The following is a 72,089-nucleotide window of genomic DNA, read 5'->3' on the forward strand; positions in this document are numbered from 1 at the left end:
TTAAGTTATAACATAACGGAAACAAATCTTTTACTGGTAACATATAAGCCAGTTCAACCTGTTTAATGTTCTGCTGTCTTGTAAGATTGGCTTTTTAAATAAAAGGCTAGGAAAAGCCAACTATGACTTATAATATCAATATTGAAAAACTTTTTTTTTGATATTTAAAATAAAGTTTTCCTTATATATATATAGACCAAAAACATATATCCTTACTTTATAATACTCCAATGTGAAATGAAACTCCAATGTTACTTTATAATAGTCTTCTGTAAAAGCTCTAGCTCTTTCTGAAAAATTATTTTTAGTAAGCCAGGAGAACACATTAGAACATGTTATTTCAATTGACTTTTCAACTTCAAATTTTATTGAGCAATCAACAATTTTATTGACTATTCAACTTTAAATTTTAACAGTGCCTAATAATACATACCTTTTGGAGTACATTAAGGTAAAAAAAGATCTATTCGTTAACAAATACGTCACTTTTAATTATTTATAACATTTGTTCAACGTTTGCGTGTTTTCAGAAAATTAAAACCATTAATTTAATTACAAATAGTACGGAAACAAGAATCTTTTACTGGTAACATGTAAACCAGTACAACCTGTTTAATGTTCTGCTGTCTTAAAGGATAAGCTTTTTGAATCAAAAGCTAGGGAAAGCCAACTATGACTTATAATATCGATATTAAAAAACATTTTTTTTGATATTTAAGATAAATGTTTTTCTTATATATATTTATCAAAAACGTATATCCTTACTTTATAATACTCTTCTGCAAAAGCTCTAGCTGCATCTTTAAAATTATTTTCAGTAAGCCACGAGAACACTGTAGAACTTGTAATTTCAATTGACTTTTCAACTTCAAATTTTAATGACTATTCAACAATTTTATTGACTATTCAACTTTAAATTTTAACAGTGCACTATAATATATACCTTTTGGAGTACATTAAGGTAAAAAATGATCTATTCGTTAACAAATACGTCACTTTTAATTACTTTTGACATTTGTTCAACGTTTCCGTGTTGTCAGAAATTTAAAACCATTAATTTTAGTATAAATTATACTACGGAAACAAGAATCATTTACTGGTAACATGAAACCCAGTACAACCTGTTTAATGTTCTGCTGCCTTGAAGGATAAGCTTTTTAAATCAAAGGCTAGAAAAAGCTAACTATGACTTATAATATCAATATTAAAAATTTTTTTTTTTGATATTTAAGATAAAAATTTTTTTATATATATAAACCAAAAACATATATCCTTCCTTTAAAATACTCTTCCGTTAACGTTTGAGAAGTTTCTTTAAAATTTGTTTCAACAAGCCACGAGTAAACAAAATAACTTGTAACTTCAATTGACATTTTCGATCAACTTTAAGTTTTAACAGTGCGCTGTAATATATACCTTTTAGATTACATTAAGGTAAAAAATGATCTATTCGTTAACAAATACGTCACATTTAATTACTTTAGACGTTTGTTCACCGTTTTCGCGTTGTCAGAAATTTAAAACCATTAATTTAATTACAAATTATTATACGGAAACAAGAGTCTTTTACTGGTAACATGTAAGCCAGTACATCCTGTTTGATGTTCTGCTGGCTAGTAGGATAAGCTTTTTAAATCAAAGGCTAGCTTTTAAATCAAAGCCAACTATGACTTATAATATCAATATTAAAAAACATTTTTTCGATATTTAAGTTAATGCTTTTCATATATATATAGACCAAAAACATATATCCTAACTCTATAATACTCTTCTGTAAAAGCTCGAGCTGTTTCTGAAAATTGATTTTTTTGTTTATTTTTATTTTCTGTAAATTTGTTTTTAAAATTTACTCTTCTGTAATTGCTCTAGCTGTTTCTGAAAAAGTATTTTTAGTAAGCCAGGAGAACACAATAGAACAAGTTATTTCAATTGACCTTTCAACTTCAAATTTTATTGACTATTCAACAATTTTATTGACAATTTAACTTTAAATTTTAACAGTGTCTAATAATACATACCTTTTGAAGTACATCAAGGTAAAAAAAGATCTATTCGTTAACAATACGTCACTTTTAATTACTTATAACATTTGTTCAACGTTTCCGTGTTTTCAGAAAATTAAAACCATTAATTTAATTACAAACCATACGGAAACAAGAATCTTTTACTGGTAACATGAAAACCAGTACAACCTGTTTAATGTTCTGCTGCCTTGAAGGATAAGCTTTTAAAATCAAAGGCTAGGAATAGCCAACTATGACTTATAATATTGATATTGAAAAACATTTTTTTTGATATTAAAGCAAAGTTTTTCTTATATATATAGACCAAAAACATATATCCTTACTTTATAATACTCTTCAGTAAAAGCTCTAGCTGTTTCTGAAAAACTATTTTTAGTAAGCCAGGAGGACACAATAGAGCACGTTTTTTAATTGACTTTTCAACTTTAGGTTTTTTTAACTATTCAACAGTTTTATTGATTATTCAACTTTAAAATTTAACAGTGCACTATGATATTTACCTTTTTGAGTATATTAATGTAAAAAATGATCTATTCGTTAACAAATACGTCACATTTAAATACTTTTGACGTTAGTTCATCGTTTTCGTGTTGTCTGAAATTTAAAACCATTATTTTTATTACAAATTATTTTACATAAACAAGAATCTTTTACTGGTAACATGTAACCCAGTACAACCTGTTTAATGTTCTGCTGCCTTGAAGAATAACCTTTTTAAATCAAAGGCTTGGAAAAGCCAACTATGACTTATAATATCGATTTTGAAAAACATTTTTTTTGATATTATAGTAAAGTTTTTCTTATATATATAGACCAAAAACATATATCCTAACTTTATAATACTCTTATGTAAAAGCTCTAGCTGTTTCTGAAAAATTATTTTTAGTAAGCTAGGAGAACACAATAGAACATGTTTTTTCAATTGACTTTTCAACTTCAAATTTTATGTAGAATAGTAAATTTTAACCCTTTTATTGTGGGATTATTTTATGGAAAATCTAAACCATCTAATATTGATGATTTAATTTTTGATTTTTTAAACGAATACAGACAACTTCAGTTAGATAGGATATTTACTCTTTTGTAAATGCTCGAGCTGATTCTTTGAAATTAGCTTCAACAAGCCACGAGTACACTAGATAACTTGTTATTTCAATTGAAATTTTTGATCAGTTTTAATTTTTAACAGTGCACTATAATATATACCATTTTGAGTACATTAAGGTAAAAAATAATTATTTCGTAAACAAATACGTCACATTTAATTACTTTTGACGTTTGTTCAACGTTTTCGTGTTGTCACAAATTTAAAACCATTAATTTTAGTACAAATTATACTACGGACAAAAGAATCTTTTACTGGTAACATGTAACCGAGTACAACCTGTTTAATGTTCTGCTGCCTTGATGGATGAGCTTTTTAAATCAAAGGCTAGGAAAAGCCAACTATGATTTATAATATCAATATTAAAAAAGATTATTTTGAATATTTAAGATAAAAGTTTTTTTTATATATATAAACCAAAAACATATAGCCTTCCTTTAAAATACTCTTCCGTTAACGCTCGAGCTGTTTCTTTAAAATTTGCTTCAACAAGCCACGAGTAAACAAAATAACTCGTAACTTCAATTGACATTTTTGATCAACTTTAAATTATAACAGTGCACTATTATATATACCTTTTGGAGTACATTAAGGTAAAAAATGATCTATTCGTTAACAAATACGTCAGATTTAATTACTTTTGACATTTGTTCAACGTTTCTGTGTTGTTCGAAATTTAAACCATTAATTTAATTACAAATTATTCTACGGAAACAAGAATCTTTTACTGTTAACATGTAAACCAGTACAACCTGTTTGATGTTCTGCTGCCTTGTAGGATAAGCTAATTTAATCAAAGGCTAGGAATAGCCAACTATGACTTATAATATCGATAATGAAAAACATTTTTTTTGATATTTATGTAAAAGTTTTTATTATATATAAAGACCAAAAACATATATCATTCTTTTAAAATATTCTTCCGTAAACGCTCGAGCTGTTTCTTTAAAATTAGCTTCAACAAGCCACGAGTAAACAAAATAACTTGTTACTTCAATTGACGTTTTTGATCAACTTTAATTTTTAACAGTGCACTATGATGTATATCTTTTTGAGTACATTAAGGTAAAAAATGATCTATTCGTTAACACATACGTCACATTTAAATACTTTTGACCTTTGTTCATCGTTTTTGTGTTGTCAGAAATTTAAAACCATTAATTTAATTACAAATTATTCTACGGAAACAAGAATCTTTTATTGGTAACATGTAAACTAGTACAACCTATTTGATGTTCTGCTGCCTTGTAGGATTGGCTTTTTAAATTAAAGGCTAGAAAAAGCCAACTATGCCTTATAATATCAATATTGAAAAACATTTTTTTTTGATGTTTAAGTTAAAGTTTTCCTTATATATACAGACCAAAAACATATATACATACTTTATAATACTCCAATGTGAAGGCTCAAGCTGTTTCTAAAAATTTGTTCTTAGTAAGCCAGGAGAATACAATAGAACATGTTATTTCAATTGACTTTTCAACTTCAAATTTATTGACTATTCAACAATTTTATTGACTATTCAACTTTAAATTTTAAAAGTGCACTATAATATATACCTTTTGGAGAACATTAAGGTAAAAAATGATCTATTCGTTAACAAATACGTCACTTTTAATTACTTTTGACATTTGTTCAACGTTACTGTTTTGTTAGAAATTTAAAACCATTAATTTAATTACAAATTATTCTACATAAACAAGAATCTTTTACTGGTAACATGTAAGCCAGTACAACCTTTTTGATGTTCTACTGCCTTGTATAATAAGCTTTTTAAAGCAAGGGCTAGGAAAAGCCAATTATGAATTATAATATCAATATTAAAAAACGTTTTTTTTGATTTTTAAGGGAAAAGTTTTTTTTATATATATAGACTAAAAACATATAACCTTTCTTTATAATACTCTTTTCCAAAAGCTCTAGCTGTATCTTTAAAATTATTTTCAATAAGCCATGAGAACAAATTTGAACATGTTATTTTAATTGTCTTTTTAAATTCAAATTTTATTGACTACTCAACAATTTTATTGATTATTCAACTTTAAATTTTAAGACTGCACTATAAGATATACCTTTTTGAGTACATTAAGGTAAAAAATGATCTAGGCGTTAACAAATACGTCACATTTAATTACTTTTGACGTTTTTCAACGTTTTCGTGTTGTCAGAAATTAAAAACCATTAATTTAATTACAAATTATTCTTCGGAAACAAGAATCTTTTACTGGTAACATGTTAGTCAGTACATCCTGTTTGATGTTCTGCTGCCTTGTAGGCTAATCTTTTTAAATCAAAGGCTAGGAAAAGCCAACTATGACTTATAATATCAATATTAAAAAACATTTTTTTTGATATTTAAGTTAAAGTTTTTCTTATATATATAGACCAAAAACATATATCCTTACTTTATAATACTCCTATGTGAAAGCTCTAGCTGTTTCTGAAAAATTATTTTTACTAAGCCAGGAGAACACAATAGAACATGTTATTTCAATTGACTTTTCAACTTCAAGTTTTATTGACTATATAACAATTTTATTGACTATTCAACTTTAAATTTTAACAGTGCACTATAATATATACTTTTCGGAGAACAGTAAGGTAAAAAATGATCTATTCGTTAACAAATACGCCACTTTTAATTACTTTTGACATTTGTTCAACGTTTCCGTGTTGTCAGAAATTTATAACCATTACTTTAATTACAAATTATTCTACGGAAACAAGAATCTTATACTGGTAACATATAACCCAGTACAACCTGTGTGATGTTCTGCTGCCTTGTAGGATAAGTTTTTTAAATTAATGGCTAGGAAAAGCCTACCATGACTTCTATAATCAATGTTAAAAAAATTTTTTTTTGATATTGAAGATAAAATTTTTTCTTATATATATATACCGAAAACATATATCCTCACTTTAAAGTACTCTTCTGTAAACGCTCAAGCTGTTTCCTTAAAGTTAGCTTTAACAAGCCACTAGTACACAAGAGAACTTGTAATTTTAATTGACTTTCCAACTTTAAATTTTAATGACTATTCAACAATTTTATTGACTATTGAACTTTAAATTTCAACAGTGCACTATAATATATTTATTTTGGAGTACATTAAGGTAGAAAATGATTTATTCGTTTACAGATATGTCACTTTTAATTACTTTTGATATTTGTTTAACGTTTCCGTGTTGTCAGAAATTTATAACCATTAATTTAATTACAAATTATTCTACGGAAACAAGAATCTTTTACTGGTAACATGTATTTTTATGGTAACAATTATTTGAGATGTGTAGCTATCAGTGAAGAGGTAAAGGTTATAAGCCCACGGTCGATTACTTAAAAAAATAAGAAAAGAATTCTTTGTCATCTTTAGGATAGTATGAAGTAGGTTTAGTAGGTTCTGAGGAAAAAGAAAAAGATAAAAATTTTAAAGATTCCTACTTTAAGGTGGCAATTGCAAATATTGTAATATAAAGTGACATTGTTTGTTTTTTTCACTCATTAACGTTTTATATTTACTCCTTTGAGCATAAGTATGTGAAAGCCATAAGACTTTAATTAAAACCAATGTAAAGAGAAGAAAAGCTATCACGCCTGCCTATATCCCGGTGATTACGCAGTCTGAAGAAGAAAATAGTTTTAAAAAAAGATAAAAGTTTTAGGAAGTTTTTAACCAGGAGAAACTGTGCACAGACTAGTTTTTGATTAGTTTTTCTTTGCAAATCAAAGAGTAATAGCCATTAACACTGAAAATCAAACAGTCGAGGTTTAAGTAAGTCTCATAAAGAGTAGGGGAAAACGTGAATTTTGCAAGAGGTAAGACCATGAATATTCGTAAAAGATAGATTGAAACATGGTGGTGGCGATAATTTTTATTATGCTTAATATTTTCGGGTATTTTCATATTTTAAGTCAGTAGAAAATAAGTTTAGCAGTTGCTTCCTGCTAATTAAATTAAAGTTGTAAGAAACGGCTCCTTATGTAGCATCAACAATGCACATTAAAAGCACTAGTAGAGGCACCATCCCTTCGCAACATTGCCATTGCATTGCACTGTTGCGATGCAATTGAATCAGGCTCTTTCATGCAATGAAGAGCTACCGCAAAGTTTGGAACACTTTACTAACAACTGCTCTTAAACCATCAGAGTTTTGAAGCTCCCTCATTAGAAGATACATCATTAGGACCTTCATAAAAAGATATTAACTCATAAACATTTGTACACATTTATATAGTTATAATATTGTAAATTTTTAGTGTTTTATTTTAGTAATGATAATTTGCTTTGTTCTTATTTCTTAATAGTTTATATTGCTAATTACTAATTAGAGTTTAATAATTTTTCTTTACTTTAAGAAGATAGTTATATCAATAAATTATTAATTTGCAAAATAATTAATTGTAATATTAAGGGCGTTTTGGAAACCAGTGGTAACAGCATAGCAAAAATCATACATTATGTTTGTAACTTTTCTAAAAAAAAATTTGTATACTCGATTTATTTAACAATTTATTTAATCTATTTTCACTTTACCTTAACTCAACGTTTTAAGTTTTCTGTAAAATATGCTCCTGAGGGCTAATTTAATTAGGCCATGCGGTGACTGTTTTATTTCCATTTGAAAATCCATCACGCATCATACGTTAGCATACCGTACACATGTTAAATTGGGTCATTGAAATAATCAAATAAAAATCGCTGATTTATTTATAACGAATTATTTATAAAGATCTTAAAAATATAAGTTAAAGTAAAAGTAAATAAAAATTAATAAAATTTTTAATTATTTATTGTTAAAATAACTTGAAAAATTTTTTTTAATTTTTTTTTTCCAGAGAGATTTATAGAAAAACCTAAACCAAAAGCACCTAATTCAACGAGGAGTAAGCGAGGCGGTAAAAAGTCAAGCCTGGGTAAGAACAGAAAAATCTCTCCAATGGGTGCGGATATCGATGACGAAATTTCTCAAGATGGTTCAGAAAAACAAGCCGAGTTAACCACCTAACAGAAAATCATTAATAGTTCATATAAAAAAACAACATATTTATAATTAATTTAAGTTTTAAGTTTAAACTTAAATTTCAATATGAAAAAAAGCAATTTTTTACTGATAAAAGAAATACTCTCAAAACTTCTATTGAAAGAAGTTACTTCCTCCATTGAGTGAAAATAACTTGGACTTGAAATATATTTTTCTTTTCTAGAAAATACATGTTTATAAAGAGATATAAAGTATTTATGCATTTATTATAATTTACAAATATATATTTTATACAGTAATATATAAGCGTATATATATCATACAATAAACTTGGAAATTAAAAGGAGATCATGCTGATCTTGTCGCCAAAACCATATAAAAATTGCAAAAAAAGTATAATATAATACAATTAGTTAAAATCAAATTAACTAATAAACGAAAATCTAAAATAGTTTTAATTGCATCTCAAAAGTATTTTAATCTATTATCCATTTAAAAAATAATAGTCTTTAACTTATCCCTGAAAACTAAATATGAGATTAAAAAATCAAAATTGGGCTAAAGAATTTATTCCAGCGTTAAGATAATCTTATTCTAAAGATAATAAAGCGATAATTTTATTCTGAAGATTATTACAAAGATAGACAAAGGTTTGATTAATTAAATTTGATTGTTTAAATTTTGTCAAACCTTGCTTGACAAAAAAGTTGTTAAAATAAATATCTTTATTTTTTGCTTTAAGGGTGCACATATCTTTAAAAATATTTAATAATGTTTATTGATTACGCTAAATTTCGTGTTATATAACGGGTAACTACATTGCATTTGTTTAAAAAAAATTAGGCATGGTATAAATAACTCAACCTATTCCTGGACTAAAAGCTATCTTACTGATTGAAAGCAATATGTTTATAATGTACAGTCCAGAATATTAGGCTTTGTATGCGGAGTACCACAAAGATCAATTCTTGGTCAACTCCTATACTTAATTTGTATTAACGACTTGTGATGCGTCATTAAAGTTAAACTCAATAATGTTTGCAGACGATACCAATCACTTTCTCACCAATAATGTTATAAAACATTCATAAACTGATATTAATACGGAGTTAACCAAAGTTAATATATGGTTTAGGGTAAATAAACTTTCACTTAATGTTGAGAAAAGAAATTATAGTCTATTTCATAAAAAAACACAAGAACTAAACATTCCACATATGCTGCCCGAACTCTTTTTGAAGGATAAAACAATTAAAAAACAAGTAGACATAAAATTCCTAGGAATTTTTGTCGATGAAAATTGGCATCCTTATTTAAATTAAAACCAGTCTTAAATTTATATATTACGGACTAATTTATTGTTTCTTAAATTATGCAAACATATCATGGGTTAGTACACAACCGACATAACTTCAAACAAGTTATAGGCTACAAAAACACGCTTGCCGAATCATATACTCTAAACGCAAAGAAGAATACGAGAAACCACTTATGAAAGATATGAAAATGACGGATATATTTGAAATAAATACTTATCAGCATATAATTTAGTTATTACAACAACCTCTTACCAGAAAACTTTAACAACAGATCATCGACCAATTTGGAATCGGACTCTTTTTTGATTTTAGTATCAATGTCTTTTCTCCTTTGTGACATTCCAAAGACAATAATTTTACTTACTCATTTTCCAATATCCTTATTTAAAGTAACAAATGCCCTTAAGGTAAACTTAAGTAAAACTTAGGCAACTTTAGGTAAAAAGTGGCTTGAAACTTTGATTTAAACTAAAACTCTTTGCAATTGAGGCCCATTTTTTCAAGTTTCTTTCAGTTTTATTTTCTTTATCTAAAACTGCAAGACGACTAACCAGATTCTTGTTGTTATATATATATATATATATATATATATATATATATATATATATATATATATATATATATATATATATATATATATATATATATATATATATATATATATATATATATATATATATTTATATTCGCTCTTATATATTCAAGTAAAAGTAAAAAATAATCGTAATACTTAGATCAAATATAAGAACACGGATACTCAAGAGGGCCTAGTGGTCCTGTTATCGAGAACCATTTACAACATTTAAAAATCGTCAAGAACCGTTTACAGTATTTGAAAATCGTTTACAAAATATATTAATTAACAAAAATCAAAAAACAAGAAACAAAAAACCAAAAAAAAAAAAAAACGAGCTTAAAAATATATAAGTATGTTTTCTAGTGAGATTATAATTTTTTTTAGTTTACTTTTAAAAGTTGTGTAACTCAAACCCTGAGACAAATCAAAATTTTTAAAAACTATTTTGTTTCACAGAAAAGCGCCACGATATGAAATAAAGGATCTTCCAAAACTTGTATATTAATAAGATTGGTAAATAAAATTATCATTTCTAAAGTTATATATAGTTTTCTTTTCGATCAAATATAAATTATAGAATGAAATCGGAGTCATACTTGCTTTACATTTAAACATAAAACAAAGAACATTAAATACATTTGCATGAGTATAATGATCTTTAAAATTAATTACACGTGCAAGATGCTTCTGTTGCTGATAGAGGGGTTCTAACTTACCTTTTTTATCGCTACCCTAAGCATTATTTGCATAGTTAATAATAGCAACGGATAAATGAGTAAAAAAGTTGAATTAAATTATGTTTTTTAACAAAGTTTCTTGCTTTGTATATTATTCCAATATTTTTTCAAATTTTGTCACATGGAGTTGTAATGTGATTTCCCCACGTAAGGTTTTCGTCAATTAGAATTCCGAGGAAAGGAATAACACTTGCTCTCTCTATCTGTATTTTATAAATAAACATTGAAGGCAAATCCCTTGGTAGAATATTCTTTTTTGATTTTGGATAAAAGAGAGTCCTTTTTGTTTTTTCAATGTTAATTGAAAGTTTGTTAGATTTAAACCAGTTCGAGATTTTTACTAATTCAGTGTTCATATCATGAAAAAGAGCACTGATGCTGTTATTCGACAAAAAAAGATTAGTGTCATCAGCATACATTACTGTCGTTAATTTAGTGACTTTAAAGAAATCGTTAATATAAATAAGAAAAAGTAGAGGTTCCAGTATAGATCCCTGTGGAACTCCACAGGTTATATTTAAAAAATTTGTAGTAAAGGAACCATTGATTTGGATAAATTGCTTACGATTATTTAAGTAAATCTTTATTAAATTTTGAAAATTTCCTGTGATTCCATAATGCTCTAGTTTTTTAATAAGAATTGAATAATCTATGGCATCAAAGGCTTTGGACTAGTCTATAAAAATTCAAACAGAAATTGGACGATAATTTGTTATGTTAGAAATTTCTCCTCCTTTAAATATTTAAAATTTATATAAAATTTATATAAAATTTTTGAGAATGCAGATAGAACAGAAATTGGACAATAATTTGTTATGTTTGAAATTTCTCCTTTAAATATAGGTGTTACTTTAGCTATTTTAAGTTGATCGGGAAAAATTCCTTGCTTTATTGCGCACCGAAAAATATGAAGGAGTATAGTTTTTACTATCTCATATGAATCAATTATAATGTTATCATTTATATCGTCATAGCCTATGGCTTTATAAACTTTTAACATTTTATAAGCAATATCAAATTCTTTAAATGAAATATCAACATTTAGTGTTGAGTTACATGGAAAAATAGGTTCAAATATTGTATTAGTTTTCTTTGGAATATTTTTAGCTAAATTCGACCCAACAGTTACAAAGAAGATATTTATTTCATTTCTTATCTCTTTCGGATTATATAAAAAGTTATTGTTAACTTTGATAACTTTAGGCGAGTTGCATGTTTTTATTTTATGATTTCCTGTAATTTCATTTAAAATTTGCCACGTGCGCTTTTAATTATGTTTGAATTTATCTAGCAAGTTTGCGTAGTATTCTTTTTTTAAGTTTTTTCTTTGACTCTCGAATTGCATTTTATAATTTTTATAAATTATCTTACTTTTTTTCTGATTTTAATTTCAAATATTTAATATAAAGTTTTCGTTTAATTTTGGAAGATTTCCTGAGAGCTTCTGTAATGCAAGGTGATTTGATACATTCATTTGTTAAAGTTATTTTTTTCCTCGGAACGTTTGCATCATATATTTCAAAGAATTTTTATAAAACGAGTTAAAATATAAATTTGCGTTAAAGGAAGTATTAATATGGTTCCAGTGAAGCAACGATAATTGTTTTTTGAATGACGTAACATTTGCTGCATTAAAACAGCGTTTATAGAAAACTTGTTTTAGTTTGGGCGCTAATTCAGTATCAGCATTTATTGAGAAAAAAATTGGAAAATGATCTGAGATGTCATTTTTAATTATGCCTTTTTTAGGAGATGCATTAAATATTATTAGTTACTGTTTGTTTTTTCACAAAAGTTGCAATTGAATATGAATTTTAAAATAAATTTGCTTCTACTCTTTAATAAATTTGCTTCTACTCTTAAATTCTTTGAGATTTTAATATCAATAATGGCTTTCTAAATTTTTTTAATAAAGTTGTAAAATTTATAGATAATTGTGGCAATGTTTAGCATTGATAAGCATTGATATGCAAAAACATGCAAAATGCGCTTTTTTTGCATATTTGTGGCAAAATTGTTATTTGTGCAATAACGCGTATGTAACAAATTTTTTTTTTTGTCAACTGCTTAGTGTTTTAGTGACTCTGACTCATTTTTTTACATAAATTAGTAATTCTAACCAAAAATATTTGAAATTTAGTGCCTAACAATGGGAAAAACTAAAGGTATATTGAACGAAAAAAATTCATAAATAACTGCTCTGTTGAAACATTCAAATCACTCCCAAAGAAAAATTGCAAATTTAGTTAAAGTTTCTGTGATAACAGTAAGCAGAATTAAAAGTAAACTTGATAAAAAAATACCTGTACAAATTGCCAAAAGTGGAAAATGTTTCAAAGCGGATAATTGGGCACGAAACCCTAACCAACAAAAAAAATCTCATAGAGGCACTTAATAATGCCTGGCAAAATGATCAGGAATTAAAAGCAAATGTAACGAAATATACCCAAAGTATGCTAAGAAAGATACAAGCAGTAACTGATGCAAAAGGTGACCCAACCAGATACTAGAAAACATTTTGTATTTTGAGTTTTCTTAAATAAATGCTTAAAAATACTAATAGTGTTTAAATAAGTGTTTTATTTTAAAGAAAATATTCATATAAGCTAGTAGCACTAATAGTTGTCTAAAAATTTAGCATAAGAACACGTAAAAGAGCTAATAATGAATAATATTATGGTTTTGCAAGTGTAACTAATAATTTGGCTGCCCACTGTATATTAAAAAAAAGATAAAAATGGAGGACAGATGGCGAAAAAACAATCTAAGAGTTAAGAGAATTGAAGAACTAGAGAATGAAACCTAGAACGAGAGTGAGGATAAAATTCAGAAATTGTTAAAAGACCACCTTGATTTGAAAAATATAAAAATTAAGCGAGCACAACGCACTGGTCTGAGGAACACTAAGAAACCAAGAACTATTGAAATTATTGAAATATAGTTCTCAACTTTTTGGAAAAAATGTTTACATTAACGAAGATTTTTTTGCTAATAATCATAATTCAAAGAAAAACTGCTACAAAAAATGAAAGTGAAAAAGTCTGAAAAATTCGCGTTCATATTCGACGATAAATTTTTCATAAGGGATGAATATGCAAAGAAAAATAATTGCGTTTGAAATGAAAAAATAAAACTCAAAACTTTGAGTTCAAATAAATTTAATAATCTTCTTTCAATAAAAAAAGATTTTGTGTAGGTAAAACCATTAGCATAGTTAATTATGCGGATCGATTGTCTTTGACAGCGATAAAGTAGTTTTAACTAAGGGTCTGCATCGCGGAATCGTTTTCTCGAAATGAACCGGGAAACGCGTAATGAGACAAGAAATTTCCCGGGAAAAATAACGAGACAAAGGAAACAATTATCTCGGAAAAAAGTTATAAATCGGGACATAAATTTTTTCTTGGAATTTAAAAACTGTGTCCTGGATAATTACGAAACGTTACGAGACAGATCAATTATGTTAACTAGATATCTAACTCGCGCTTTTGCAGTGAAGAAAATTTTTTACAAACCAAGTTTGTTTTGCCAGCCAGAAATGACGCAACCATAAAAACAAAGCTAAACAAAGACTTATTAATTGTCCTGTTTAAATAAAGCGGGTTTAAAAACTTTAAAAACTTGCTTTATTTTTTCTTACGGAATTTTTTTGAAGTTAGACATCTAGTTAATATATATCATTGAGACAAAGTTAATTATATCTATCTGTCTTAATGATATATATTAATGCCATAACGATTCGAGACGTGGCCTAACGATACGAAACATTCTGTAAAGATACGTGACAAAACAAGACATGCCACAACGATTCGACACAAACGAGACATTCCCAAGGCGTGGATTAAGGATTAACAAGTTAAATCCTTGATTATTATTTGGCAGTTGAGCAGATTTGGTTACATTTGGCTGCCTAGACAACTTGGCCGTAACATTAAGGGCCAGACTTGGCGATGTATGACTGGCAGAATAAATTTGCTGTTAAAAAATGCTAATCATTCACAACAAAAACAATAGCAATTACAAACGTTTTTCAATAACCAAAAAGTTCAAACATTTATATATTATAACTCTTTTCTTATATTAGTGAAATTTAATGCTAAAAGCATTTAAGTGTCTTTCTTGGACCATCTGTGCACTAAAGCAGGTAAAAATTTTTCATATTTTTTGATAAGACAAGAAAAACAGAGACATCAAGTAATATAAAACATACCAATTTTGAATGTTATGCATATTTTAATAAAAAAAAAAATAATTTTGTTAAATTAATAAATTACTAAATTAGTATAGTAAAGTTGAACTGTTGTTAGTTGAATTGTCCTAACTTTTTAAGACCCGCGTAAGGGGTCGTCCATAAAGTACGTACGCCAAAAATTTTGAAATTTGACCCCCCCCTCCCCCCTGTTGCCATGCGTACTTTTATGTCCCCACCCCCCCCTTAAAAGTACGTACGTTTCTCAAAAACCCCTTCCCCCCCTCAAATATCCCCCCCATCCCTCCTTTTTTTTTTTTTATTAATTAAAAAATTTAATTAAAAAAAAAAAAGACGGAGGGTACCTTAGATACTTTATACTACCCCAAAGCTTTTTGCTTACGCATTTTAAAAACGTCTTTAAGTATAAATGCAAATAATAATTTAAATAAATTTAAATATACTAATGTAAGTGTGTATGTGGGCGAATGGTTTATGCGGCGGCACTAGTCCTCGGAGATCCAGGTTCGATTCTCGATGAAGTCTAAGAAAAACTATTTTTGTTTTTTTAACGAATCAAATGTAAATAAACTATACTCAAGGTGGACGTTTTTTTCAGGCACCCCTCTTTAGTAAGTAAAAAACGAGTCTAAGGTGAGATCAGTAATATTGAAAACAAAGGGTAAAACCCAGTGGGACGGAGCAACAGCAAATTTTGTGCCTTTTTGCTATTTTAAGAAGCTTTTTATTTTAGCAAAACCTAGCGGTCTTTGAGACGCCATTGACACGTTTTTTTTGGGGTGACTCCGTCCCATCAACCACGGCCCTCAGGTCTTACTCAGGGCCAGTATATAAGGGCGGGCATGTGTGCATGGGCCCCCTCAGGATTTTTTGATGTTTTGATTTTTGATGATAGAACACTTTCACACAACGTGCAAACTTAAGTTTGTTATTATGCCAAATTAGGTGGCCTTGCAAAAAATTTGGATGGCGGAGGCCATCCAAATTTTTTTCCAAATCTAAAAGTTATAACCATGCAAAATTTACACCCCTCTTATTTTGGGGGTCGGGAGGGTAAGCGTTTTACGGCTTTTTGTTCACAGGCCTCCGCCATCCCGATATTTTGCAAGGCCTCCTCATTTGGCATAGGTATAAACAAACTTAAGTTATGAGTTTGCACGATGTGTGAAAGTGTCCTATCTGGAACATCAAAAAATTCTGCGGGCGCCCATACATGTGTGTGCATAGAGGAAAACTATACTCTCTACTTCATATACCATACATCTTTTTATGTTGGCAAACTAGAATCTTTAGTCAGAATGTAACTTTTCTATTGATTAGCTGGTTAATTGTGATAAATTAGAAAATCGAAGTACGTACTTTTAAATTGAACCCCCCCCCCCTCCCATACGCTTTCGTACGCTTTTTGAAGACCCCCCCTCCCCCCTATGAGCGTACGTACTTTATGGACGACCCCTAACATAGTTTCATTTTTCGGGAAATGGCAAGGTTTTACCAGTACTTTCTGGAGAGAGTGGGCACGTCAAAATATACCCAATGAGCAGGACCTTATTGAGCCAGGGCTGGCGAGCCAGCTCCGGATAAATACGTGTGATCCAGTTAAGTGCCGTAGCTGGCGCAACAGAACTGGCTAGCCATTATCGGGTCATGAGCGTATCTTAAGTGGCACGCCAGCTAAGTACGCCAATTCATTATTGTGTTAACACCATAATGAATTTGACAAAATTACTTTTTATTGATGCGAATAAAATAGAGAGCGAAATATATAAATATTTCTTATAAAGCTTTTGTAAGTTAAATAATCTTATAAAGCTGTTGTAAGTTCATAATTTTTATTTAAGCACACGACGTAAGTTTATAAAACCAACTATATGTATATATATATATATATATATATATATATATATATATATATATATATATATATATATATATATATATATATATATATATATATATATATATATATATATATATATATATATATATATATATATATATATATATATATATATATATATATATATATATATATATATATATATATATATATATATATATATATATAACCAACTATAGTTGGTTATAGCAATGAGCTACTGGACTAAAAGAAGAAAGATTCGGAGAGAAGTAAAAAATATTTTGACTGAAATAAAACAAGGTGAAATCGTTATCGATGGAGCCTGTAATTATGATTACATACGCGAAACTGGGTTTTATTTTCCTCAAGCTACTGACACTTTGCCCAAGATAGTCATTCAAACAAATTGCAAAGAATATGCTATAAACAACTCAGATAATGAAGCTTCCAACTCTACTGCTCTGGATGATAACCCCAATATTTCTTATCTAATTGATAATGAAAATAGCGAGTTTGAAGTTTTATCCGATAGTGATTCAGATATGTGACAAGCATAATGCAATAGATGAACTGGAGGGTGATTTAGCTTTTTGGTCTTCTCAACATAACATTACACAACGAGCATTTAGTGATTTAATTTGCATTGTGTGCAAGTTTGTTCCTGGTTTGTCAAAAAGTCCAAAAACAATAATGAGAACAGAAATTGCTAAGCGTGAAGTGAATGAAGGTTTCTGTTATTTTGGTATAAAGCAGGAGATACTCAATAAATTTCCAACTTTGTGTAGTGATAATGAAATGGAAGTTTCAACAATATCTTTTCAAGTCAATATAGATGGCCTTCCATTATTTAAGAGTTCTAACACACAACTTTGGCCCATTCTTGGACTAATAGAACAGTTTGAAAATAAACTTCAACGAAATAGGGAACCATTTGTTATTGGACTATACTGTGGAAATAGTAAGCCAACGGATGTTAAAAATTTTTTAGAAGATTTTGTTAAAGAAGTAAAAGAGCTTCAGCTTAATGGTCTTATCATTAACAATGTGCATTACAAAGTAGAACTTTCTGCTCTTGTGTGTGACACCCCAGCTAGAGCTTTTGTTAAATGTATAAAGGGGCATAGTGCTTATCATGGGTGTATTAAATGTGAACAGCATGGTGTCTATGTTGGTCGTGTCACCTTTCCAGAAACAGGTGCAGTTCTTAGAACAGATAACTCTTTTGCCAGAATGACAGATCGTCATCATCATATTAGTGAAAGTCCACTTATAAATATTCCAATGAAAATGATATCACAAGTGCCTGCTGATTATATGCATTTAGTTTGTCTTGGGGTTATGCGAAAATTAGTATATTTATTTTTGAAAGGTCCTTTAAAGACTAGACTTGGTCCTCGTGTTGTCTGTGAGTTATCAGAAAAACACCTAAATTTAGGAAATTATATCCCATTTGAATTTGCACGTAAGCCTAGATTGTTCAAAGACTTTGAGCGTTGGAAGGCAACTGAATTTAGACAATTACTGTTGTACACTGGCATGGTCTGTTTTGAAGGTATACTACCAACTGCATTATATGATAATTTTATGTTACTGTCAGTTGGTATGAGTATCTTGTTAAGTGAATATTTGTACAATGAATATGTTGACTATGCTCACAATTTGCTATTGTTGTTTGTTAAACATGTTGGTGATATTTATGGCAGGGAAGTGATCACATACAATATGCATGGGTTGCTGCATTATCTAGTGTTTCTAAAAGTTTTGGACCTCTAGATAATGTATCATCATTTCCTTTTGAAAATTATTTGAAAAAATTAAAAAAGCTTGTACGAAAGCCTCATTTGCCATTGCAGCAAGTAGTCAGAAGGTTATCAGAAAGACAAATAATTGATAGGAGAAAACAGTTGAGTTATAAGATGAAAGATTTTCCCTACTTTAAGAAAGAGCACAGTGATGGACCTGTACCAAGAGAACTAAAAATAAGTACTCAGTTTAAAGAATTGTTTGCTAAACATTTTTGTATCAAAATAACTGATGGTGATAATTGCTTTAGCTTAAATGATGACAAAATAATTGTAGTGATGAATATTGTGAAAGCGATTGATGATGTGTGTATCATATATAGAGTGTTTGAAAACATTGAAAATTTATTTGTATACCCTTGCAATTCATCAGCCATAAACATTTTTAAAGTATCGTGTTTGAATGCAACATTGTTTTACTGTTCACTGTCAGAAATAAAAAGGAAATATGTTCTTTTACCTTTTAAAACTAACTATGCTGCTATACCCATGTTACATTTTTAACATTTTTTTCATATAATTTTTTTACATTTTTTTTTGTATATATTGCTTACTACAATAAAGTTATTTATAAAAATGTGTACTTTGTTTTTGTTTAAGTTATTATTTTATATATATATATTCAGCCTATAAATATTTATTTTAAATTAAAAATCATATTATGTGTGTGTGTATAAATATATATATATATATATATATATATATATATATATATATATATATATATATATATATATATATATATATATATATATATATATATATACATATATATATATATATGAGATCAAAAACAAGCTATTTTAATAAAAAATCTATTCACAATTTATTAATAAATAAAATATGAGGATCAAATAATACAAGCACACAAATATATATGTTACAAAATTTTTATAGCTTTCAAAGTAAGTTATTTATTTTACTTTTCCTTATAAATAATATAACCATTGTTATTACTTTTTCACTATTGATAATAATATTATCAATAACAATATTAATTTTCACTATAAATAATATTGTTCTTTAATAACATTATTTGTTAAGTAATAATAATTGTACTATAATAGTATTTATAAGAAAAAAGTAAATAATTTAATTTGAAACCTATAAAGGAAGAAGTTTTTTTATATATGTTATTTATGTATCTTAAACGATATTATAATTGATTTGTAATGTGGTTATTATTTTTAAGATTAATAAGAATTGAAATTTAAACTTTAAATAAATTTAACACATTTAAAATAAGATAAGTTTAAACTATTTAACTGAGTTGATTACAAAAGGCTTGAAGTTTATTTTGTGTTGGGTTTATTGTTCTGAATTGTAGATGGATAAAAATTGTTTTGCAATTGTTGCATTTGTTGACGAAAATGATGATGTTGCAATTGTACCAGGTGCATGGCTGATCGGTAAGGATATGTGTTATTGGCCTCCTTATACAATCCAGCAAAGAAACAATAAAGCTGCCAAGGAGGAAGAAATGCCAACTGATAATTGGAGAAAGCATTCAGTCAGAATTTTAGGGACAAAAGGTAATTCACTCTTTTTTTTTTTTTTTTTTTTTTTTAAACATCTTCGCTTCCAACAAGGCTGCAAGCAGCCACTAATTAAAGTTGGAAGTTACTGTAAGAGAAAAGATGAAGATTGTAGAGCAAGATAACGATTGACGGACGATTTAAAAGATTGCAAATTATATGAATCAGGAAAGCAAGATGAAGGAAGCGAATTCCAAAGAGCTGATGTTCGAGGAAAAAAACTAGACGAATAAGCGTTTTTGGAGCACTTAGGAACAGTCACAGAAAAAGGATGACACTTAATTGAATGACGAGTAACACGAGAATGAATTTTAGTAGATGGCACAAGAGACGCTAGCTCTTTCGAGCAGTGCCCATTATAGTATTTGTAGAAAAGAGAAAGAGAAGCAACATTACGACGATGTGATAATGGTTGAAGGTTGGCTGCAAGAGCAGGTCCAACTATGTTTACAATGCGTTTTTGCACCTTGTCTAAAAGAGAAAGGGCATCATTAGAAGATCCGCCCCAGATATGGCAACAGTATTCCATACAAGGCCAGATTTGAGATTTATAGAGGTAGAGAATAGAATCCAGAGTAAGAAAGTCGCGAGCTCGATAAAGAGATGCAACCTTAGCAGATGCTAATTTTGCAACCGATTTGATATATGGTTTCCAAGAAAGATTGGAAGTAAGAGTTAATCCTAGAAGATGAAGAGTAGGTGACTCATCGAGTACATCACCGTTCATAAATATAGGAAGATCTAAATTATTGCGATAACGATTGGCTGAAAAAAATTGAGTTTTATCTGAATTAAAGTTCACCAGCCACTGTGAGCCCCATGCTGTAGCAGAAGTGAGATCCTTTTCAAGCTCAAATGCCCCCTCCAGGCAATCAGAGGGTGTTGGTTTCTTATCACGACAAGAATAAATGGTAGTGTCATCAGCAAACAATGCCACCTTAGATGTGAGAATATCTGGAAGATCGTTAATGTAAATTAAAAAGAGTATAGGGCCAAGGATAGAACCTTGAGGAACCCCTGAAGTTACAGAATAAGAAGAAGAGTGTTGTCCATCGAGGACAACTTTTATGCTACGATTGGAAAGGAAGGATTCAATGATCTTAAAGATGTTGCCGGATACACCATAAGAAGAAAGCTTATGGAGAAGACCAGCATGCCAAACTTTATCAAACGCTTTTGAAATGTCAAGAGCGAAGGCCTTAACCTCTCCACCTTCATCTAATGCACGATAAAACCTGTCAGTTATTACTGTTAGCAAATCAGCTGTAGAACGAGAAGATCGAAATCCATATTGATGGTCAGAAAGTAAGTTATTAGATTCAAGATGAGAAATTAAGTGTTTGTTAATTAAAGATTCAAAAACCTTGCTTATGATAGGAAGAAGACTTATGGGACGGTAGTTAGACGAATCAGATCGCTCCCCAGAATTTTTGAAGATAGGGATAACAGATGCGGCTTTCCAGCAGGCTGGAAAACAAGACTCTGATAAGCACTTGTTGAATAGTTTTGAGAGTATAGACGACAGCTCTGGAGAACACTTCTGCAAGACAATAACAGGTATGTTGTCTGGGCCACAAGCTGTAGAAGAGTCTAGACAGGAAATCACTTTAGATACAGATGCTGAAGTGATATGAATGTCAAGCAATGAATCAACCTGTTTGTTGGCAATATCAGGTAGAACGCAATTAGTGGAATCAAGAGATGATATTGATGAAAAGTTTTTAGCAAACAGTTCGGCTTTGTCTTTAGGTGAGGTGACAAAGTCTGAACCATACAAGAGAGGTGGAATTATAGATTTGCCCTTATTATTGATATTATTAAAGATTCTCCAGAAGTCACGAGAGCCTAATTTTTGAGATGAGATACGAGATTTCATGACCTGAGAATAGCGGGTTTTGGCGTTAGACAAAACCTTTTTACAGTTGTTTCTAGCAGTAATGAAAAGACGTCTGTTTTCTGGAGAATTGTTTTGCTGATAAATATGGAAGTAACGGTTTCGATTGGCAATCGCAGCAGCACAGTGTGAGGAAAACCATGGAGGAGAGTGAGGCTTGACCTGGAATCGTCGAGAGGGAATAAAAGATTCCATGCCAGCCTGAATCCACGAAGTTATATAAGAAGCACATTTGTCGACAGGAAGTTGAAAGATTTCTACCCAAGGGCCATCACGAAGAAAGTCACGGAAAGAATCCCAGTCAGCTTTACTGTAGTTGTCAGAGGTTCGATAGTAGGGGTATTCAGGTGATGAAGAAGAATGAGATATTAGTTTTAAAGAGATCAAACTGTGATCAGAAGCACCTAAGGGTGAATGTGGAGAAACTGAGCACTGACTAGGATCAGAAACAAGACATAAGTCGAGTAGAGAAGGTAAATGATTAGGGTTGTCAGGAAAGCGAGTTGGAAAGTTGACTATTTGAGTTAGGGATTGAGAAAGGCAAAAGTTGTGGGCTTTAATGCCTGCAGAGTCACTGACACTAGAGCCAAGCCATTCAGAGTGGTGAGCATTAAAGTCACCGACAACAACTATATTTGCTGATGGATAAATAGAGAGGGCTTGGTCAATATGATTAGAAATAACATCAAAAAGTGTACAGTCTTGAGATGAAGGAGATCGATATAGAACAAAGAGAAAGGCAATAGCGTGAAGTGGTGCTAAACGAAAGCACATGAAAGAATAGTCTGTGGATTCAAACCTAGTTTCACGACAAACAGGTGAATTCTTACGAATGTAAATGCTTAGGCCAAGCATGTGGCTATTGGAGTCTTTACGAATCAGAGGAAGATAACCATCAACACTAAGATCACAAGATGAGACAGCCGAACTCAAATTAGTCTCACAAAGAGCAAGTAGGTCTGGTGAACTTTGCAAGAGATAAGACTCAACAGAAGAAAAGTTACTTCGAAGACCACGAATATTAGTGAATGATAGGTTTAGAGAAATTGGTGATGATGATGGTTTTTTGTGTTTTATAGTTTTTGGTACTTTATTCATTTTTAAATTAGATTGAAGAACTTGACTCAAAGCATAGATAGTACTCAGAACACCGTTTAATAGCCCAAGCAATTGCCTCATTACTACTAATAAACCCTAAGCCGTAACAAAGGGCTCCAAATGTGGCCTCCGCAATGCACACCAAAAGTACAAACAGGGACACCATCCATGCGCAACATGGCACTGTTAATACTTTGATATTTTTCAGCTGTTGATGGAATCAGCCTCTCTGAGAGCTACCACAGAGTTCGGGAAACCTGACTACCAGCCGGCCTCAGAACCATAAAACTGAGTTTTAGAGCTGTACCCTCATAAGCTGTACCCTCATAAGCTGTACACTCATATTTTAATTTAAAAAACAATTAAATGCTCTCTTTTTTTATGATAGGATGTAAAGTTATTGTTTTAGGTTTTCTCTAAAAATGTATAATAAAATGGTATTCTACTTCTTAAATGATGTCTAGCTATGTTTATAGTTTATCATTTATCTAATTAATTGTACTTCCATTAAAGTTGTGCCACAAATTTAAATCCAGTTACTTTAATACAATGGTTTTAAGCTGTGTTATTAATTTTTCTACAATTTTCAGAATCTTATGGGAAGGCTCAATTTTGCCTTTCTAAAGCTACTGTCACATCAGATCTGCAGATTGACGCTGAAAGTCAAAGATTGCGCCCCAAACGGTAAGCTACTATAATTTATATGTAAATTTGATACACACCATATTTTTAAAGTGAAATGTATTGCTTTACTTGTTGCATAATATAGTGGCGATTGCTTGGTGTTGTAGCAGTAAATTAGTTAAATGATATTGTGCAAGTTGGTTCATAATCCAATAAATATAGAAATTTATCCATACATTAATTTGCTAGTTAAATAAATTTACTTGTTTGTAGCAAGCTATCAGGTTGATAAAACTTAGCCAGGGCCAGGTTTATGACCGGGGCTGCATAAATATTGATGCATCCTTGTAATATCTTCTTCTTTTTTTTATTAAAATTCACACTATATATGTATTTATTCCACCTTTATTTTATGTATATATATTTTTTTATTTGGCCTTAAGTAAAACAAATGTTTTACTAAATTTATATTATTATTTGTTGACTATGTATAAACTTATTTACTCAGTCAATGTTTAACCTTGAAATTGTTTTCACTGCTGTGTTATAATATCTTAAGGTCTTATATGGCATTTCATAATGTATACTTTAGGGTATTTATTAGATACAATAAGATGGATTTCTTTAAATCATTTTTAAACATATGACTTATCTGTTTAGAATACAAAAGTATCCTGCTGAAAATTATGATAGTGACTCTGAAGATTATTATGAACAACCACAATTTAAAAAATCTTATCTGCTACCACCTACTCCTATAGTCAATAAAGAATGGAACATGATTGAAAAAAGTGATCGAACAGCAAAAAAAAAATTATCTCCTTCTCGTGCACCAACACCTCCTCCATTTCCTGATGCCAATCAAACATTAATAAAAGCAGTTGTTTCAAAAGAAGAATTATTAACTAGCCAGATTCAAAATAATTCCTCAAATGACAGTAATAATAATGTTAATAGAGAACAGCTTGAGTCTGAGCTTGTTCACAATGCTGAAACTGTTTCATTAGTTTCATCAACTACTGCCTTTTCATCAATGAATGCCACTTTGAACAAGATTATTCTTCTTCAGGTGGAACTTAAAGCTGCTGTGAATAATCTACAGAAGCAAGTGAACAACAACACTGCCATGTTACAGACTCTTACACAAGGTGGTAAAGATGATGATGATGATATATTTGATTCTCTTGATTTACCGGTTTGTGACATCGAACAATTGCAGCAACTTGAGGATGCACTAAAGCAGGATAAAATTGTTTTTATTAAGCTTGTAAGCTTTAGAATTGTTTCAAACATGATTTTAATAATTATTTTTCCAAATTTAATAGTTTAAGTTGTTTTAATTTATATATAGTTAAAATTAAAGATTAATTTTCAAGCGGACCATTGACTTATGTCTTAACCTAACAACATAATTCAAATAATCATTTTAAAGCGATGATTTTTGTAAGAGGCTATTGATTTGTGTATATATTAGTGATTCTGAAACGGTAAAAATGCTATTTACAATTTTTTCAAATTGTAAAACCTAAGGACATAATCTTTGTCAATAAAGAGCCATACGATTAAGTTGTCTAAAAAATGCTTCTGAAAGTTTGAGAACTAATTGTAATGGTTATTAATATATGTAATTACATGAAAATTATCTTTTTCCAACTGGTAATTGGTTAGGTATAGAACGTTACTTTTTTTTAAAGGATTTATTGAAAGAGCTAATCAAATATTTCTAAAGTCAAAACAATCTTAATCACATCTGTAATTAATTTGTAGTATATTGCAAATGATTTTATAAGTTAATAAAAAAAACAAACAGATTTGTTTTATTAAGAGTAACAGTTTTTTTTAGGTAAAGGGAGTAGCAGCAAAAGGCGGGCAAAATCTCATAGAAGCCACAAAGCGAATGATATCATCCGTAATAAATAATGAAGTGGCAAAAAAATTGAACTGGACGGGACAAGGTGAACTTAATAAAAAGTCTTTCCGAGCTCTTAAATTTTGCCAAGTTATTGAAAGTAAGTTATTGTAAGTTATTAAACATAAATATTTAAAAGTAATTGTATGCAATTGTTTTCTTTAATTAATTGTCATTTATTTAATTCTAATCATTGTCATATACTAAAATCTTTAAATATGTTTGACGTTATTCAGAATATTTTGTGAATATCTTAAAGATTATTTAGCTTCCTTGACTATTTATGGATGTGTTATGTATATTTTAAAAATGAAAAATTGTCTTGTTATATATAATATATATAACATTTATCAATTGAAATGGTAAATTTATATTAGGAAATCGTACATCCCTTCATTACTGCATGATTAGTTTTACTTGCATGAACTTTTTTAGAGTTTTCATTAAATCAGAATGAATATATAATAATAGCCTTTTTCTGTTGTATTTATACTACATTATTACTACATATCTGTTGTTTTTTTAAGTTGTAATTCGACCAAATAGTTGCTATTTGTTCGAAGTTTACTTACAAAAATTATGAAATAAAAATTTAAGCATGCAGAGTGTAAAATACAGCGTGTATAATACATTTTACGTATAGTATAACAAAACTATTAGTACGTACGTAAACAAAGGCTATATTATTTGTAAAATTTTTTGTAAAAACACTTTGTATATGACTGTTTCATGTTTGTAGAAGCAATACGAAGAAATTTGCCGACAAAAGATGCTACAGACAGCGAAATTCAAAAGGCAATTGTGGCTTTCTTGTCTGGAGCTCTCGACAGAAATGGAGGCAGAAAGGAAAGAGCCGAAAGAAAGTCCATTCTGAAAGCCAGTTCAACAGAAAGTCGTGGTAATTTGAACCATACCGTCCAATCATTAACATCGAAACCTTTACCGCGATTATCATTACCACGATTTGAACGCTCTAATTCTAACGAATCTGACAAAGTTTAATGTGCTTAGGGTGTCTTACATTATCTGTTTTATATGTTTTGTATGTTAATTGTATATTTGGCATTATTTTAAGCTTTACAAGTTTTTCTATTATTAATGATATATGAGCATGTAATTTTTTTTTTTTGGAATTTCTTTAACTTTTAAAATAATATACCTAAAAAGTACATAATTAGGAAAACATTCATAAATTGTTGAATTATTTATTAACCACTTTTAACTATTTCTTATTGTTAACTTACCACCTTATTAAAAAAATTTAAAAATAGATATTGTAAATATAAATATAATAGTTAGGTAATACTTTTATATAATTTATTTATAATTATATATATTATACATACCTAAGTATAATTTAAATAATTAAGTATATGTGTAATAAACGCATAATGTGGGCCTTTAATGGACCCACGTTGCAACATGCGCTGGTTGTCAGCCTTGGCAATGAATTGAACCAGCACTGGCTTACGGATACCGGGCCATTGCAAAACCAATGGGCAACCCGGCGCTGGCACAGCACTGGCGTGCCAGGCCTGGTACAGCGTGGCAGCCAAGCCTGGTACGCTATTGGACCAAATAGTGTCTGCTTATTGGGTAGCTCCTTGATTTTAATTTATTCTTTAAATTTTTAGTGAGACTTTTACAACCGGCACTGTCTGAGTATAGTCAAAGTCAAATTGTCAATCAGTCTGCAAGATGCCACGAAGCAAAGGTCATATCTGGAAATTTTATGAGAAGCAAAAAACAGACGAAATCCATGATGACCGTGGTATAAGCCTTGCCAATGATCGGTGCAAACTTTATGGCAATATTTACAAGGTCAATAATGGTAACACATCTGGCATGCGTAAGCACCAACTTCGTGAATGCGTAAAGTGCCCATCCTCGTGAGTTCAAAGAGCTGGAGAAACATAAATCTTTCCACAAGAGAGATTCTGATTTGGCCTTGGACGAAATTGAAAATATCTATAATGAAAATGAGACTTTTGAGCCACAACGAGGTGAGTTAAAAGTGTAAAATGAAGTTGCTTGTAGCAACTTTATTTTAAAAAGATATTTAAGGATTTTTTTAAACCCTTTATTGAAATAAACGTTTTTGTGTATTGTCTTTTTAATCCCTAAAGAAAAAACCACTTTTTATGACTTATTTTATTAAGTTAATATTCAATTTATACCCCAAATCAGTGGCGGATCAAGGAGGGTGGGGGTGGGGGTGGGGTTTTAGGGGGGCTATAGCCCCGGGTCCCACAATTTTAGGGGCCCCGATTCAAAGTAAATAATCTTTTATTAACTCTGAAAATTAAATCTTTTATTAACTTAAAAGAGCCAATGTTAAATTTACTAAATTGTCTGAAAACAAAAGCACAAAAATAAAATAACTGTCAACAAAAACGCTGCATTGTATATTTTTTCCGGTCTTTGACAACGATGGAGCGCAACAACTTCTACAAAAAAAAATTACTAGATTGGTAGCAGCGCCTTATAGCAATAATTGAATGTAACATTTGTACAAATTGCTACAAAAACAATTCCCTTCGGAAAATTATTAATGACTTGTATAATTATATTGTTATTGAAAATGCATTAACGATTGCAATTCTTCAATTCTTTTGTACTTCCGCACAAAAGAGTTCTTGTGTGAATGCTTTTAATAGCTGAAGCGCTAAATTCGTGAAAGAGAAAAAAAGAACAGTTTAACACTTTTCAGGTTATACAGTTATAATTAAAATGCTAAGAAAATATGAAAGTGGAGCTTGTAAAAGAAGATTGAAGAAAGAGAGAGAGGAAATGGTAGCTAAACTTCCGAAAATGACAAATTTTTTTTCATCAAACCAAACTATTATGCAATTTCCACAAACTGTAGATAATAATAAAAACAATGAAAGAAAAGATGAAAACAATAACACGGAAAATGAGGTAGCCTGTCAAGGTCCTTCAAATGAAATTCAAGAAGTTGAAAGTGTTGAATCTACAATGCATAACAATGAGCTTGACTCAGGTACTCCAATTTTTACTATCTTTAATGACACCTCTAACATCTGCTAAACAAACAATTTACTTTTTAGGCAGTTAATATTTTTATTCTATAAATTGTCACTTATTATTTTTTTATTAGGCTTATTTATCATGATTTTTTTTCCTAGATACCATTCTACGCGAAGACCCTGCTTTATGGCCATTACAATTAAAGGAAAATGAACGTATGAAGTATTTAAACAAGGGGTATGCTTTTTTTCAAAAAAAAGACTCTAATTTCGAATCTTCGAAGCGGATGTTCAAAAACCAGTACAGGTATTATTCGGTTAAATATTTTCAAAAAGTGATGAATTATGGCGAAAAGTGTGACCGAAAATGGTTAATGTTTTCTGAATCCACTAGATGCGTATTTTGTTATGTTTGCAAGTTGTTTTCAACCGATTACGACAACGTATTTGTCAAAAGTGGCTTTTACAATTGGAAAAAAGCTAAACAAACTATTTTCGGCCACGAAAACAGCAAGGAACATATTCAATGCATGATTAAGTGGATAGAATTCATAAAACAAAATACTCATGTCGATGAATATATGGTAAGCCAGATTAAAAGGGAATTTAATTATTGGCCTGCAATCTTAAATAGAATAGTTGCGGTTATTCGTTTTTTAGCCGAAAGAGGTTTAACATTTCGAGGCCATAATGAAGTTATAGGATCGTCAAATAACGGAAATTACCTAGACATGTTAGAACTGTTGACTCAATTTGATCCAGTTTTAAAGCAACACCTTGACACTTTTGCAAATAAAGGCAAAGGTAATGTAAATTATTTGTCTAAAACTATTTGGGAAGAGCTAATTGATATTATGTCTCAAAAGGTTTAAACGCACATTATTACCGAAATAAAAAAAAGAAAATACTGGGGAATTATCGTAGATTCGACTCCTGATATTTCTCACGTGGCACAACTTTCTGTGATATTTCGTTATTATCTAAATGGCCACGTGTATGAACGATTTTTTTTTTCTACAAATTAAAAGCCACGACGGTAAATCTTTGATTACTGACATTTTAGATCTACTGGAAAGATATGGTATTGATATACCAATTGTTTGGGTCAGGCATACGATAATGCAAGCAATATGTCTGGTAAATATTCTGGATTACAGGCACGTTTAAAAGATCGGAGTGAATTAGCTTTTTATATCCCCTGCGCTGGACATTCTTTAAATTTAGTAGAGCAGTGCAGTGTCAGTGAGTGCATCAATTCTATCAACTATTTTGGCGTTCTCCAGAGTTTGTATTCATTTTTTGTAGCTTCAACACAAAGATGGGATTTATTGAAAGGAAATCATGCTACACTCAAGCGCCTATCAGATACACGATGGTCATGTAGGTCAGATGCTTCAAAAAGTTTGGTAGAAAATTTTGATGGGATTCATGCAGCGCTATGTCATATAGCTGAGGATACAGAAGAAAAATCTGATACTCGTCATGAAGCTTTGTGTTTATTAAACAAGATCACTAAGCTAGAGTTTGCATTCATGGCTGTACTTTGGCATCACATACTTAAGAGGTTTAATGCAGTTAGCAAATTTCTTCAAAAAGTTGAATCTGATTTGCATACAGCAAGCAGTATCTTACTTTCACTAATTGACTTTGTAAAAAGCTTACGAAACAACTTTACGAGATTTGAGAATGAATCAAAAAAACTTAGCTCGTTTATTGAAAAAGACTCTTCTGATAAGAACAAAAGAAAGGTAATTAAAAAATTGAGCAACGGAGAAAAAAAACCAAGTTGGTTCTTTAAACGTATCCGACAAGTTTCGAGTGAATACATTTTTTGTCATTATTGACAAACTTGTGACAAAATTACCTATAAGAAGTGATGGTTACAACCACGTAAATAAGTTATTTGGATTTCTATCGAAGCTGTTAACTATTAGTACCATGGAATTGCAAGTTAGCGCGAAAAAAATTGTAGAAGTGTACTCAAATGATTTAGAAGATAGTTTCATATTTGAAATAGAACAATTTGTAACATTATTAAAGTTGCAGCCTCCGGGTTTTTTTTCGCATAAAAAAGATAAATCTGAGACTGAAAACACATTGATTCCTCTGCAAGTTTTTAATTGGATTGTTGAAACCGATGTTATTGATGTATTTCCAAATGTTTATATAGCATATCGCTTATTTCTAACTATTCCCATAACAAATTGCGAGGCTGAGAGATCATTCTCTACTCTTAAAAGAGTTAAGAACATGCACCGATCAACAATCGTTCATAGTCGTTTAAGTAATATAGCAAGATTAACTATTGAGTCAAAACTATTAGAAACTTTGGATTTCAGCAATGTGATTGCAGAGTTTGCGGGGAAGAAAAGCAGAAAAAAATCACTCAACTTAATTCAATAAAATAAATATAAAATTTGTATATAAATAAATATCAGTGATAGCGTTTTCAAGAAAATCTTTGTTTTACTCATTTTTGTCGTTGTTAGTGGAACGGGGCCTCCTACTTTTAAATATCCCCGGGCCCCGAGAAGTCTTAATTCGCCACTGCCCCAAATTAATAAATTAGCAATCAGTCCCGTACAAATTTTTTTATACCTCAGCATAACGAGACTTAGCAATACTAAACTATTTTAAGATTTTTTTCAGGCGAAAAATCTCCTCAAGTTCTCAACCGCTCCATTAAGAAAAGACGTCTTTCCATGCTAGATTGTCTTATTGAGCGCAAGCCAGGCAAGACTGAGTCAGTATCTGAAGTACAAACCCAGAGATCTAATGCAACTTCGAGGTGATTTGGAAATTATGAAACTTTTGGCAAGGATGAATCTTTCATTCAGCTTTGTAGAGGAAAGACCTTTCAAGGAGTTTATGCACTACTTAGTTCCAAAGCTGAAAATCAAGGCTGCCACAACTTATTCTAGGTACAAGCTGCCTTGGTTGTATGACAATGTCAAGACGGCTGTGGATAAAGTTTTGGAAACTGATCTATTGGAAAGGCCGGGAATGGCTCTGAGCAAGGACATTTGGACTTCAAGGAACTTTGATCCATACCAATCATTGCCTGTTTATAACATTGACAAGGAGTGGACCCTGAACAAGTTTGTCGTTTTTATCAGTCCGTTCAGTGAGATGCACACAGCAGACAACATTGCCATAAACATCGACAAGTAAGTTAAATTAGAAAAAGGTACTTTTTTACATGAGTTAAGATAATTGTGTTCAACAGTTAAAGTGATATGCCTGATCTCGCCATTACCCACGTCATGGCCTACTCTACTTACACGGTTGGATATCTTGCTTTTCGGAGCGAAAGATTAGAAGGGTAACTTTTTGACTTACATAGACGTCTTTTAAAACAGTTTATTCAAATATTCTTACATGGTTAACACATGTGCTGTAGTTTACTGTAAAACTGGATATAAAAAGAGAGATCAATCGATCAAATCAGGCCTTTAAACTCTTATTAGAACAGTTTCCTCTACCATCATTTAGCCTTTTGAAAAAAATTAATAAATGTGGGGTAGAACCATTGAAATCTGTAAAATGTTTACTAAACCAAAATAAAATTGACAAAGATGTAGTGCTGTTGATGGATTAAATATATTTGCAGAAAGAAGCACAATATCAAGGTGGTAGAATGATAGATGTAGATAATGAAGGAGTTTTGTATATATCTCTACAAGAAAATTGTTTTCATGTACGTGTTGTAATTTCTGATAATCATTTCACTTATGTTTCTGCTTTTTTACATTTGATGCATAAATATAAAAATATCAACCATGTTAGTAGTATTACTCATCCTATAAAAAAGACAAGTAAGATATTTTTTTTTTGACGCTGTCCATCTTCTTAGAAACCGTTTTCTTAGAAACAATTTAATAAATTCCACACGTTTTATATTCCCTGCTTTTTATCTTGATCAGTTTCATGATGTTATTGATTTACATGCTGGTGAAATATCATGGAAGTTACTTCATGATGTATACGATAAAGACCAATTACTTCAGTCGAATTTAAAAAAAGGTTTCAAATTATCTTATAAATCACTTCATCCAAGAGATAACAAACAAAGTGTACCACTTGCTCTTGCAATATTTGATCCTACAATTTCTGCAGCTATTGAAAGTTATTTTCCAGATCGGACTGATGCCTCAAGCCATTTAAAGTTGATAAATATATGGTGGACAATAAGTAACAGTAAGCAAAAATACAACAATAATTATTATATTGGAAATGCAACTGTTTTGGGTGACATGAAACCTTTATTTTTGCGCAATTTAGCTGAATGGATTGAAGAATGGCAATTATCTCAAGCTTCAAACTCTCAAAAGTTTACATTAAGTAAACAAACATCAGAAGCTTTCAGGACCACTTTAAGATGCACAGCTTCACTTATTGATGATTTATTTCAAAAAGGATACCATTATTTTTTAATATTACGCTTGCTAACTGATTCGTTAGAGCTAAGATTTTCAAAGTATCATCAAATGAGTGGTGTCAGATTTTTAATTGGTTTGCATGAACTTGAGACATCTGAGCGCATTTTAGCGGTGAAAACTTTACTTAAAGAGTCAGTCAATATCCGGTAGGAAGATGTAACAAAAGAGAGTTGTAATATATCTTTAATGAAATTATTTGATGATAAATTGCAAGAAGTTTTACCAGATCTTGAAGAATGCAATTTAGATTCAGAGAGCTTTGAAGTTGCTAAAGTTATTTCTGGTTATGTGGTTAAAAAGTTTAATAAAAAAATCAAATGTGGTGTTTGCGAAACTTTTGTATTAGCTGAATCTAGCGAGATACAATGCCAACTGAATTAGGTGAGCTAATCAATGCTAAATTGATTATTTCACTTGTATATTCTTTCTTTATTATTAAGTTTTTGTTTATCGTTTTATGTATCTTGTTAATATTATTGAGATGTTATTTTTGAGTAGTATATTTCTTATGAGGTACATGTTTACGTTAATACAGTCATTACAAATTTTAATATTTTATTGTTTAAAAAAGTTATTACAATTTTTTATTGATGAATATAGTACAATATAATTTTATTTTATTATAGCGGCGTAAGCTTTTTTTGAAACATAATCATCAGGCAAAGGAAAGTGTCTAATTTATGAAACACTTATCATATTTGTCAAAAAAATTTTATTTCATACACACACTTCCGTAAATAAGACCCCTGTAAAAATTATAATTTTAATTTGCGGTAAGTGTAGCCAATCATTCTATACGATATATTTTTGTTTTGAAAAGTTACCCTTCTATTTTTTCGCTCCGAAAAGCAAGATATCTGGTCGTGTAATTATAATAGGATATGTTCACTTTTATAATCATGATAATGGTGTTAATGTCAAAGCTGCAATTCCAAAGTGCACCTTTATTGACAAGTCTTTTCTTTGTGTGGACCATACCTTGAATTTGGCCATCAAAGACACTGTTGATGCCACCACAACAGTAGACCATGCAATCACTCGTGCTCAAACGTTAGCAGAAAAGACGCACAAGCGTCATTTGGCGAATGAAAGAATCAAGGCCAAAATTGCAGCTATGAACAGGGACATTCGTCTTGCCATGGAAACCGATTCAAAGGAAAATGTTACAGAGTTGGTCTACAAAAATTTCATCACTTCCAACAACACTCGCTGGAATTCTACATACATGTGTGTGCAGAGTGTCTTTGACATAATAGAACCTCTGTTGGCAATTAAAACAAGGCCAGGCATTGACCCAGCAGATGTTGCATCTCTTGTGCCCTCTGAATTGGAGTTTAAAATCTTTGAGGAACTGTTGCCTACTCTCAAATTGTTGGCAAAGATATCTGAGAGACTTAGTGCAGATAAAAAGTCGACTTTACACATCGGTGTTAGTGGTCTCCACAATTTGCAGCACCACATCAACAGGGTTGATTTGGTCAAGGATGATTTGCCAGACACAAGCAAATCTTTTATAAGAAATTTTTTAGCCTAGCTTGATAAAAGGTTTCCCAATGCTGGCGCTCATACCATGTTTTTTTCAGGTGAGGGTCTTCTCTGCAGGAGGAAACAGTCACACACAAAAGAACCAAGCTTCAGCCGGAAAATGTTGAAAAGTTGCTCTATATCCAACAGAACTATGACTTTGTTCGAATCAAGTCCTGGAAACTAACCTCAGAAGATGACAAAGATCCTGGTAGGGCATTCACAAAAAATCTAAAGAGAGATCTTAACTTTATCTTTGCCTTTAGTAAAATCTTAAATTTAACCACTTCCATTTATTGTTTCTTTGTTTTTTGTTTTAACTTTAAACTTTTAAATTTTTTTCAAACTGAAATTTGGCTTAGTTAAAAAACTTTTGTAAATTTCTTTCCAGATTTGTTGTCTCAAGAGAGTAATCAAGCCAATGTTGTTGAATCTGATGATGTGGTTAAGATTTAGCCTAATCCAAGACTGCCAAGTCAGCCGATGTCACGAGCAAGTACGGCCTCCTCTAGAATCTCTACTGCGACAACATCTCATGTACCAGGTATTACACCACTGATCACCAATTCAAGAGGTTTTGCTCCAGCTCCTTTTGCTTGACCATCCAAAGCTCCAACTGATGCATCTTCAACTAGTGTACACAAGTAAATGAACTGTTTGACAAAGTTTGTAATTAAAAACTTTTATTTATTGACAATAAAATTTAGTAATGTGCATTACAGTACAACATTACAAATAAAAACATGAAACACATGCAAATTTTCATTTCATGTTTTATTTGTCTTGTTAAGTCTCGGTAAATAGTTTAATTACGATAAAGTGGCCAAAACAATTGTAATGGCCGAGCCCCTCAGCAAAATAATAAATTTAACATTAAGGATTAACTAGTATGTCTCGTTATGTCTGGTTATGTTCCGTTAAAAAGATGTAAATTCCGCGAAATTGTGAAGCTCCAATTTTGTCCGGGACACCTCGTCTCGTCTCAGTATCGTCCCGGATTTTGACTGAAAATTGAAAATTGTCTCGATTTTTATAGCTAATTGGGACAAAGATATTTTCATCGTGATAAAAGAAAGTACTTTCTAGTATAATTTGTTCAAGCGAAACTTGGCTAACTAATGATGCCTTTAGCGATAATTGTCGGTTTGAATTTTTTTAACTTCAATTTTAACTTTGTTATTTAGGTGCCCCACCTTGTCACAACGCTTCCTTCCTTACTGTAAATATGTCCAGAGCTCGTTTCAAGCCTGGATCTGCCGCTTCTGAAGCAAGCGCTCTAACCACTGCGCCAGGGCCGCAAATTTAAAGAATTACTAATATATGACGCAATCCACTTACAAAAAAGTCTAAAAAATAAGGTGGTGTTGCTGTTTACATCAAAAATAGCTTGCGGTTTAAAGGCGAATTTTTACGAAGCGAATTATTTTGCGCGAAGCAAATTTTTTCGTTGATAACTTTTCGTTGATTCAAAATTTTAATTTCCACCAGCAAAACTGTTTGCGCTATTTGGAAAACATGTTGATATGAAAAAATGTTGTTATTGACTCGAAGAAAAAAAATTATTTTAAGGATGTTGCAAATGAGAAAAATAGAAACGAGAAAATAAAAATAAGAAATGGTATTGGGTAAGGATAACTTATGCCGAACGTCTACAGAAAATAAAGATTCATTTATTGTTACAAGATTATTGTTTTAACAACTTTTAATGCCTTCAACAAAGAGTTGCTTTCGTATGTAGCGCATTGTGAAAAAAAGAACTGTTATGAGTGACCCTTTTAGCCCAATTAAGAGGTAGGCTGTAACACTTAGATTCTTTGTAATAGGAGAAGCTCAGTGTACTCTTGCTGCAATATTCCAGAAAGTATTGGAAATTTCAAAAAAACAAAGAACATTAAATTACAGACGTTCAAGGCCTAGAAGGGCTATAGAAAATACATTTGGTATTGCTACAACACGTTTTTGTATATTTCACAGACCAGTTACCGGTAATCGTGAATAAGTGATTTTGATTACACAAGCAATTGTAGCTTCACATAAATTTCTTATGAAAAAAAAAGATCAGAAAATAATTTTCTCAACTGACTCACAAGCTACACTGATGGTGACGGTTCTTTTGGGTTTAGACCAGGTGATTGGAGGAAAGATAATTCATAATTGATTATGATATTTTGTATAATTTTTAATAACTTTTTATTTAATGATCTGGTGTCATTTCGATCTTTTTGAAATTCGATCTTTTTGAAAACTTAGTTAATGTGAAGTCACTGCTATAATTACTACTACTTGGACTTGATAGTAAAAAACTTTGTAATTGAAATGATGAAGAGAAAACAAGATCTGGAACAATATTTACGTTAGATAGAATTACATTCCGTTGGTTTGTTCGCACTTTTTTCACGCAAAAAATGTCATTTTAATTTAGGTAAGTTTGAGGCTGCTGCTCCTGATCTCGTCATACGATTTCGTTTAACTAAAAAATTTATAAAATATCAAGATAAGTTTATTCCATGCATTTATTTTTGCATTTCTGTCTTTGTAAGTGAGATGATTCACATCCAACAAGGTTGGCAAATCGCGAACAACTTCGATAAAATCTTGTTCGAATTCGGTTGGCTGAAAAGTGTCATTTTCAATTTCTTCATTTTCAACTTGTTAACAAATTCTTCATCCATTATTGAGAATCATTTATTCTTTTAATTAAATAATAAATTTAGATTAATTTCTTTTAATAAAAAATATTGTAATAAAACTAGCATAATAGCATTAGCGCACTTTATGTTTTAACTTGTTATGTTTTTAAACAACCACAAATAGTCAATTTTAATTCATTAAGCACAGTGACTCAGAGCGATCAAAAAACGGCATGAATTAAATAAAATTTTATATAATTTCTAATATGTAAAAATAATAGTTTTTGGGTCAAAGATTTCAAATTTGTATGGTTAACTTTAGCGCGTATGGTTAACTTTAACGCGCATTTAAACGCGCATACGCGTTTAAATGCGCGTTAAAGTTAACCATACGCGACAAAATATTTTTTTTTTAAGCTTTAGAATCTTTAAGAAAAAAATACTTTCTTGATAAATTACTCTACTTGACACTTTTATAAAATTGGTTTTCAAAGGATGTTGATACATAGTGAAAAAAACTATTAGGGGAGAGTATGCACCATGATCCTAAAAATCTATCAGGCCAATTTACTGAATATATGTTTTCATTTCGATCTCTATAGTAACTGTACTTAATAGCAAATTTTATACCTTACTTTAATAATCATTTTTTTAACAGAATATTTTAAGTAGATTTAAAGTTATAAAAACTAAGAACGTTCAATTAAGATCATGGGTGCATACTAGTATGCTTCCTTGATCCTACCTATATGCGCCCTTGATCCTATGTATCCATACTTTATTTAAGATAAAATTTATAACATAAATGTGTAAAAATTATTTTTAAGTCGTCGAAACTATGTCTATTATAAATACCAATAAAGTTATTATTAATTTTACTACAAATTTATCTTTCTGAAAAGATAAAAATCAAGTTTTCTTTTTTTTGTCATGAAGATCTTATTTTGCGTTTCATATTTTTTGTTTTTTGACTGAGACTTTTTTATCATTTCCTGAAGCTTATTTAGTTTATTTCAAACAGGAGTGTCTGTGAGTATTCTGGGACGCCGACGCTTACGTCTTTTAAAGGACTTCCTTGATTTAGCTTTCGGAAATGGCTTAATTTTTTCTAGACTTGCTTGATGAGAGATATTATTAGAAACACTTGATAGTTAATTTCAAGGGTCAGATATAGACTGAATAGGCAATACGCTACAAGCTAAACTTGATGACAGACTTGACATCGATGATTGATTAAAAGCTGGGGCATGAACAATAGCAGAAACTAGATCAAAAACACCTGTAATGGGTTAACATTAAGGTTAGTGGGTTCTGGACGGTCTGTTAAATATGAAGCCAAAAACTCATTATCAGAAAATATGTTAGGATTGAGAGGTTCAATTCCTGCCACAGCAAATCCTGCAGCAATGCTAGACAAAGTAAAAGCTTGTGCAAAAGCTTTCCATACAACTGCAACTATATCATATATGGTCATCGGTCTTGGATTAGATAGAACCCAATTATCACAGTGCATTGTAATATCGTTTCCGCGACCCATAAACTGACCGATCTAATTGCTGCAGCTTGTGACTACAATGTGGTATAAAAGGCAGCATAGTTGTGCCATTTTTTTTCATCTAAATCTAAACACACAATTGAAACATGGCTCTCATGGTTGTCAAGAAGTAGAAGCACTGGAATATCTGGCGAACATTACACATTTTGAATAAAATGTTTCATCCACTCTAAAAACGTTGCAACACTCATCCAACCAGATGGGTTTGCAACCCCCAACCAATCCAAGGGGACCACCATTTATAATTCTTCATTTGGAATGAACTCTTAGAAAAATAAAAAATATAGGGATTGAGTTTTCTATTGCATTAACTGCACAACAAGCTGTTACCAATGTCCCTCTTTCTGCTGAAGTTATCCTTCCAACTTTTTTATCTCCGTTTATAGCAATTACATTAACTGATTTTTGAACAGTTGTGAACCTGTCTCATCAACATTATGTATGTTTTGTGGCTGAAACTTGTGTTGCAGACGAACATCTTTTAGATTGGTGAAAAATTATCCGACTGTATAATGATTAAAAGCAGTTGCTTGTGCCATACTAGTGGCTTCTGGATTTCGTAAAGATAACTCATTCCTACGTAACATAAAACCACGAAACCACTGTTTTCCAGCAATTTGTTAACTTTTCCACGATTTAGGAATGCACTTAAAAAGAGTCATTGCAAATTCATGGGCAAGCTTTCGTGTTGTTTTGGTTGATAATCCATTGTGAAGTTTTAAAGATTGTCTGATAAAGATATTTCTTCTTCGTTGGTAAAGATTTGCATGGTAATGAAGTTAGGTTTGCAGACTGTATTTGGATTTAATTGACATTTCCTAACATATTTCTTGAGTGTCATTAAATTGATTCCCCTTTCTTTAGATATGCGATAAACTGTACCACCATTAAGAACTGCATTAACAGCTGCTCGAATTTCATTTTCATTAACTTTACCTTTAGGTAGTCTATCGATTGTTTTTTTTTTATGATAAACCATATTTAACTGTAAAAAAATGAAACATTTATATAGTTTCGCTATATTCCTAATTTTTGGATGAACATTTATAAATATTTATACTTATTAGAATCTTCTTTATTAACAAGCACACACGCATATATATAAAATATATGTATATATATATATATTTTTTGTATATATATATATATTTTTTGTATATATATATATATTTTTTGTATATATATATATTTTATATATATATATATATATATATATATATATATATATATATATATATATATATATATATATATATATATATATATATTTATAAATTAGTAAAAATACTTATCTAACTTTTATCTTCTACACGTGTTTCGCCATCAGCAGGCTCATCAGGAAGCTTGTTGAGCTTGCTGATGGCGAAACATGCTGTAGAAGATAAAAGTTAGATAAGTGGTTTTACTAATTTATTATTGCTCTGTTCTTTAAGAACATTGAGCACTCTATTTGTAGAATACACTGACATTTATATTAGTTTATATATATATATATATATATATATATGTATATATATATATATATATATATATATATATATATATATATATATATATATATATATATATATATATATATATATATATATATATATATATAATGAATACAATACAATTATATTATATAAAAGTAATAGGAAGACAAAAGACACAAAATAGTATAAAATCTTCATTTTAAGGCTATATTTTGGAAGAAAAAAATATATTTAAAAATAGTATGACATTGAACATGTTACTTTATTGGTTAAACACTTTGTTTGTGTGTGTGTTTGTGAGCACCTTTGATCAAAGGGTCAAAGGTGCATAAACGCATTAGCGTCAAGGGTGCTAACCCGCTCCATTTTTACAAAAATGCTTATTTTCTCATTTTAGATGCTGTCATTTTAGATGCTTACCAAAAGTAACCATTCAAGCGGTGAATAGTTTAGTTACAAAATGACATAAGCAAAATTATTCAACTCAAAAAAATATCAAAGATGTGAGGTTCCTTGTTAAAGTCAAAAAATTACTTTCTGTCGTCAAAATCATACTCTTTAGAAATAAATTTAATAATGGTCTATTCTCTAACCAAAACACAATTAATTTTGAAGATACAATATTTATAACACACTGTTTATTAGCCCTCTTTAATAAGTTATGTAAGTATGGAGATAATGCTATAGGATCAAAGGTGCTTACGGATCAAGGGTGCAAGTTTTCCCCTATATGTGCATCTGATTGATCATAGTGCATAGATTCTGACTTGTTTTCAGTTTTCCTCTGACTTGTTTTCAGATTTTGCTTTTGCTAAATCAATATTGTTCATATGGTTGGGTTTAACATTGCACACATTGCAGAATTGAGTATATTTTGTCTCTGTAAGTGTGTTAACTACTTTATTATCAAACATTGTAAAATCACACCTATAGCTGATATTTAAGGTCACCATTTTTCTTGAATATTAAAAAATTTTGAAATGGTATTTGTTTTTTTTTTCAGATCTGATTCTGCTTCTCTGGATAAAATTGGACTCTCTTTTTTTTGTTGCAGATGAAGAAGTCATCAAAAGTGACAAACTAAAGGATTTCCCTTTTTCCAGATTTTGCCAAATCTTACTTTGAGCAATAAAGGTACATAAGTACAAAGGTACTGAAGATGTTTTATTCATGCTTAAGTTCTCTAATTATGTTGCTTGTCTCGTATTTCTGCTTATAAATACTTTGGCTTAATGTTCATCAAAACCAATCTTTCCATATAAAACTTCAAATATTTCGTTGTTTTGACCACATTTGGGAATTTAATCATTTCAGTTATTCTACTAACACTTTGATCTAACTACTTTACTTACCTAACTACTTTTGAGCACTATTTTTTACTTTTTTATTATTGTTTGATTACTCTCAGGTGCTTAATACACGGGAATGGAGGTTTATAAGTTTTTGAAAAATTTTCCCACCCATCTTTAGCTCATTAGACTCCTCCCTCCTGGAAGGAGGAATTAAAAAATAAACAATTGCTCTGACTAAATTAAAAGACTGAAAAAACAAACTCTCACGGCAAAAGCAATTGCTAAATTTGCTTTTTCCCCCACACCCAATAGCTTGTATTTTTTTCTTAATGCATTAATAATTTATTTAAAAAAGTGTCCGTTTGATATAGATCGTGATTCGTAATGATATCATACTTAATAAAAATTTTATGCCTGTACTGTGGTGATAATATTCATAGATTTTTCACGGTATATAATTTTCTATACCTTATAATACGGTAGTAATACTACAGAACCGTATTACTGCGGTTTTTGTTCACATTCCGAGTGAACAGAGCTAGTATCATACAATCTGTGGTATTACCAATTACTAAGAATTTAGCCATAATATAAAGTAGGAAGTAATAATGACTAAATGTAAATTGTGTTATTATTTAGTACAAAACTTTATTGTACTTTGCATTTTGCTTTGAGTTTATATGCATTTAATTTAAAACGCAACGCTACACAAAGTTTTTATTATCAAAATGGCTGGACAAACGAACGAAAAATTAAATTACTTATGATATTTCTCCGAATTCGAGTAAATCTAATGTCGATATTAAAAAACTATCAAATTCTCCAGATCTACCTCAGTGTTTGCAAGCAATTAAAGATCAGAATAGTCAACCATCTATTGTAAGTACATCAATGAATGCATGCAATCAATTTACTACCGACGTTGGTTACTTCGTACTATAAAAGGAAACAGTATCAAATTCAAATAAAATTACTGATACAATGAAATATAAATTGGTTGAGATGACTAATATTCCAAGCGATAATTTTTTTTCTCGGTACACTTAAAAGTAAAGAAGAAAAGATTGCACTTTAAAAAACATAAGTGGCTTACTTATTCTGAAAAAGAACGAATTGTTTTGCTGCGTGTTATTTTCTGATAAAGGTGGAAAAGAAAGGGTTATATAGCCATGTTATTAAAATAAAAAAAAATTGTTATATCGTGGTTGTGTAACCTAATCTAAAAAACTGATAAGGATACAACCAACAACAAAAAACACGACAAAACTCCATTAAAACACAAAATCCATTAAAACATTAAAACAAAAACTCCATTAAAACACAATGACACAAAAACACAATCTATAAAAACAATTATACGAAAAAATTCAAATATAAAGCTCGTGCTAAGTTTCAACATCCACTTAGGATTTAAGTTAAAAAGAATTTAAATTCTTTATAAATCAAATAAAATATTCCAAAAAAGAAATCTACAAAACTTTTTTTTATTATTCCATTTGTAAACTAAAAAGTAAAAAAACTTTTGACAGAAATTTTTACTTTAAAAATCTCCATAAAAAACAGAAGAATAGTTAAAAACCTAACAATACATCGTCAGCTCGGAATACAAGTGTCGTATCTAAAATTTAATAAAATTGTAAATAAATATATAATGATCTAATTTATGTAAATTTAAAGTAATGTAAATGAAAAAAGTTATTTTTATATAACGTTTCAATATAAAGTTATACAAAATAATCTTTTTTTATTAACATAATGTTAAATTTACATAAACTAGATAATTACATATTTATATATATTTTTAATAAATTTTAGATACGACACTTGTATTCCGAGCTGACGACATATTACCAAGGGTAAAAAAATGCAGCGGCGAGGCGTACGCTTTTTTAAACCTTGACTATAGTCAAGTTCAAAAAATCTTGCAAAAAGCGTACGCCTCACCACTGCGTTTTTTTAAACCTTGCATATTACAACAAAATATTAAGATTCTGAAAAAGAAGTTAGCCCTGCTTACGATGACACTATGTTTTAGCAACTTCTAGCACGTCATAAACAATGTAAGAGTTTCTAAGTAAAAAATAACTCGAAAAGAAAATGCACACAGAAAAAAAAAGTTATATAAAAATGAAACAAAAAATTAAAAACAAAACATTGGGAAAACAAACTTTAAAATAGAAAAAAAATTTAAATTTTATACTGGTCACAAAACTATGTTTACTTTATCATATCGTTAAACGAATATTAGGAGGCCGTATGCCCTCATTGTGTTTTTTCTGTTTATTATTATTATCAATAAATATTCAACAATCAATGGGGTATGTGTCCAAAAAATCTAATATGAAGAATAATACAACTTTTAAAAATATCTAAAAATTAGTCGGACATTCTGGCAAAAAGTCTTTAAAAATTAAATTTTAAAACTTGATTTTCTCGGAAACACAAAAAATGGTCATACGGCCTCTTGGTTCTCGTCTGACGATAAGAATATTTACAAAATATTAAACGTGTGGTCCGTGGTCAGCTTCCCGAATGAAGCAAAATATAATAAAAATAACTTTTAAAACATGTTAACCATGAAACAGGTCATATTAAATATTTCATACTTTTCGATTTTCCATTTAACCAACTTCACTGAAATAAAAAGATAAAATATTGTTATAAATCTTTTTCCATAATGTCTCACTGTTTGTATATGCTAAAATTTTGTCTGCAATAGACAAGCAGAATTTCTATTTTAAAATTTAACCACTGTGCCCTATCTAGTTACTTGATAATAGCTCTTGAGTTCACTAAATTGTTAGCATCAATAAATGAATGTCCAACAATACAAATATTTCAACTAAAAAAAGTAAAAAAATTGGGTTTACTCACCGTAAACCTGATCCAATCAATGTTTTATTCTGTAGATTTGCTTATACCAAAAGTTTATTATTTTAAAGTTTATTTCTTTTAACATAGCAACTAAAAACTTTTAACTAATACTAAACTTTCAATAGCACATAATGTTTAGTCTAGACATCTTGGCAGGTAGATAATTAGGTAAATGTATGTAAATTAAAAATTGATCAATTGCATATTGGATGGATTATTTAAATACACAATTATTAGACATTGACAAAAATTAAAAAAAAAAATTACTTAGAAAAAGTTAAAACTTTATTCATCAGAGAGTTGTTTAAAACCAGGTGGAGGGCGAACAGCTGATTTTGAGCGATTGTTGTTAAAGTCACCACTCCATTCTTCCATCATAGAATACTTTTTAAAGTATTCTCTTATGGAAAAATGGAGTGTCTATGACTAAAGAATGGAGAATCTAAAAATTAAATAATACGCATATTATACAGACAATAATAAAACAGACATGCACTTATTCTATAAACAAATTGAATTACTAGAATTCAGCAATATTAATAATAATACTAATAAAGCAATATTAGATAAAGAATTTAAAAAAATTAAAAACAATTAAAAAAAAAAAAAAAAAATTGTTTATTATTGCAAATTAAAAATTTAGTTTTTAAAATCCAGTATATATTTTTATATAGTGAAAAAATTTTAAAAATTAAAAAAAAAAAAAATACACTTTCAAGTTTGAAATTTATCTTTATAATTATTATAAGCAGGTTAAGTTCTTTTATGTTTAGCAATTTTTTTTTACTGCTTCTTTGTATAACTTGTTTTATTTCTTTCTATATGTCAACATTTTTAATTTTACCAATATTACATGTATTTTTTGGAAATGCAAAAATATTAGCTCATGGTAGAATTTTTTTTCTTCCCCTTTTTTTGGCACTTACACATAAAATGAAACAGCACACTTGCATTCATAAATTTCAGTAACCATTTTACATTTGCAGTCTAATGTTATTTTACACTTAAACACTGATCAAAAAATAACAATGATTTTTTTAATTATCTTCAACTCATTTTAAACTTTTTCTTTATCACATTTGAAGAATTTCATAAGATAACTGTCATGGTATCTAAGACAATAGGACAACTCTGTAAAGCCTTACTGTAGGAATTGAATTAAACACAGATTTAAACATGAGCTTAACTTTATAGTTAGCTTATTAATAACTTTATCGCTTGTTTGATTTTAAGATTAGTTCATAGTTTTTATTAAAACACTTGAAAACCTCTTTATAGTTTAGAAATTTATTTACATATAATTCCACTGGATGACCAAATATTTGAGAAGTTAAATTCGCTACAAGTATTTTTTTTTTAAAGTAGCCATGACAGATTGGTAAATATTATCTATACATCAGTTATTGTTGAGGCGAGAAAGAGGATTCTTGTTTTAATAAATCTTATCTTATATAAAAGAAAAATAAATTTCTTAAATAGATTAGAAATTCTTCATTAGAACAAAAAAGTATTACAATCAACATGATAGATTTTCTTTTAAAATATTTTAAGTTGGTGTTACTAGTATGATCTATTCTTACTAGCAACATAATCAGAGCAATAATCAGATGATACAAAAAACTAACCAATCAAATAAAGAAAGCATTTGATTAAACGCTTTATTCACTTGATTGTTTATAATTTAAAAAGAAACTAATTAAGCATTAAATACAAAACCAAAAAAATTTTTTTTAGCCATTTATTGACTTTGCTTTACTAAAAAGTTGCTTAACTGTAACTTAAGAAAAATCAAGCTCTTAAACTTAAGCTGCCATCACCATGGTTATAGAGGCTCGCCTACCCAAATATTGCTCTTTGTGCAATGATGCTATTTTTATAAATTTGTATTCATGCAGATATATTCTTTGAAATTACCGATGGAGCAGCCCATATCAATGAATCCCCCATATATTTTCATCTAATTGTGGTGATGTTTGTGACATACTGCTTAATCCACTTGATTGAGGAGAACATGTGTCAGAAAAGTAACCCAAACCAAAATCAATTAAAGAATCTATTGTGAGCTGTAACTAAAAAAAAAAGTTAGGTTGGAATCTTTGAACAGTGTTTTAAGCTAAAATGATCACTGTATAACAACTGCACAAAATAACAAAATTTTGTGCTTATAAATATCAACAATTTAAAAATCAACTTACATTTCATTCAGAATCAAAGTTCTGTAAAGTGCTAGAGTTTCCAGAAACTTCTTCTCTAACTTGTTTAGTTCTAGTTAAAAAAAAATCAGCAAAACGACCAAACATTCCCGGATACTGCATGTAAAGAGAATTGGAATTTTTTGGAAATTGTCGTTCTTTTACATCAAAAAGTTCCTGCTGTGGTTTTTGTTCGCTGACATCAGCCAACGAAAACCACAGCAGGAACTGTTGTGGATGTTGGATGACATAAAGAAGGACTTGATTGAATAGAGACTGGTTGAAATTCATTTAATACTGATTTGTTTAATAAATTTCTTCCTAAATAAGTTAAACAGATAATTTTATTACAATTAAAAAACAAACTTTATTAGTTAATTTTCTAACCAGTAACCTATATAAAAAAGCAAAACAATTAGAACACTTTAACTTTATTTTGATATTGGAGTCAAAAAATATAGGTAAAGGGGTACACTTACATAACTTTTTTTTTCCTCATCAACATCAAAGACAAAGACCAATACTCATGAATCCAGTCTCATGATCTGTGTATGGTGAAGCCTTGGGGGCATATTCACCAAACTTTTTTATTGCGTAAGTTTGACTTAAGTTCAAAACTGTGAAATTCGTTTTCACAAAACTTGCGCCGTTGCATTTAACAAAACTTATAAATAATAAATATTAAAAATGGTGTAATATTATGATTCATATAGCTTTATTGTCAGATTGATAAAGAATCTTATTGTAATATATACAATTATTTATATAAAATGTATATATTATAATAAAGTTAACAATAATCATAGATATTAACACAAATATAAATGCATCATAATAATTTAACATCTTATTAACTTAATAACATCTTAATAATTATGATGTTATGTTATTATAAATTATACTAATAAAACATTGCATAATCTAATAATAATATTGTTACATTTTTTGTATAATATTATCAATTTATCATGTTACAATAATAATATAACAGCATAAAACAGGATCGTATTTTTAATATATTTTTGAGACTCAAGATACAGGTTAACATTCATAATTACACCAATTAATCAGCCAACTACACCAGAAAAAATAGATTTCAATTAAGTTAACCTTCAGGTAGATAGTGATGTGGAGAAATTCTTCATCTAAAAAATTATTGGAGGTCACATAAGAGGTGAAGCACATAACAATATACTGTAAAATATGTTTTACTAGAAAACCTTTGCAATTGATTAGAATTAGAAACTCCAGGTGACTATCAGATTTAGAACATAGTATTATTTAAATAGTTAACTATTTTTTGTTTCTTGAATAGTTTTAAAAGTAGAAAATTTCTATTCCAAACATTAAACCATAGATTATTGCAAAGCAAATTAATAGGCCAAAAATTAAATTAAAAAAAAATTAGTTAATTCTGTTCAAAGAAATTTTTTTCCAAAAAAATTATTTAAGCATATGCTAATTTTTAGTTCTTTTAGATTAACACAACTTGTTAATGTAAAACAGTATAAAGAGCCACCTTAGATGTAAGAATGTTTGAAAGATCGTTAATGTAAATTAAAAATAGTATAGGGCCAAGGATTGATCATTGAGGAACCCCTGAAGTTACAGAATAAGAAGAAGAGTGCTGTCCACCAAGGACAGCTTTTATACTACAATTGGAAAGAAAAGATTCAATAATCTTAAAAATGTTACCAGATACACTGTAAAAAGAAAGCTTATGGAGAAGACCAGCATACTAAGAAAGGAGGCGCGAATTTCCTGGTTAAATGCACTTCCGCGGTGCTCTGTGACAAGACTGTTAGGACTTTTTGGGGCACCTAAAATAAAATAAAAAAATAAATAAATAAAAAAAAATATATATATGCTTTAGAAATGCCAGGAACGATGGCATTAACCTCTCCACCTTTATCTAGTGCACAATAAAACCTATCGATTATTACTGTTTGCAAATCAGGTGTTTTTTAATTAAAGATTCAAAACCTTGCTTATGATAGGAAGAAGACAAACAGGACGGTAGTTGGACAAATCAGATCGCTCTCCAGAATTTTCGAAAAAAAGGATAAAAAATGCGGCTTTTCAGCAGGCTGGAAAACAAGACTCTGATAAGCACTTGTTAAATAATTTTGAAAATATAGATGACAGCTCTGGAGAATACTTCTGTAAGACTGTAACAGGTATGTTGTCCGGGTCACAAGCTGTAGAGTCTAAGCAGAAAATCACTTTTGAAACAGAAGCTGGATGGATAAAATGTCAAGCAATAGATCAACCTGTTTGACAGCTAAATCAGGTAGAATGCAACTAGTGGAATCAAGAGGTGGAATTACAAATTTACCCTTATTATTGATACTATTAAAGATTCTCCAGAAGTCACGAGAGCCTAATTTTTGTGATGAAATATAAGATTTCATGACATGTCTGCTTTCTGAAGAATTGTTTTGCTAATAGATATGGAAGTAACAGTTTTGTTGGCAATTGCAGCAGCACAATGTGAGGAAAACCATGAAGGAGAGTGAGGCTTGACCTGGAATTGTCGTGAGGGAATCCATGCCAGCTTGAATCCAAGAAGATATGTAAGAAGCACATTTGTCAACAGGAAAACAAAAGATTTCTACCCAAGGGTCATCAAAAAGAAAATCACAGAAAGAGTCCCAGTCAGCTTTAAGGAAGTTGTAAGAGGTACGATAATAAGGGGATTAGAATGATGAAGAAGAATGACATAATAATTTTAGAGAGATCAAACTGTGATCAAAAGACCCTAAGGGTGAATGTGGAGAAACCGAGCACTGACTAGAATCAGAAACAAGACACAAGACTTGCTTATTACATTACAACTTAGACTCAGAAACAAGACACAGGACTTGCTTTTTACATTTTTTTACATTATAACTTGTTCATTCCACTATAACTGCAACTTAAACTCTAAATTATAACTTAAACAAAACAGTAAACTTCCCCTATTTTAAACTCAGCCCAAGGAGAAAATTATAAGATAATTTTTAAATAAAAAGATATTATATTTAAAAAATAACAATTACAAACTAATGTGCAAAAGATACTTTTTTATACTAACCTAACCCCTCCCCCCCTTACTGCAAAGCAGCACCAGAGATGAGAGAGGGGCAAATTGAAAATTTTTTTTTTGCATTAATTCGAGCCCTGCATTGATTCAGCTACCAGTGAATTCACTGGTATTCTGGTATATTTGCCCTCTCATCTCCGGTGTTGCTTTGCAGTATGGGGGAGGCGTTTGGTTAGTTATTAACTCATTCATTTCAAGGAGAAGATTCAATTACTTCTACTATCTTTTGAAGCCTTTTTTTTTCTTGATTTATTTGGTGTTGTTTTTTTCTACAAAGAATTGCTTAAACTTTTCAAAACAAAGTAATTATTTTATAAAAAATATGCTACTTATTAAATGTTATTTAACAAGTATTTGGCTTATACAACCATCCAAAAAAAAAGTACACATAATTTCTTCACAATAGGCTCTGTTACACAGGTTTGCTTCAGAATAAAATTAGCGCATTTGAGCCGAGCACTGTTTGAAAAACGAAAACAATGGGGAAAAATAAATGCTGGAAATTTTATGAAAAAAAAAAAAAAAAAAACACACAAAGTTTTAATTTTACCAAAAAACCAGTTTCTAACAATTAATTTTAAATTTATGAAAAAAAATTTATAATTTTTTATATGATTTTTTACAAAATTAACAAACACAGGGTGTCTGACATTGGTGCTCCTTAGATCATCCCAAGATCCCCTAAAGGTGGGCAACCAACCACTGTTCATTATGTCACCAAAAAATAACAATGGTTGGTTAGCCCCCTTAGATAATTTTCAAAAAAAGTCCAATGACCATCAATGTCTAGCATCTATTTCGACCTCTTTATGAGTTTTATTTTAATTTTTGACAACATTGCGAGTAATTTTTTTATGGTTTTTGGCAAAAAATGATTTAGTCAAACTTTTACTTATGGCAATAGTGTCACAACAATAAAAAATGTTTTGGTTTAACAATTATCAACAAAAAAAAAGAAACTTTTTTTTCCATTGAAAAAAAAACAATAATAATAAAGTTACTTTCATCAATCTTTGAAGTTGAACAAATTGGACTAAACAGTGACCCATTTGGTGCATCAATACTAGTTACTTGTGTTCTATATTATGTTGAATTTAAACCAAAAATCAAAAGATTTACTTAGCAATGAAAAACTAAAATATCATTAAAATATATTGAAAACAGAAATAACTTTACCTTGCTGAGATTTAGATAAACTTGGAGAACTTTTATTTAAATTAATCTCATCAAACTCGTCTTTAAGATCATTTTCACAAGAATCTGGTGAGCTATTTGAATTAGCTCTAGAACCCTGGTGATATCCATTTACTCCAGTAGAAACACATCCAGCTGGAACATTTCTGCATTTTCGATGTCTTAAATTTTTTTAGAAAAGTTTAAATAAAATCAAAAACGTTTTCATAATTATAACCCTTACAAATTTTTGTTGAACAATACAATTTTGGGATTATAAGTAATGAAAGCAAAAATTGTGATTAAAGTAATAAGATGTGTTAGTATGCTTTTATTATTTAGAATATATGGAGAGATTAGGAGGTGGGGCAAAGGAGAATAAAGTTAGATCAAGGTGGTTTGTAAATGTAGAGCATAACCATAAAGAAAATTAGTTATAATTTTTTTTTAACTAATTTAGATATTATATATTAAAAAACTCAACAAAGATAATAATAATAATGAGATCAGAAATAAGTAATAAAGCAACACAGAAAATAAGTATAAAAATGGTTAAAATGGTTTAAAGTATTGAAGAACCAGAAAGTGGAGAAATAGGTGATTAAGCAATATTTACTATTAATGATTATAATAATTATTCCAAAAAATTACAATTCATCTCATTAATCAGTCTCAGCTATAAACTTGACTCTGACCTTATTTTATCAAACATACCCCCATTCCTGGGGTTATTTTTGATAAAATAAAGTTAGAGTTAAAATCAAGCTCCAATAACTAAAAGCCGTTTTAAAACAAATTCTGTGAGTTAAAGGTTGTTACAAATGATGTTAGACATTCTCTAGTTTATCTTTATTTTTTTACCTTTTAAATATATCAATACAAAAATATCACAAAAAACTATTACTTGATCACATAATCATCGGGCGTGATTATGTGCGCTCGAGATAACGTCGGCGAGCGCGATTATGAAAATTGCTAAAGGCGATACTCATAAAAAGCTTTTTCTTTTTTATATCTTTTTTTATTTATTACATAATTTTTTCGTCAAAAAATGTTTGAATTAGTATCACACTCATGAAACTACTTCAACGAAAGAGATTTTTATACTTCCAAACTTCTTGTATATTGTCAGATCGCGATTTTATTTTATACTATTTATGTTATAAAAAAATAATATCAAACAAAAACGCAACTTCTTATTGATTTAGTATTGAAGTATAATTTAGTGACTTAGTTTTGCTTCGTTGTTTTGATATATGTATTTTAAAATGTTACTCTGTAAACTTAATTAACGGTTAATGGTTTTTATATTTCTTGATATTTTTTATTCAAATTAATTATTTAATTTTTTTCTGAAATTTCTTTTTTAAATTACGTTTTTTTATCTTAAAAATAAACGATATAACACAAGTTTTTTATCTTAAAAATGTTATAATACAAGTTTTTTATCTTAAAAATAATGTTATAACACAAGAATAATTTGAAATAATAGTAAATAAGAATAATAACTTTTCATTTAATAAATATTGATACCATTACTTAGTTTTCTTTTCGAATGTCCTTAATTGCGAACATTCTAAACGACAGAATCGTTTTAAATTTGAGTTAAAATAAATAATAGTTAATAAAAAATCTATACTATAAACAAAAACTAATTTTAAAAATTACTCTATTATTAATATTTATTTTTATCATAAACGATGTGTGGAATATTACAAACAATAAATCAAATAAATTTTACTTGATATTTTCACAAGATTCTTAGATAAGATACTCCGCAGTTTTAATTTTCTTACAATGGTTTTCTCATTTTCTATTCTTATTTTATTTGCGCATTTTTGTATTCACATTGTGTTTCCACGTGCACATTCCATTATTGAAATTAGTGACGATTAACGACTTTAAACTGCTCATTCATTCATTACGTTAGTGCAAAAAAGAACGACGTTGTGCTTTTTTTATAGCTTTCAATTCACTCACTGACGAGTCCGCATTTTTTTGATTTTTTGATTTTTTTTTTTTTTTGTGGAGGCCAAAACTTCACAGCGCTTTTTGAAGCAATTCTTTTGATCGTACAGCCCTGAAATTTTACAAATAATCTTTTGCCGACTAACAATAGCTATATTTGTTACGTTTGATTCAATAAGTCTTTTAGATTTAGTAAAATGAATTAATTTGTTTTTTAAGAGAGCGATAAATTTGTAATGGCAGGTTAGCGTAACGGTCTTCAGAAATTTAAAATAAATTTTTATTGAATATTAATCATAATCAATAAGTGTAATAATTCAATTTTATCAAGACTAAAAAGTAGAAAATAAAATAAATAAAATTTTTTTTTTAAATAAAATAAATAAAAAAAACTTTTTAAAAATAGCTTTCTATTCAATCGACTAAAAAGTAGAAAATAACTTTTTTCTGTTTCTGGTACTCGTGGAAATCATGTACTTAGTAATAATCACTTTTGTAAAGCCAATACTGGAAGACATTGAAGGCAATTCATGTACGTATGTAAACAAACAAACTCATCGAAGTAAAGGAATAGAAAGTTTGGCGCCTTTAGATTTATGTACATTTAAAACGAATTTGATTTTGAAAGCATCTGACTTAAAAGGCGCCAAACTTTCTATTCCTTTACTTCGATGAGTTTGTTTGTTTACATACGTACATGAATTGCCTTCAATGTCTTGAAGGCAATTCATGTACGTACCAGAAACAGAAAAAAGTTATTTTCTACTTTTTAGTCGATTGAATAGAAAGCTATTTATAAAAAGTTTTTTTTATTTATTTTATTATATTTTATATCAGTTGTTTGATAACAGAATATCTTTAATAAAAAATCTTTTTTAAATATTTTATGAAAATAAAAAAATAATCTAGAACTATTGGACGAGCGATATTTTATACGCTCGTTATAAGCTGAACGAGCGTTGTTTATCGCGCCTAGAACGTTTGAAAATACCATTTACGGGCGCGTTTTACGAGCGGAGCGCGATCGCGCTCGCTTCATCACAAGCCCTGATAATCCTATAATACAAAACATGTGATCTATGAAATGGTTAAAGAATTAATAAATTGTAAAAATTTATAATACTTATTAACAAATTATTATTAATTAAAAGAACATACTTTAGCAAAAATTCTTAATCCTGACACAACAACAAGAAGAGATGTCATACATTCTTCTATATCTTTCCATAATGGTGGTTCAGCTTCAGGATTAGAATCAATGCTGGCTAACTTCTGAAGGTGAATTTGAAAGTCTTGTAAGTTATGCGGATCATCAGTTCGTTGTAACGCAATAATAAGTTCTTGTATACTTGATGAAAATGAAGCAGAAGTTTGAAGATATAATTATAAATAAAGTATATTTTTTTATTAAAATACTTTTTTTTTTTAAAAAAAAAAAAAGAAAAAAGGTTATCTTTTTATCACACACCTTGTCAATGATTGACTGCATATGTGACTTATGATAATCATCGTCATATAAAAGAGATTCTTGTCAGTTTGAAAGATGTTATCTATAGTGAGAAGATAATCCAAATAAAAAGTTTAATAAAGGAAGGAATTAAAATATTTGAAAATGATATTAATGATGTTCAAGATATACAACATGCTAGATCCTTGATGGATCAGATCAAAGAAAGAGATTATGATTGTGTAATTTTACCAGATGATTTGCGTGAAGTTGCTACTTATATTGCTTTTTTTATTGCCAAAAAACTGATTAAGAAGTTTAAAATATGTTGCAAGTTGCTTTGTAGTCAACATTGTCAACAGGAGTCGAATGACTATAGTTATTTAAATAAATTGTCCAGAGGTGGGCTAACAACTCCATCACTAGCCCTTTTAGAATATGTCTGTGTTTTGGTTTGTTAGATCATGTATTTCATGTTATTTATCGATCTCAAATGCAACATCGTTAAGCAGCAAAGTTAGTTCTTGGCAGTAGAGAAAGTTACCAACCATTTTTATGTCACCAAAATTGTGGAAAGGAAATTATACACACTATTATTTAAAATATTTATTTTAATATCATCAGAAAGAGAGTCAGTGATTTCATTGTTGCAGATAACATTGTTGTCTATAAAAAAAGACAGAGAAAAAATAAGAATCTTTTATTTTTAAACAGTTTGTGTAAAAAATTTTAAAATAGTTTTAAAGCTAACTTTCGAGAATTTGTGTATTCTTATTTCTTGTACAGTACCTTGAATATCTTGAAAATTTTACTGACAGATATAACCCATGTCTTTCTATAATCATTTAAGTGATATATAATTATGAAGGTTAATAAATGTTGTGTTGTTTTCAATAAAGACATTTATTAGTCATGATTACTATTTATTATTGAAAAGAAACTTAAAAAAAAGACTAAAATTTTACAAAGTTTAGTGAAGTATAGTATTAAGCCAACGCAAAACTTTTATAGGATTAAGCCAACGCAAAATTTTTTATCCTGTGCCAGATTTACTTACTTGAAATTTATAGCTCAATAATTAAAATATTTTGAGAAAGATTGTCCATCCGAAAAAATTTGCGTTTTTTTAACAGGCCTTCTATTTTTTTCCCGTTTAAGCAGAATAGAAGGCCGTGTATTTAAGTAGACCATGGAATATATAATTAAAAGTTTAGTCTTAAGAATAAAACCCACCAAAAATCCACACAAAAAATCCATTTAAAACCCACAAATATCCCAAAAAAAAAATCCATTTGTATAATCTGATATAAACTACTATCGCAAAGAACATTTTAAAAACGAAATGTAAGAACAATAAAAAAAATTAAAATTGAAATATAATAAAAAGGTCGACAAACAATAAATCAAAATCAAACAATAAAAATTTGATTATGCTTTGATTATCAACTTAAAAAAATTCAAACTTTTTGGCATATCTTTGAACTGAGAGAATTTTGCACATAAAACGCATTTTGAAACGATCATACTCGTTAGAAATAAATAAATAACATATATTACAAACATAACCTTATTCGTGTGATGCCCTAACATATAATACAATTACAAATAATATAATAACTAAATATTTAAGTATATGTATTAAAAATAATTTATATCATTAAAAACACGAATGAAGTTAACTATTGTCTACCTTTATCATTTTCTATTTAGTTCTTTATTTTCAAAAGGTATTCGACCAGCATTGATCACAACAACTTAAAGATTGAATGCATGTTTAAACTGCTTATTTCATTAAAAAAAAAAACGAATCAGGTGAACTTCAAATTCTTTGTTTGACGCATTAATTTCAAAATATTTTTGACGCATTTCTTTTTTTTTTTTTTTTGACAGTTTTTCAACAGCAGTTTTTTAGTATTAAAATTTTATTAAATATTTTTAAAAAATAAATAAATGCTACAATTATATGAAAAAGCAGTTGGCATATCTTAATATGCCAACTGCTTTCTGAAAAAAGATAACTTTTAAAATTAAATATTTTTTTTTATATATAGTATAAATTTTGATAATGATATTAATTTTTTTTTTTTTTTTTGTACATATAACATACAAATTTTTTATATTTTATAATTTTTCATATTTTAAAGCTAAAACTATTTTTTCAATTTTGAGCATAGAATTTAGAGTTAAGAATGATTTTTATAGGTAATGCGGTTTATTCTTGTTCAGCTCGTTATACAAATAATACACTTACATAACGTTCCCAATTCAACCGAAATTGGTTGAAATATTTCTATTTAATAAATTTCAAATTTTTGACGTCAATTGCGGTTTCAAAGAATAAAATTTAACTGACGCTAAAATAATCATCCAAAGATAAATTCAGCACCTGTTACGCAAAAAAATGCTTTTGCGTCAATTGTAAAGAATTATTATTTCGTGATTTGATCAAATCGCGAAATTTCAACGGCTTCAAATTTTAAAGTTCAATTTAAAAGTCAATTGCAATTGACTAACATCATATAATTTTTTGAAAATCTTTTATAATTTTTTTCCATTTAAGCTTATCGCTAATTTTCACACTCGACACAAAGAATTTTTAAATGTTAACCTTATGAAACATTTTTAGTTTTTCTCTTAATAAGATTTTTAATAAGTTGTTTAAAAATCAAAATAATTTGATATTAATGAGATTTTAAAATGAATTCAAGTTGAACATTTTTTCCAAAATAGAATAAGAAAAGTTTTGATTTATATTGGTATACAATTTTATACAAATATGTTGTCAGAATATTCTTCGCCACCTCAAAAAAGGTCAAAAAATGGCCCCTTCTATCGCTGCCCCTCTCCCTAATCGGGAGAGGGCGTGAGGGAACCTAGCCACGGCCCTGATTTGACATAATAACATAACTAAAAACCTCATTTAAATATTTACTATTGTATCCTTATTAATACTTCATTAAAAAGCACAAATTAATAGATGTTTTTTTTTTTTAAATCAATTTATTAACAAGAAATTACGATGTTGTTAACTTTTTCACAAAGCGAGAAAGGTTTTCATTTCGTTTGCAATAGTTTCATTTTCTAATCAAATTTGGGATTTAATTTTCTAATCACATTTGGAATTATGTTTAAAATTATTTTATATATATATATATATTTAAAAGTATTTCGATATACAAAAATATAAATTTGAAAAAATACTATTTGATCACGTGACTTATTTAGTCACATGACTTTACAGTTTTTTGAAAAAAAAGTTTGGTTTTATTATTATTAATTAGTTTTTATTATTATTATTTAGATTGTAATTTATTGAAATTTGAAGTTTACAAATCCCATTGTGATTACAAATTTTGACGAAATTTATGGCGCAATAGTAAGCCAAGATTGTTTGTAAAAATAACTTCTGCCACAAGTTTTAAAGTTTCATAAAGTCAATAGAGATTCATAAAGTCAATAAAGATGTTCATGCTGACATCGTTCATGCTGACAAATAAAGCACGTTTTATTTTAACCATGGTTTCTACTTTAAATCGATAAAACGATGTGTAAAGGTTGTTTTATATTAACATAAACATTTTAAATCAAAACAACCTCACCACAACATTGCTTTATTATTGCGTTTAAAATAAAATGTTTTTAACAAATAGATAATTTATACATATTTATACATAAGCAGGGGCGTAGCTCCGCATTATTATCTATATCAATCATGCGGGCTCCGCATTATTATCTATATCAATCATGGCTTTTACAAACCCAAACTTGAGCAAACTCCGTACTTAAACACCCTCAGCTCCTAGCCTAAGAGCATTTATTGTATTCCATTAATCCCTCCAACAAATTTTGATACAAGGCCCATCTAAAGCAAGCTATACCACTTTACATATGCAATCGATTATATTATTAAAATTTTACACAATTGTTAATTTATTTACACAATTATTAATTTATTATTTAGAATTTTTTGAACAGAAAGTTTAAGGATTTTTTAAGAATGGTTTTCACCTGTTTAATTAACTTTAGTCACTTTAAAAACATGTTAGAGGTTTTGTAAAAAGAAAAAAGATTATATTACTCACTTTTTCTCTAACAAACTTCTCGACTGTTTTGTCGCGTTTGATTACTATTTAAGTTTTACAGTTTAATTTATACAAAATTCCATTCTGGATTCCATTCATAAAAATTTTACAACAATAGTTGCGTAAGGAGTATTCGATTTTTTTAAGTAGGTTCTAAATTAAAAGTTTATACATTGTTTACATGGCCGTATTAAGGCGGGGGCGGATGGGGCTGCAGCCCCAGGCCCTTATAAAAAAAATAGGCCCTAAGGCCCGTGACTTTTTTTTTTTTTTTTTTCTTAGGGAACCAGATAAATATTCCTATGTTTCTCAGTTTTTTTAAATCAATTTATTGGGAGCTGCGGAGGCGTTGGGAATAAATAAATGAATAGAGATATACTATATCTCTATCTTCGTATATTTGGTGGAATTTTGGTATTCGCAAATATTTTTTAAATTATCTTTCCGCAAAAAGATGTTTTGAGAACATTCAAGTTATTTATGTTTCCATCTATGTCCGCACAACTATCAGTTTTTAAAAAACACGCTAAAAAAATTAACTTCGTGACATAAATTTTTTAATTAAATAGGTTTTATAAGAGAATGCTTTTAAAACATTCTTTGATGTAAAAACCTTTTAAAGGAAAAACAATTATATTAGTGAATGATTTTAAAGCACTCTCTTATAAAACCTATTTGATTAGAAAATTTATATGTCACGAAGTTAATTTTTTAGCGTGTATTTAAAAAACTAATAGTTGTGCGGACATAGATGGAAACATAAATAAACTTGAATGTTCTCAAACATTAAAACATCAAAAAAAATTTTATTTTATTTTATTTTATGATCACTTCCGTTACCGCAGAAAATTACAGCATTGCTCATTCGTTTATAAAATTAAAATAAAAAATGAAAAGGAGCGGCCTGAGCGGTTGGGTCAAAATGCAAAAAAAGAAGAAGAATGAGATTCAATTAAATGAATTATTGAACAAAAATAAAAAAATGACTGAGTTTTGTAATACTGCAAGTAGTGTCTCGGTATCAGCTACAGCGAGAGCGAGTTCAAATTCACTAACTATGTCAATAATGTCAGTACCAGTTCCAGGTAGTGCTAATAGTGTCCCTGCAGACTCAGCTACAGCGAGTTCAAACTCATTTATGCCAGCACCAGTTCCAGATAGTTCAGCGCGTTCAAACTCATTTATGTCAGCACCAGTTCCAGATAGTTCAGCGAGTTCAAACTCATTTATGTCAGCACCAGTTCCAGGTAATTCTAATAGTGTCTCAGCAGACTCAGCTACAGCGAGTTCAAACTCATTTATGTCAGCACCAGTTCCAGGTAGTTCAGCGAGTTCAAACTCACTAACTAAGTCAGCACCAGTTCCAGGTAATTCTAATAGTGTCTCAGCAGACTCAGCTACAGCAAGTTCAAGCGTTTCAACTATCTCAGCAGTGTTACCCCTGGCTCTGACGACCCACACTGTCAACACCCATGTGGCCAAGTGGATTATAACCGACGACCTGCGTGAGTATTTCAGCAAAAGTGCAGATGGTTTTTTATCATGCCAACATATGGGTAGCGATTTTAAATTATCTACTAAAGTACTGCCTGGTGACACTTTTAAATTTAAACGACAGTGTACAAAGTCCCTTTTTTTCCGGGAAAAAGTGACCCAGCCGGCACAGGACGTCCAAGGACGTCCATAGGACGTACTAAGTTCGTCCGTTCGTCCACGTCTAAAACGGACCTATTTAGACGTCCATAGGACGTCCAATGTTCGTCCGTTCGTCCAAGTCTAAAACAGACCTATTAAGACGAAACGGGTCAATTCTGATCCGGCCGAACGAACTATTTTATTTCAACCCACGTGTGTTTAAAGTAAAGTGATTCTCTTTAAAACTGAGATCATCTCCAAGTGGTGTTATTAAATTTTGCATTTATATATTATAATGGATTCGAAGCTTAGATTAACAAAAAGAAAAAATGTTTCTATCGATAAGAAAATACAAAGGTACGAGTACTCGTACTCGTATATAAAATACTCGTACTGAAATATAATATATAATATATATATAAAATATATAATATATATATATATATAATATATATATATAATATATATATATAATATATAATATATATATAAAATACTCGTACTGAAATATAAAATACATTAAAACCCACGTGGGTTTTAATGTATTTTATATTTCAAGTAAATTTTTTTTTTTTTTCATGTCAATGTTTTGGTATTCAAATATATAATATACATTTAAATATAGTTATATATACTAAATATATAAAAATATTGTTAAAATTTATGCATGTATCTAATTATAAATATACACTGCAGTGTATATAAATGTGTGTATAAATGTATATATATATATATATATATATATATATATATATATATATATATATATATATATATATATATATATATATATATATTTATTTAATATATATATATATATATTAATATTATATATATTAAATATATATAAATATATATATACTTATATATATGTATATATATATATATATATATATATATATATATTAAATATATATAAATATATATTTATATATATATATATAATATATATATATATATTTAATATAAATATATATATAAATTTGTTTTGAAACTTAACACTTAAATAATTATAGTGTTATAGCCATATATAACATAAAAAATATAAAACTTAGTAAGATGCAGCCATATAGTTGCTTTTTACCTATTTATAATTTTTGTATAAGTTAAATTAATAGGTTATTTAAATTTAGAAGAAAGCGACTTACAGACTGGCGAAATTCTAAAAAAGCTGTCTGTGAATTTTCCCAATCTTTTATTCGAAAGGAAGATTTTAAAAGTTCAGATTTTGAAGATTTAGAGAGTGCAGATAGTGACTCTGTATGTAAATTTGCTGCAGATAATGTTATTTATCCAAATGTAACTAGTGCCTTAAGGCCAACATTTAGTAATGGGGTACTACAAAAATATGTTTTTTCTTCTGATTCAATTATTAAAAATCAGATAGAGAGATTCACAGATATTAAAGATGGTGATCAGGAAGAAATGTATGTCTTTAACAACAGTGATATTGAAAAAGAACCATTTGTTACTTTTCAAAATCAAATAAAACTTTGGAGTTTAAAACACAACTGCACAAGGCAATGTACCAATGATTTATTAACTATTTTAAAATGTCATGGGCACCAGGAAATACCAAAAGATGCAAGTACACTTTGGTGTACAAGAAGAGTTGTGAAAACAACATCTTTTGATAATGGAAATTTCATTTATTTTGGCATAAAAAAAGGTATTGAAAATATATTGCAAGTTCAAGACTTCTACTCTAAAATTAATCTTATATGTAATGTAGATGGTTTACCTATTTTTGAATCAAGTGCCTACCAAATTCGGCCTATACTTTGTCAATTTGGACATTTTAAACCATTTGTTGTTGGATTGTATGGCGGTGAAATAAAGCCACGTGCTTCAGAATTATTAGCAGATTTTGCAGAAGAGTTAAAAACTTTCAAACAGCCAGAAGAAATATTTGGTAAGATCTTTAATATTTCTTTGTTTGCAATAACATGTGATGCTCCTGCTAGGGCACTATTAAAAGGCACAGTTGAACATTCAGGATACTATGCATGTGAGAGATGCAATTTGCGTGGTTTTTATGTTCATGGTCGTATTGTTTATGATAAAAGTCACGAAACAATTGCAAATAGAAACAATGCTGATTTAAAAGTCGCATTATACTCTCAACAAGATAAAGATGGTCGGTGCCATCATCATACACGAACTCCACTGTTTGACATTGAAGGTTTAGACATGATTCAGGATTTTGCTCTAGACTATATGCACTTAGTTAATTTAGGTGTTATGAGACGTATGTTATACTACTACAAAGGTACATATTCCCAAATATTTGATGGTCGTTTATCAACACCTTATTTAAAAGAGATTTCTCATTTACTCACTAATTTAAATGGGAAGTTGCCATCAGATTTTGTGCGTCAAACAAGATCTTTAGAAGATGTCAATAGATGGAAAGCCACAGAACTAAGAACTTTTTTACTATATGTGGGTATTGTTGTCTTAAAGGACATTCTCAATCCTAAAATGTATAAACATTTTCTTAGCTTATCTTTAGCAATCCGCATGTTGTGCGAGGAGAGTAATGTTAATAGGAGAATATATTTGAGCCATGCTAAAAAACTTTTGGAGTATTTTGTGTTTAACACTCATGAACATTTTGGTGACACATTTTGTGTCTACAACGTTCACTGTCTTCATATAACAGATGATGTTGAACATTTTGAAAGCAGTTTGGATGAGATTTCTTGCTTCCAGTTTGAGAATTTTTTGCAACAATTAAAAAGATTAGCACGAGGTAAACAAAATCCTTTAGTAGAACTTGCAAAACGCTTAAGCGAACATAAATTAGATGATCCACGTAAAGAAAAATTAATAACTAAAATTGATGTTTCTAAGAATGCTTGTTTCATGACGAAATATTTTGTTGTTTTTGTTAAAAACATTTTACCAAACGATCAATTAGTTTGTGAAATCTACAAAAAGAATCGTTTAAACAATTTCTTTGACAGCTTTGTAGAATCTAAGATACTTAATATATACTATATCAAAAACAAAAATTGTAGTCTAGCAATGCAAACAATTAACATGCATGACTTACTTAGAAAATGTGTGTGTATTCCATATAAAAATAACAAAGTTGTAATATCTTTATTAAATAATGTGAATTTTTGAAATTGCATATTTTTTTGTTTTTTATGTATTTATTGAAGGTTTATACATTTTTTAACTATGAAGCTAATTTCTAGAATCATATATATTTTACAAAAACATAAAATTTATCCTCAAAACAATTCAAAATATACAAGAGTTACAATTTTGCATTGATATATTGTACATAATAAATAGTAAGTTTAATTGTTATGACTTATTTGCTATTTAGTTTATAATTATCTAAAATTGTAGGTTGTACAGTACTGTTGCAATTAAAGAAGATGGTATTGACACTAAGACAGTAGTACCTACTCACTGGGTTAATGCAGAAGAAAGTATAGTATACTATCCTCCACGAGGAAAAAAAACTGTGGGTGTTTATTTATCTGAATGGGCTAGTCCAGAACCTGGCTGGCAAGAGTTTATGTTGTTAGAATTTATTTTGGAGTGTGGAAGTTATGAAACATGTCAGGCAATGTTAAACTTTTTAACTGAAGATGAAAATGATGATCGTCCTGGTAAGTGTATCTATTGGTTCATTTAAAAACTGTTTGCATTTTTTTTTTGTCAGATGATATACTGTTATATATTTTGTAATAAAGTTAATATTTTCAGAAACTTGCTTGTGTAGTTTCTTTGTTCAGCAAGGTTATTTTTTCACAGTTATAGGCTTGAGATAAGGTTTTAACAAAAATTACACAATAGTTACCCCTGGACCTTGAAGAAATTAGTATAATAAGAAGAAAAAATTGATAAAATAAGACCAATGCAATTTATGATAATAATGTATATAGAGCTTTAATATGTTGGGTATTTAATTGGTGTGTTCTGGGATTATTTAATTTTTTATTCTATTTTTTTTGATTTTATAGTTTCAAATATACTCAACCCAAAGGAACGAGTTCCAAGTCCAAATTTGAATGTTTTAAAGTGCACACCATCTGGTTCTTCATCACCAATTCAAATGGGTGTGCCACTTATATCTCCATGGAAAAAAAGTAAAGTGGGCTGTGTAATACAGCCAAGACCAAATGAAGATTTCCAACGATCATTGGATTTAGAATCGTACCACTTTAACAAAAATCCAACATCTTTCAAGATAGGTGATGGTGGTGTTTCATTTAAGGAAATGACAAATAAACGTAAGTTTTTGCATGGTATTAAGGTTTGTGATGATCTTTATTTCTCTGCTCTTATAATCTTTCTCTTTTAAAATTTTAAAAGCTAATTTTACCTCTAGTTTTATAAATGTTTTTTCCTGTTGGCTTCAATACAAATAAAGAATTTATATTTAGAGTTTCAGTATGCCATGCTAATAAAACTAGAATTGTTGCAGCAAAATCAAATTAAAATTATGGAGCGATTGGACAACATGGAAACACAACCAAAAAGTGGTGCTACTGATGTGGGTGTCATAATTACAATCCCACATAAAGATATTAAGTGTTTTAATGAAGAAGAGGAAATTCTCAGAGCAAGTTCTAGTGCTATGAAAAACAAGGTATAAACATTAAACTTTTCAGGAGTATATTCTATATACTATTAAAACAGGTGATGACCACAAATAACATACAACAAAGTTGTATGTTATTTGTGGTCAACTCTAATGAAACAGGAATCTATTATGTTCCTGATGATTATTCAAGTAATGTTTCTTGTAACGTTAGTATATCGTGTTTGTGAAAATGTAAAGGTGCAATATAAAATTTAACTTTTACGATATTAGATTTTAGAACTTATTAGATTTAATAATTTAACAATTTCTCAGATCACTCAAATCAAAGCCATTGGTGGTGCAACACCACGCAAAACTGTGAAAAATGTTTTAAACCAGTTAATGGTGCCACAAGTGCAAAACTTATTTAGTAAAGATGGATTGAAAGGCAAGCTAAAGTTTACAGCTACAGAACATTACAAGTGTATTAAAGGTTAGGCAATGATTGTATTATGCATTCCTAAGTTGAATTAAAAAAAAAAGTTATTTTTATATTTACATATAAAAATAAAAAATTGTTTATATAAAAACCATTTCTTTGTTCAGAAGACTAACAATTGTAATTTACTTTTTTGTTTGTTTAGAAGGCTTAGTATCTGAAAGAACCGGTTATGATGCCGCAACTATCGAAGCCCTTGTTGGCGATTTATTGAAGCGGGCGTTGCCGAAAGTAAAAATAGTTAACGATGCTGACGTTCACGAAGAAGAAGCAACTTAAAATTGTTGCTTTGTAAATTTATTACTTTTGAAAGTAAATGCTTTTTACATATTTCAGTTGTTTTTATTTTAGCACACCTTTTTATAAGCATTTGAAATTCTGATCAAAGTTTTTAAAATAATATTTATACTCTGTCACAGATGTAATTCTACCTAGACACACAGATATATCTAATTAGACTATCTAGTTAGACATATTTTGAAAAATATTTTAGACGTCCATGGACGTCTAAAATATTAGAAATTATAGACATAGTTGTCCAAAATGGACGGGCGAATGCCGTTTCATTTAGTCGTCTATAGGACGTCTTATGGACGTCTAAAATGGACTTCCGTTCGTCCAATTTTAGACGTCCATGGACGTCAATAGACGTCCGAAATGGGCGGACGAGTGCCGTTTCATTTAGTCGTCCATAGGACATCTTATGGACGTCCAAAATGGACGTCCGTTCGTCCAATATCGGACGTCCATGGACGTCTTATGGACGTCCGCGTGCCCTCTGGGGAATGGTGAGAAAATTAAGAGAGACTGGATTTGCTAATCCCCATCTACTAGTAAGGTTTTCTGCGCCCATTGTAAATTATTTAATTCAAAATGTGGAATTGGAGCATCTGCTTTGATGTCATCAGGATATGATGATTGGAAACACGCTGCAAGAGACTTAGCTCGCCATGAAATAAGTGAAACCTACATTCAATCAATTGAAACCCTTTTAACACGTAGGAAAGCTGGAGAGCACATTAGTAAGAGGCTCACAGAGCAATTTGAATCAGAGAAAAAGTACTGGAATGACATACTGTTGCGTATTCTAACCGTAATCAAAATGTTAGCATCGCGTGGGTTGTCATTCCGTGGCAGTAACGAAATTGTGGGTTCTGTCCACAATGGCAATTATTTAGGTTGCTTAGAGCTAGTGGCTGAGTTTGAACCATTGCTTGCAGAACATATTCAGAAAAGAGCGAACAAAGGCCGAGGTCATGTGTCATATCTGTCATCAACTACATGTGATGAATTTATTCATGTGTTAAGTCGTGACGTTTTGGACCACATTTTAACTGAGATTAAAGAAGCAAAATACTTTGCAGTTAGTGTTGACTCAACACCAGATATTTCACATGTAGATCAGCTTACCATTATATTCCGTTACATGACTTCTAAAGGACCAGTTGAACGTTTTGTGACATTTATCCCTATAGAAGAGCACACTGGGGAAGGATTAGCAACAAATTTACTTGATTTTATGGAAAATACTGGCATTTCAATTAAAGACTGCCGAGGTCAATCCTACGATAATGCTGCCAACATGAGTGGCCGTTTCAATGGCATGCAAGCAAAAATAAAAAAACATAATAACTTAGCTGAATACATACCATGTTGTGCTCATTCGCTTAACCTTGTTGGTCAATGTGCTGTAGGATGTTGTTCTGAGGCTGTAACGTTTTTTGACTTTGTAAATAAGCTGTTTGTATTTTTTTCTGCCTCCACCTCTCGTTGGAATCGTTTGATGGCAGTTTTAAAGCCACTTAATATGCCTACCTTCAAAAGGTTATCTAATACCAGATGGTCAGCACATTATGATGCTGTACACTCCCTCCAGGTTGGCTATACGCAAGTGAAGTCTACACTGGATATCATGTGTCAAGATATGTTCCAAAAGCGAGAAACACGACCTGAAGCCGCAGGATTGAAAGATATAATGAGTCATCATGAAACAGGTATCCTTGTTCAATTGTGGTCAAAAATTCTGAATAGGTTCAATTTAACTAGCAAGTACTTACAAGGGGCAGACATGGATCTCAACACCGCTACGGAACTGCTTCGTTCTTTGGGTGATTTTGTTCATTCTCTTCGGAGCCAGTTCACAGCATTTGAAAAGGAAGGAAAGGATCTGGGTACCGATTCGTACAAAGGTGAATCAAGGCGAAAGCGCAAGAGGAACCAGAGATGGGATTATGGTGACTCAGAAGATCTAGAGTTATCCCCTTCTGATAAGTTTAAAGTTCAGTGTTTTTTGCCTATAGTTGATCAATTGTTAGTTGCTCTTAAACAGAAGGCTAATGCATATGATACAGTCAGCAAAAGGTTTGGTTTTCTTAAAAATCTACAATCTTTGTCCAATGATGGTATGAGAGATCATGTTTCATTTGTATGTGAAACATATTTTGAAGATGTTGAACCTAACTGTCATGGTGAATTTATTCACTTCACTTCTCTGTTTGCCAAATTGTCACCGCCCAATGAAACTGATTGTGTTGAACTGCAAATGTACACCTTTCTAGTTAAGAATAGTTTGACCGATACCTTTGTAAATGTCTACACTGTGTTGAGAATTTATTTGTCTCTTATGGTCACAAACTGTACTGGAGAAAGATCTTTTTCAGTCCTTAAAAGAGTTAAGAATGAACTTAGATCAACAATGGGACAACCTCGCTTAAATGAGTTGGCTTTATTATGCATTGAAAGTGACATAGTTAGATCAAGAGATTTCACAGTAGTGATCAAGAAGTTTGCTTCAAAAAAAGCCAGAAAAGTCAATATATAAAAAACTATTTTAAAGTTAATTGATTAACTAAATAGTACATAAATTATGCTACAATTTATATTTATTGTTTTTTTTTTTATACTTTCAAAAGAAAAATATATGAAGATTCTAGCTTCAGCTAAATATTTGACACCATCAACAATACTAAAAATGATATATGTTTGCTTATATTGCTAAATGCTATCCTATTCCAATATAACTTAAATATTGTTATTGGTGCTTTTGTAATGTTAGACTGTACTAAGGGCATACATGTACTTCACTTCTCTGTTTGACCTTTGCCAAATTGTCACCGTCCAATGATCTATATCCTGGAAAACATATGAAAAAATATTTACATGATAAAACAACAATACAATACCTTAAGAATTTGTCAGTGCACAGTAATAAACATTGAGTTAAAGAATGAATTTTTGTGTATTTGAAATATTGTTTATTTTTCTTTTTTTAATTTTTTCATTTAAATACCAATATTATTGGTATTTTCTTCCTTTATTGGAGGTGAACACATTATCAATTTGATACACGTACTCTACTGTCTCAATAGTAAATATACCTACAGCTCAGCAGTTGCTTTCTTAAGTCATGATTCAAGACCTTTTGTCAGTTTACATATATATGGGTGTCATGTGCCAAAGGGGTGTAGCTGTACCTAACCAGTTGGTGAAAAATTATAAAAAAATGCTCTAAAACATACCTAGATTGTGTCCTTTTATTAGCAAGACTGAAAAAAAAAATTCTGGGGGGCAGCTGCCCCCCTGACCCTCCTACTTGGGGGGTCTGGGGGCCCCCAAACCCCCCCGGCTGGGGGCGTTCGGCCCACTGACCCCCGGGTTTAGCCTGGCTAACGCTCGGCATTTTTACCTTACCGCCACATTAGGCCCTCCTATACTTACAGCCCCAAGCCTAAAAATGTCCTAATCCGGCCCTGATTGTTTAAAATAACTGTGAAATTAACTTTTTTATTAATTAGATGTAACGTAGGGCCTGTCGAGTATAAGATCAATAAAAAATATTTTATTAACTCACTAATAGGCTGAGGGGTTAATTTTTGGGCTATGAGATCACATTATCAGACTTTTCACGCACGGTTAAGTTTTAATAAACAAAAAACACTTTATTTTTGTTATTTAAAAATTTAGGAGGATGGCGCATCAACAACCAAAGTTGTAAGAAAAATTTAAACTTTAATAATTTGACGCCTGTATTTGCACGCTTCTATTGTAAAATATAAATTTATTTAATTCATTTTTTATTCTTTTGATTACCCAAATTACAGATAAAAAAAAACAAAGTGTATAAAACTGATAATTTATACCATTAATCTAAAGTTATACCATTGGTCAGAAGTTTTGATCATGCAAAGTTTACAACCCCTACCCCTCATTTTGGGGGTTCTGAAAATTTGCATGGTCATAACTTTTGTAATTTTCAATAATTTTTTACGAAATTTAAAATCTGACAATAAATTTTAATTTAGTTTACGATAATAAAGTTGAAAATTTTACTACATTCGTACCCTCACGTATGGGCACGGCGGGGGGGGGGGGGGGGAGATCAATATATTTAGAGTTTTTTTGTTCCCAGGCCTCCACCATCCCAAATTTTTACAAGGCCTCCTTATTTGGCATAGGTAGCTATATAGTAGCTCAGTCAAGCTAAAAGCGCATATAAGTAGGTTCAAACTAGTGCTCAGCATTATTTTGACCAATCCGGATTACGGATTACAATTATTTAATTCAAATTTCGGATCAATCCGTTTTATCCGGATTCACGGATCCAATCCGTCAATTCGGATTTCGGATTCAATCCATTGATTCGGATTTCGAATCCAATCCGGCTTCATTGTTTTTGAGATAATCAGCTATTTTTTCATTATTATCAAGTATCAACCTAAATAATTCGAATTACGATCTCAGATCTATTGACAATCGACTCAATATAAGACCCCTAATAGCAAATACACCAGGGTTTTCGAGTTTTTCACAATTTATTATTAGATACCCACCTATGAGGTAGGAACTAGGAATTAGAAAGTAGCAATTAGGTATTTACTATTTTTATTAATAAAAAAAGGAGATGTTATGTGCCTATTTGTATGCAGTTCATACAAATTCAGGCATTGCAAAATACTAAGTGCTTGTTGTGTTCTTCAATACCTTTGGTAAAACTTGTCCAAATTTGAGACATTTTTAATAGGTAAAGTTTAAAATATCAACAGTTTAATAACAAAATATAAATGATATAATACAAAATACGATACGATACGTAATAAATACTAATGTAATAACAAATTACTGAGCTGTAAATTAGTAACTAGTAGACTACAAAAAACTACAAAACAGTGAGTACTGAAAATAAATGACATTGCCTCATGACTGACGACTGTTATTAAATATTAACAAATGTACAATAATAATTGATATCTGATAACTCGTTGTAGAACGCACACAATATTTATTTATAGCACTTCTGAACAACAATAATACACGTGATAGTAGAAGAACCCATGAAGATTAGAATTAGGAGACCCAACTAGTACGGCAACATGCATGAAAAAATAAATATTTGGCTAAATATCGAATAATGCACGATTAAACGGCCATAGTTTGCGCATTTTTGTAGCTCGTAAAATTACGAATATGTGTATATTTCATTAAAAATTGTGTTATTATTATCTTATAAACAATCCTATTATTATATTGTCAATTATTTATCTCAATCAATATTATTCAACAACATTAACATCTTGTAATCTTGTGTTTTGTGTATTACTAAAATACTTAATATGTATTAACTATTAGGTATTGGGTACTCTCTTGTCTCTAGTAGTCTAGTCTCTTACGGATGTCAGGAACTGAATAAAAGGTCGGATACTTACTTCTAAGCAGAGTACTTACCTACATCTAATATCATATTTCAGTAGTTTTCAAAAAAATCGGGGAAAATGGGAATTTTAACGCAAAAACAGACAAAATTAATTTTATTTTTTTATATGGTTGTAACTCAATGTAAATACTTTAAATTTTCACCAAATGTTTATATTAGTGTTGAGTTTTTTAAATTTTATATTTAATTTTTCCAAGTATTTTTTTTTGAATAAACCGGATTTATATCATAATCCGGATTTGGTATTTCAATCCGGATTAAACGGATTGTTACTTTTGATTTAATCCGGATCAATCCGGATCGGTAATCCGGATATAGGTTGATCCGGATTTTGTGCTCAGCACTAGTTCAAACCATACACTTATTTTAAAAATTATTATTTTTCTTCCCATCCAAAAAATAAACTTAATTAAAATTAACTAAATTAATTGACTTATTGCAAAACTAGTTATTGAATATTGTATTGTCATCAAGCAAGAGTATGTATACAAAATTTGAAGAAAATCTATCACCAGAAAGTGGCTCAAAAACTGATTGCAAGATTTGATGTTAACAGAGATGAGGAGTTAATAAAAGCATTGGGGAAAAAAACCTTTTTTTTTTAAGGAACAGTGCGTAAAAATTTTTATTTATGCAGAATTTCAATGAGCCAAAAAGTTAAGAAAATTAACTAAGTTTTATTTTCTTCAAATACATGTGCGCGGTTCCAAAGTAAAAAAATGAGGTGATACTTCTTTTTAGAAACATGTATATATTTTTATAATAATTTATTATATAAGGCCTCCTAGGCAAAGACTTAAGGGGTAAACAGATTCTATTTGTTGACCAGCCTCGCACCCCTTCTTCATCTATTAGGCTGGCGCAGATGTATTTTTAATACATTGTTTCCAGTTTAGGATGTTGAATGCTGGATCTTCTTGACTCAATGCATGGGTTTGCTTGTGTCACTGTTTTTATGACTAGGCAACTCATTCTATTATCTCCTTATGAGGTTACAGCTCTAAAACTCAGTTTTATGATTTGGAGCCTGGCTTGTAGTCAGGTTTCCTGAACTCAGTGGTAGCTCTCAGAGAGGCTGATTCCATCAACAGCTGAAAAATATCAAAGTATTAACAGTGCCATGTTGCGCATGGATGGTGTCCCTGTTTGTACTTTTGGTGTGCATTGCGGAGGCCACATTTGGAGCCCTTTGTTACGGCTTAGGGTTTATTAGTAGTAATGAGGCAATTGCTTGGGCTATTAAACGGTGTTCTGAGTACTATCTATGCTTTGAGTCAAGTTCTTCAATCTAATTTAAAAATGAA

At 29.7% G+C, this 72,089-nt stretch overlaps 5 protein-coding genes and 1 long non-coding RNA gene across 9 annotated transcripts; 5 read left to right on the top strand and 1 right to left on the bottom strand.

The window, feature by feature from the left end:
- The first annotated feature begins 19,417 nt into the window (after positions 1 to 19,417).
- LOC136087409 (uncharacterized) lies at positions 19,418 to 26,862 on the top strand. Of its 2 annotated transcripts, XM_065810142.1 has the most exons (6): positions 19,418 to 19,523; positions 19,946 to 20,150; positions 23,736 to 23,829; positions 24,430 to 25,036; positions 25,613 to 25,778; positions 26,418 to 26,862. In XM_065810142.1, exons 2-6 carry the CDS (start codon positions 19,946 to 19,948, stop codon positions 26,678 to 26,680), a joined length of 1,335 nt encoding a protein of 444 aa, XP_065666214.1. In that variant the 5' UTR covers positions 19,418 to 19,523; the 3' UTR covers positions 26,681 to 26,862. The 2 variants fall into 2 exon arrangements, with proteins under 2 accessions (XP_065666214.1, XP_065666215.1); XM_065810143.1 differs by lacking the exon at positions 19,418 to 19,523 and having other exon boundaries at positions 19,811 to 20,150; positions 25,613 to 25,788; positions 26,418 to 26,810.
- Positions 26,863 to 28,408: 1,546 nt separating this feature from the next.
- On the top strand, positions 28,409 to 29,537 carry LOC136086851 (zinc finger MYM-type protein 5-like). The gene is made up of 2 exons (XM_065809345.1): positions 28,409 to 28,679; positions 28,825 to 29,537. The coding sequence occupies exons 1-2, from the start codon at positions 28,409 to 28,411 to the stop codon at positions 29,535 to 29,537; spliced, it is 984 nt and encodes a 327-aa protein (XP_065665417.1).
- A 258-nt stretch (positions 29,538 to 29,795) lies between these two features.
- On the top strand, positions 29,796 to 30,509 carry LOC136086852 (uncharacterized). The gene has a single exon (XM_065809346.1). The coding sequence runs from the start codon at positions 29,796 to 29,798 to the stop codon at positions 30,507 to 30,509; it is 714 nt and encodes a 237-aa protein (XP_065665418.1).
- Positions 30,510 to 43,941: 13,432 nt separating this feature from the next.
- Positions 43,942 to 51,114, bottom strand: LOC136087410 (uncharacterized). The gene is made up of 4 exons (XR_010641776.1): positions 50,905 to 51,114; positions 50,730 to 50,806; positions 44,722 to 44,896; positions 43,942 to 44,214 (listed from the first exon to the last, which is right to left on the bottom strand). It is a non-coding gene; the product is annotated as an uncharacterized LOC136087410 (long non-coding RNA).
- An 8,093-nt stretch (positions 51,115 to 59,207) lies between these two features.
- LOC136087411 (uncharacterized) lies at positions 59,208 to 65,405 on the top strand. Of its 3 annotated transcripts, XM_065810145.1 has the most exons (6): positions 60,084 to 60,390; positions 63,394 to 63,659; positions 64,014 to 64,283; positions 64,437 to 64,642; positions 64,910 to 65,069; positions 65,221 to 65,405. In XM_065810145.1, exons 1-6 carry the CDS (start codon positions 60,329 to 60,331, stop codon positions 65,352 to 65,354), a joined length of 1,098 nt encoding a protein of 365 aa, XP_065666217.1. In that variant the 5' UTR covers positions 60,084 to 60,328; the 3' UTR covers positions 65,355 to 65,405. The 3 variants fall into 3 exon arrangements, with proteins under 3 accessions (XP_065666216.1, XP_065666218.1, XP_065666217.1); XM_065810146.1 differs by lacking the exons at positions 64,014 to 64,283; positions 64,437 to 64,642; positions 64,910 to 65,069; positions 65,221 to 65,405 and adding an exon at positions 61,167 to 61,945 and having other exon boundaries at positions 59,209 to 60,390; positions 63,394 to 63,516; XM_065810144.1 differs by lacking the exons at positions 63,394 to 63,659; positions 64,014 to 64,283; positions 64,437 to 64,642; positions 64,910 to 65,069; positions 65,221 to 65,405 and adding an exon at positions 61,167 to 63,164 and having other exon boundaries at positions 59,208 to 60,390.
- A 568-nt stretch (positions 65,406 to 65,973) lies between these two features.
- Positions 65,974 to 67,896, top strand: LOC136086853 (zinc finger MYM-type protein 1-like). Its single transcript, XM_065809347.1, has one exon. It carries the CDS (start codon positions 65,974 to 65,976, stop codon positions 67,894 to 67,896), a length of 1,923 nt encoding a protein of 640 aa, XP_065665419.1.
- The last annotated feature ends 4,193 nt before the right edge of the window (positions 67,897 to 72,089 follow it).

This window comes from Hydra vulgaris, chromosome 11, assembly GCF_038396675.1.
Source record: "Hydra vulgaris chromosome 11, alternate assembly HydraT2T_AEP".
NCBI lineage: Eukaryota > Metazoa > Cnidaria > Hydrozoa > Anthoathecata > Hydridae > Hydra > Hydra vulgaris.

Excerpts from the sequence above, each read along its gene's own strand:
- LOC136087409 (XM_065810142.1), top strand. The coding sequence starts at position 19,946 with ATGGATAAAAATTGTTTTGCAATTGTTGCATTTGTTGACGAAAATGAT. Across the intron at positions 20,151-23,735 it reads CAGAATTTTAGGGACAAAAG|AATCTTATGGGAAGGCTCAA; the intron begins GTAATTCACTCT and ends TACAATTTTCAG. Across the intron at positions 23,830-24,429 it reads CAAAGATTGCGCCCCAAACG|AATACAAAAGTATCCTGCTG; the intron begins GTAAGCTACTAT and ends TTATCTGTTTAG.
- LOC136086851 (XM_065809345.1), top strand. The coding sequence starts at position 28,409 with ATGCTAAGAAAATATGAAAGTGGAGCTTGTAAAAGAAGATTGAAGAAA. Across the intron at positions 28,680-28,824 it reads TAACAATGAGCTTGACTCAG|ATACCATTCTACGCGAAGAC; the intron begins GTACTCCAATTT and ends TTTTTTTCCTAG.
- LOC136086852 (XM_065809346.1), top strand. The coding sequence starts at position 29,796 with ATGTCTGGTAAATATTCTGGATTACAGGCACGTTTAAAAGATCGGAGT.
- LOC136087411 (XM_065810144.1), top strand. The coding sequence starts at position 60,329 with ATGGATTCGAAGCTTAGATTAACAAAAAGAAAAAATGTTTCTATCGAT. Across the intron at positions 60,391-61,166 it reads ATCGATAAGAAAATACAAAG|AAGAAAGCGACTTACAGACT; the intron begins GTACGAGTACTC and ends ATTTAAATTTAG.
- LOC136086853 (XM_065809347.1), top strand. The coding sequence starts at position 65,974 with ATGTCATCAGGATATGATGATTGGAAACACGCTGCAAGAGACTTAGCT.